Genomic DNA, 60,948 nt, shown 5'->3' with positions numbered 1-60,948 from the left:
GCTGCGTCTCCGTGCAAGGTTCCGCATCAACAACACGTCTTTTCTTCGCCCTACTGTGATCTCTAGTGGTCCATTGGGGTAGCCTTTTGTTTGGACAGTATTTGTTCATCTGTCCACTAAAGATACCGATGAAGCTGTTGCAAGAACATGAAGATGTTGATGGTCAATTGAATTAGAGACCGAGACCTTAAAGTGATTCATTCCAAATGCCTTGGCCTTGTTTTGAGGCTGTATGTGATATAGTTAATGTTCATGTTTGTGGTCGAAATGGGTCATATCATTCCTATACAAAATTGTTTATCAAACATGTATCCATTTTTTTTATTGTGACCTTACATCTGGCAGCAAAGTTTCACCATAGAAACACCAACTGTATTGTAATAGTAAGTAACTACTAAAATGTGATATCAGACAGTTTTTTAAAACACTGTAAATGTCCTCTTGTGTTCTACACTGCTTTACCATAGACAGCTGCTCCCACGCCTGGTGTGGCAGAGAATAAGAGAAGGGGTCAACAGAGACAAGCTCTGGAGTTGTGCGGAGTGTGGCTGGGTTTGGTGATCTTCTTGGAGGACGCATATTACCGTAACACAGAACAGCACAGGAGCCAGCCCCAGGACCAGAGGGGAAGGTAGCAAAAGAGACCAGCAGCACGGCGGTGGCACAGAAGGAATGACACCAGAGGGAAAAAGTCCCAGAGGGGCACCGGTAGCCCCTCCTGATGGAGGCTGGGGATGGATGGTTGTGGCCGGCTGCTTCCTAGTCACCATCTGCACCCGTGCCGTCACTAGGTGAGCCTTTGGAGCTGTGTGTGTGTGTGTGTGTGTGTGTGTGTGTGTCAGAGGGACTATAGTCCTCAAATCAAATGTTATTGGTCACATTCAGATATTTACAGATGTTATTGGTCACATACAGATATTTAGCAGATGTTATTGTGGGTGTAGTGAAATGTTTGTCTTCCTAGCTCCAACAGTGCAGTAATATCTAACAATTCACAACAATACACACAAATCTACAAGTAAAATAAGAAATATATAATATTAGGACGAGCAATGTCAGAGTGTCATTGACTACAATACAGTAGAATATAATATAAACAAATGAAAAGAGTAAAACAGTCTGCAAACATTATTAAAGTGACCAGTGATTCCACGTCTATGTACACAGGAGGGCAGCAGCCTCGAAGGTGCAGGGATGAGTAACCGGGTGGTATTTGGGGAATTGGGTGACACAAGGAGATTGAACTGAACCTTTCATAACTCCTCATTTGACATGTTTGTGACATCGTAGAGTCTCTGGATGTGTTTTGCCCTTATTGTCTCTCTGCAGAGTATTTGCAAGGTATGTGTTTTGTTCTGACAGCTGCTAGGCTCCCATGGTGAGGATTATTTTGTGTGAAGATAGCTTTGGGATATTACAACGGGCGGTTGTCGTTGTATGCAATATAAACTGAAATGAAATCAGACATCATGTTAATGTTGTGTTATCCCTTTGTCTGTTCCATGCATGTCAGGTGGCATCATGTTTCTGTATGGGCAGTGTGATCTAACTCTCTGTTTTGGGAACCAGAAAGGTTGTGATGAGCCAGCGATTGCTTTAGCCGTTTGTCAGCTCAGGTTAAAAGCTTTTAAATCAGACACCGGGACACATAGTCAACGCAGGTTTGGTACCTATTGTGTGTTCCTGTTAGGTATTGTTGAGTCCCTAGTGAGAGAAAAAATTGTTTATGCATACAAATGCCACTTTTCATGTAAGTGAAGAAGTTACAAGGACTTTATGTATGTATTTCGTGTCACACACTTTTTAAGAAATCAGACTGGCTAGTAAGATGCTCTGGTTTAAGTTTGATTCCTCTGGTACTTGGTAGGTTGGTGAATGCTGTGCTCCTTTGCATTAGACTGTTCCTCCTTCTCTAGGTAGCTTAAGAGAGAGAATTAAAATTCCACTCTCCACATGTGCTTTGGTCACATGCCATAAGCCTTCGCCGTGTAAAAAAAACCTTACATAATTTTTAAACGCTCAGCATGAACAAACTACAGTCAGCTTAGGTTATTGGTTATTGGGTACCGTGCTGCTGAATGGAAACGACTGTAACTCAAACAATTCCTCAACTCTATTCCCCAACTCTATTCCTCAACTCTATTCCTCAACTCTATTCCTCAACTCTATTTCTCAACTCTATTCCTCAACTCTATTTCTCAACTCTATTCCTCAACTCTATTCCTCAACTCTATTTCTCAACTCTATTCCTCAACTCTATTCCTCAACTCTATTTCTCAACTCTATTCCTCAACTCTATTACCCAACTCTATTCCTCAACTCTATTCCTCAACTCTATTTCTCAACTCTATTCCCCAACTCTATTCCCCAACTCTATTCCTCAACTCTATTTCTCAACTCTATTCCTCAACTCTATTTCTCAACTCTATTTCTCAACTCTATTCCCCAACTCTATTCCTCAACTCTATTCCCCAACTCTATTCCTCAACTCTATTCCCCAACTCTATTCCTCAACTCTCAATTACTCAACTATATTAATCAAATCTATTCCTCAACTCATCCCGTATTTAGTGTTTTGATTTGATCAAGTTTTTCTTTAGGGATTCATGTCAGTGCACTTAAATTCAGTCACTGGTCTTAATCTCTAAATTGTATCGACAAAGCTCATTATTGTGGCATACACTGAGGATACAAAACATTAAGAACACCTGCTATTTCTATGACAGACTGACTTGGTGAATTAAGGTGAAAGCTATGATCCCTTATTGATGTCACTTGTTAAATCCACTTCAATCAGTGTAGATGAAGGGGAGGAGACAGGTTAAATAATAATTGTTAAGCCTTGAGACAATTCAAATCAAATTGTGTTTGTCACATACACGTGTTTAGGGTGAATGGGCAAGACAAAACATCTAAGTACCTTTGAACAGGTTCTGGTAGTAGGTTCAAGGCGCACCGGTTTGTGTCAAGAACTGCAACACTGTTGGGATTTTCCCGCTCAACAGTTTCCCATGTGTATCAAGAATGGTCTACCACCCAAAGGACACCCAACCAACTTGACACAACTGTGGTGTCAACATGGGTCAACATCCCTGTGGAACGATTTTGACACCTTGTAGAGTCCACGCCCTGACAAATTGAGGCTGTTCTGAGGGCAAAAGGGTCTCAATATTAGGAAGGTGTTCCTCATGTTTTTTTACACTCAGTGTATATACTATGTCCATGTCAAATAAACCAGTCCAGTCCTATACCTTCCTAATATACCCTGAAGAACAGTTTGCCAGTGTTGAAACTCACACTGTTCTTTCTCCTTTCTATTTCTAGATGTGTGTCAATCTTCTTTGTGGAGTTCCAGATGCACTTTGGTCGGGACTACTCTGGCACGGCCTGGATCCACTCGCTAGTCGACTGCACCACCTTCCTCTTTGGTGAGAGTCAGCCATGACTAGATGATTTCCTTACCAGCAATTTGAACACCTTGAATGTCCCTTTTATTCAATGAAACTGTATTTATGTATTTATTTTCTGGGTTTGATTAATTCTCAAGCTATTTATAATTATCTCTGGGGCCTGAGGAAATTCTACCTCCGTAGATTTTGTTAGCTATAAAAGGTGCTGAAACAGATTCACAAGCATAAAATCACAGATTAAGTGTACTAGTAGTGAACTTTATACTCACAATAAATTAAAAAGCAATATATGCCCCTAATAATTCTGATTGGGAAGTAGCGCATTATGATAAGAAATTTTGTCTTCCTAATCAGGAAATGGAAAATCTTGATAAATCTGATGTGTAACACAGAAACCCGGACCCAGTTCTCCTTGCATGAACATTATGCTGTGATTAGGACTGCCCAAGGAGACCCCAAATAACTAATTTCTGAAGAAAAAAATGATAGTCTTCTTTCCGACGTAATTGACAATGTTTTATAAAATGTGTGGTTTGCATCACCGGAGTCTCTTATATGTCACATGAACATTTCAAGTGACGACACTTCGCCAAAAATTAATATAATTCTTTGAAAATGTACTCAGGCGTCTTTGGACATATTATGAGCATTTTGCGTGCATTGAATCTCAGACATGCACATTTGGACAAATACTAGACTTTGGGAGGAGCAGATTACCGTTTTTACAGGCTGGTGAAATCAGCCATTTTCATGTGTAATAACAAATATCGGCCACCAGGTAGTGCCAAAAGTGTTTATTAGGATCTCTTTCAGCCCAATTCTGATATTTTTTTCCCACTAATTAATCCTTTGACCAATTACATCAGATCTTTACACGTCAGATATTTTTCAGCTGATCTGATTGGCCAAAAAAACAATTTGTGAAATATCAGAATTGGCCTGAGTTCTTAAAAATAGTGGTTTCTTTTCATTTATTGTTCATATACAGACAATTTACCAGGTGTTTAAATACATTGTGACATAAGACATTGTGACATATATAAAACATCGTGCTTTAAGGGTGAAAAGGAAAACAAACCGATTCACAAGCACTAAACCACACTAATTCAGATTAGTAAACAGCATACAGTGTATTCGGAAAGTATTTAGACCCCTTGACTATTTCTACATTTTGTTACGTTACAGCCTTATTCTAAAATTTATGAAATAGTTTCCCCCCTCATCAATCTACACAAAATACTCCACAATGACCAAGCAAAAACTGTTTTTTTAAAAACATTTTTGCAAATGTATTAAAAATAAAAATGTAAACATCACATTTACATAAGTATTCAGACACTTTACTCAGTACTTTCTTGAAGCACTGTTGGCAGCGATTACAGCCTCAAGTCTTCTTTTGACGCTACAAGCTTGCCACACCTGCATTTGGGGAGTTTCTCCCATTCATCTCTGCAGATCCTCTCAAACTCTGTCAGGTTGGATGGGGAGCGTCACTGCACAGCTATTTTCAGGTCTCTCCAGAGATGTTTGATCAGGTTCAAGTCTGGGCTCTGGCTGGGCCACTCAAGGACATTCAGAGACTTGTCCCGAAGCCACTCCTGCATTGTCTTGGCTGTGTGCTTAGGGTCGTTGTCCTGGTGGAAGGTGAACCATTGCCCCAGTCTGAGTTCCTGAGCGCTCTGGAACAGGTTTTCATCAAGGATCTCTCTGTACTTTGCCCCGTTTATCTTTCCCTTGATCCTGACAAGTCTCCCAGTCCCAGCAGCTGAAAAACATCCCCACAGCATGATGCTGCCACCACCATGCTTCACCGTAGGGATGGTGCCAGCTTTCCTCCAGATGTGAAGCTTGGCATTAAGGCCAAAGAGTTCAATCTTGGTTTCATTAGACCAGAGAATCTTGTTTCTCATGGTCCGAGTCCTTTAGGTGCCTTTTGACAAACTCCAAGTGGGCTGTCGTGCTTTTTACTGAGGAGTGGTTTCTGTCTGGCCATTCTGCCACAAAGGCCGGATTGGTGGAATGCTGCAGAGATGGTTGTCCTTCTGGAAGGTTCTCCCTTCTCCACAGAGGAACTCTGAAGCTCTGCCAAAGTGACCATCAGGTTCTTGGTTACCTCCTTGACCAGGACCCTTCTCACCCAACTGCTCCTTTTGGCCGGGTGGCCAGCTTTAGGAAGAGTCTTCTTCCATTTTAAGAATGATGGAGGCCACTGTGTTCTTGGGGACCTTCAATGCTGCAGACATCATGTCCAATCAATTAAATGTACCACAGGTGGACTCCAATCAAGTTATAGAAACATCTCAAGGATGATCAATGGAAATAGGATGCACCTGAGCTCAATTTCGAGTCTCATAGCAAACGGCCTGAATACTTCTGTAAATGTGATATTTCGTTTTTTTAATTTGCAAAAATGTCTAAAAACCTGTTTTTGCTTCGTCATTATGGGGTATGGGATATTGTGTGTAGATTGATGAGGAAAATGCTTTGTTTAATCCATTTTAGAATAAGGCCGTAACATAACAAAATGTGGAAAAGGGGAAGGGGTTTGAATACTTTCCAAATACACTGTATAAAAAGAAAGAACATGTGCCCTTAATAAGTAAGATTAGAAGATGGAGCATTAGGATAAGAGAATTGTCTACCCAAGCCTTTGCCTTTCCTAATCATGACATGGCAATCTTGATACACCTGCTGTAACTTTGCAAAAATAAATGACATAATCTGGAACATTGACATGATGATCAGATGATTACATGAAACGATTTGACCAGCAGTCTTCACCTAATTTTAGTACCCCTAAGCTATTGTAAAAGTTGTGTGAGGGCTGTCTGGGCACATGCAGTGCAGTCTGGGCAATCCCCAGGAGTGACTTTGGAATCATGGGGATACGTGGCAGTCGGTGCTGTGATAGACACGGACACATTCAACACCGGCTTGCACTCTCTTGCTAGTAGCTATCTGATCTAGGGTGCAATCAATTGTCCAACAGTTGCAAATCTGAGTTTCTGTTGGGCAAATTCAGGTATGTTTATCCCCTTTTCATTCCATTGGTTTCCATTTAAGAAACGTTTTTCAACAGAATCAGCAGAATGAATACACCCTTGATTACACTCAAAGACAGTTCATTTTCATAGCAGCCACATAAAAACAGCATGATCACTTTGCTCGTTGTGTATATATAATTCCTTCTCCCAATTATCTATGCGCTCTCCTCTCACCTTTTCCCTTTGCCTGTGAACTTCAGTGCACAACACATCAGCTGTCAGTGACCAGGCAAAAAACCTTCCCAAGTCAAACCATATCATGACTTCTAACCGCTACACACAGCCTACATTGTCATAGTCAACATAGCTACTAGAACTAATGCGTTAGTAACTCCACTACAATTATCCTGTGTGGCTCAATTGGTAGAGCATGGTTCTTGCAACTCCAGGGTTATGGGTTTGATTCCCACAGGGGACCAGTGTGGAAAGAAAAGTATGAAAATGTCTGCCCTCACTGCTGTAAGTTGCTCTGGATAAGATTGTCTACTAAAATGTAAAAAAATCATGCATTGCAGTTTAGTAGTTACACTGGCAGGCCCTGGTGGCAATAAATGAATAAATGCTTACCTTGACTTGGAAGAGTTCCAGTGTTGGATAGACAGCTAGCTAACATAGCATCCATCTCTGTTTGAGTAAGCTAAACCAGCTAGCTAAGTGAACATTTAAAAAAATACAACGAAATATCTGTCTTTTCATTTGTTCAACTATTGTCTTTCTCTTTGAGTCAACTACTCACCACATTTTATGCACTGCAGTGCTAGCTAGCTGTAGCTTATGCTTTCAGTACTAGATTCCTTCTCTGATCCTTTGATTGGGTGGACAACATGTCAGTTCATGCTGCAAGAGCTCTGATACGTTGGAGGACGTCCTCCGGATGTTGTCATAATTACTGTGTAAGTCTCATGAGCCTCCTAGGTTTTGTATGTACTGTATGTACCCAGAGGAGGACAGAAGCTAGCGCTCTTCCGGCTGCACCATAGTGTTACCCTACAGAGTGTGGTTGAGGCTACTGTAGACCATTGCAAACCAGTGTTTTAATCAATTATTTGGTGACATGAAAATATAAAGTTATCTAAAAAGGATAACTTTTTTTTAATGTTTCACTATTTGTATATTTTTTTTAATTCACTGAGGAGGATGGTCCTCCCCTTTCTCCTTTGAGGAGCCTCCACTGATGGGGATTCCACAGCCCCTTGGAAACAGCTGTTGTTGATAAGATACAGTGGGGCAAAAAAGTATTTAGTCAGCCACCAATTGTGCAAGTTCTCCCACTTAAAAAGATTAGAGAGGCCTGTAGAATGAGAAAAAAAAATCCAGAAAATCACATTGTAGGATTTTTTTATGAATTTATTTGCAAATTATGGTGGAAAATAAGTATTTGGTCATTTTGTCTGTCATAGTTGAAGTGTACCTATGATGAAAATTACAGGCCTCTCTCATCTTTAAGTGGAAGAACTTGCACAATTGGTGGCTGACTAAATACTTTTTTGCCCCACTGTATATAGGGAAAGGTAATAATGTTTTTATTCATATTGAGACTAAAGTCTCTTTTGAAAATTAGCTGTGCACAATACAAAAATGAACACATCAATTGGCAATTATAGAAAACATAAATATACACATTAAATACACATTAAGATACAAAACACAGTCAATTAAAACAAACACATTCTTCATTATAAAAATCCTCTCTCAGCTGTATGACTTGCCCTAGGGACATCCAGTCGAAAGCTAGTTTGTTTGTTTTGCCACTTCGGTTAGTTTGAACAGGGTGGTATCCATCCGGATGCACTTTTTTAAACTGATATTCAAGGATTTACATCAAATAATTAAACCTTGCCCCGATTTATCATTAGCCTGGACTTACATAACATCTGTGCCAGAGTTTGTTAGACTTTTACAAGCAGCTGTTTAATGAGCAATTCACAGTTTCACTGTACTGGCCGTGTGTTCTTAGACTTGCATGGCTTAATCTTTGAGTCAAACATTTACTACTGACCTGCTCTGAACTTTCATGTCAATAACACACTCGATGTGTATTACAGGGGATTGAGTCTCAGCTACATCCAATCCAAGCGATAAGTCTGTCACATTTTCCTCTTGATGTGAGGATGATAACTTTGTCTATGTATTGTTTTTTTCCAGCTCCTCTTGGCAGCTTCATCGGGAACCGTCTGTCCACCCAAGCCACTGTGATCATGGGAGGCGTCCTGTCCTCTGCCGGCCTGATCCTCAGCTCCTTTGCCACCAGTCTGGAGTACCTCTACCTCACCCTGGGAGTCCTCACAGGTACGCCCCTGTCTCTCAATGTGGATGTCATCACATTGTTTTTAGGACTTTGGCACAAGAGGGAGCTGTTGCATTATGGATACTTGTGTTGACTCTAATGACAGAACGCAACTGTAGCTGTCATGACTCCATCCCCAACTCTCTCCTCGTAGGGTTGGGATTTGCCCTCAGCTACACTCCAGCGGTGGCCATGGTTGGATCCTATTTCAACGAGAGGAAAGCACTGGCCTATGGGATGGCAATGTCTGGGACTGGGATTGGGACCTTCATCCTGGCCCCTGCTGTGCATCTCCTGATTGAACATTACTCCTGGAGGGGGGCCTTGCTGATTCTGGGAGGGTTTGTGTCCAACCTGTGTGTCTGCGGGGCCCTTATGAGGCCCCTGGTGCCTAAAGGTAGAGGACAGAGGTGGCACAAGACAGCAGAGCTTGAGAATGGGTATGCCATCCCACCGGTGGATGCCAACCTAGCAGAAGGGAAGGTAATGGACACAACACTTCCAGGCTTAAAGCCGTTGGACCCCAATACAGAGGTTGTGAATGTAACAGATGTTAAGCTTGAAACTGATAAACTTGCAGAAATTAAACTCACTGAAATGAAACTAGCAGAGGCACTCCTTGCGAATGTACAACTAGCTGACTCGAGGCTGGCAGACATGACAATAGTAGAAGGCATGGTTGTGAATGTGAATAGTGCACTAACAGAGAAAATGCTTGAAGAGATCAAGCTAGCGGATCAAAATCTAGCCAACGGGAAGCTGAAGGACATTAAAATAATGGAGAACCTTGTCATCGGTAGCCAGCTCGCTGATGTTAAGCCTGTAGACACAAAGGTTGCTGATGCAAAACTAGCGGAGTTAGTAGATGCCAAGGTTCTGGCTGGCCTGGCTGCCCCTGGGCCAACTGGTCCTCTGGCAGGGCCTAAGCTGGGAGGGTGCCTCTGTCTTCAGTCAATGGAGGAGTTTAGCTTCCTGCTGATGCCTGACTTCATGCTGCTGTCCGTGTCCTTCCTGTTCCTGGCGTACGGCTGCAGTGTGCCCTTTGCCTACCTGGTGCCTTATGCCCTCAGTGTGGGCGTGGAGCACCAGCAGGCTGCCTTCCTCATGTCCATCCTGGGGGTCACCGGAATCGTAGGAAACATCACGTTCAGCTGGCTTACTGACAGGAAGTATGTCACATATACAGAATAGTTTGCACCCCCCCCCCCCCCCCCCCCACACACACACACATTTTCTATAGCATCACCCAAATAGACTGTAGCCATAGTCAAAATATTTGTCATGATGCTTTCAAAACTATGGTCTTGGGCCTGTCACACACTGCATGGCCACATTCTCTAGTGTTGTAACATACTTCCTGCTGTAACATACTGCCACCTAAGTCTGCGTTCCCCTCTTGTAGGTGTGTGAAGAAGTACCGGAAAGTGAGCTTCATGTTTGCTGTGGGTATGGAGGGTCTCTCCTGCCTCCTGATTCCTCTGCTACGTTCCTTCACCCTGCTGGTGCCTTTCTCCATGCTCTATGGCTATTTTGATGGTGCCTACTCTGCCCTCATACCAGTGGTGACGTCTGACTTGGTGGGCTCATCGTACCTATCCTCAGCCCTGGGTGTGGTCAACTTCTTACATGCCATACCCTACCTGGTTAGCCCACCAATAGGAGGTGAGGATGAGGAGAGAACAACTCAATACTAACACACATAGTGCATGTACATACACCATTTTCAAATGAAACATCTTGATTCTGAATATCATGATTCCATCGTTCTCAGTATGTTATAGTCTGGACTCTGTTGTTGGTATGAAACTTCCGGTTGAAATTCCCAGCCTAACGCTTTCTCTTGGTTTCAGGCTGGTTGGTAGACTGGACTGGTGACTATACTGCGGCATTCTTCCTCAGTGGATTCTCTCTTATCCTCAGCTCACTCTTTCTGGCTACTGTCATGCTGATCCAACGATGCTGGGGACCACAAACATTCTTCACCAGCGATGCCGATTCAACGGTCGCCTCCTTGAAGAATGGCCAACGTACAAGGCAGCACATGATGAACCAAAGCTAGCAGGGACCGTCCCTGCATGTTGAGACATTTTTGTAAGCATTTTTTATTGAGTGAGTGGATGTTACTGTAATACCAAAGTGTGTTGTTCCTTAATGGGAGCAAAACAATAATGTTCCAGGAACAACAAAATGCAGTTATTCCTGTCAACGTGAACTTGTGAAAATCCTATAACACCATCACAAATTCTGTGTTGATTACCAGTCAGGAAAAGACAGTCTATTTGTTGTTGTTTTTTTAAATAAAAGTTGATTAAGAATTGGTGGCTCTGTAGAATAACACATCACTTAGTACCAGTGTTTGTTCATTATTTTGAAGATTATGACTACATTAAACATGCAATATAACACCAAAGTTATGCAATAATAACATATACATTTGTGTATAACATTAAATAGATTTCACAAAAATTCACCGAAGAGAAGCTATTTGTACTGGGCATGTCCATGTGAAAGAACCTATGAGCACCACCACGAGAAAAGCATAGGAGCATGTCAAATGAAAGCTAAGAGTATATTTTTGAGAAAGTAAGGCATATTTACATTTTCAACCATTTTCCATCCTAAAAATCAGCAACGGCTTTGATTTCTGGTCAGATGGAAAAAGTCTTAAAAGGTCTTAGAAATACTGTGCATCAAAACACAAAATTTGAACCAATCATAGACCTCTATGTTTCACAAGTTTGGATAGCACAGCACAGTACAGTACAGAAAAGTATAGTTCAGTACCGTAGAGTACACTATAGTATACTCTAGGACACTAGAGGAGACTATAGTGTAATGTATTGAACTGTACTCTACTGTGCTGTACTGTGATGTCCAAACTTGTGAAACATAGATGTCGGTGATTGGTTCAGATTCGGTCTGGTCCAGACCAACCAAATGTTGTCTTGTTTGGGGGCGGAGCTCATTAGAATAATAGCCAGTGTGTAGAATAATACCCAAATATGCTAAATAAGGATATTGCATAATTATTCCTTTGTGTACCTATTCAGGATACATCACCATGAACAGAATGACACTCATATCCATAATTAAGCATTTCTGTGTTGTACAGATCAGGGACTCATACTGTAATTCCATTACCATAATTCCGTTACCAGATGTAAATCCACTTCACTTCAATAACCAAAATATTTTTTCCCCAAGCTCAAGGTGTCATGTCAGAGATATTTAACAGTTTTGGGGAAACTGAGGGAGATTTTTAAACTTTAAAATCAGTGGATTTTCTTTGGCATACATTCTAATTCAAAAACTCTGAGTCAAAGCGTAATTCCGTTCTGGTGGAATTGCTCTACTGTGACTGGACGCATCACTTTGTAGTGTTGTTCACAAAGTGCGTTAGAAACCCACACTGTGAAATATGGACTTGTGTTTCACATATACTAAGATGTCACTCAAGACCAAACAGAGCCAGGGATGTTCAAAAGGTGGCTTCCCCCCCCAAAAAAACAAGTGATCAATGATTCCTTCACCTGCTGCTGTGTTTGAAAATATGAGTTGAGATGTATCCATATTTTGAAAGAGAAGAATGTGTTGGTTTTTTTTGCACATTAATGCCTACAGGGACAAAAATACCATGAATGCCTACATGTCCTATGTGTTTATCTTCACCTTTTCTAATGACATATATTTATCAATTGAAAAACATGAATATGATGCCTTGTTGGGTTGCCGTCAAGCAGCACGGTCAATATTTGTACTATCGTAGAGAGTTATAATGACAGTCTTGAGTCTTCCTCTGAAAGTTCAGAACTCTTTTCTAGTTTTAAATTGTTTAAACATTTTATTTTGTTGAACGCACATCTAATAGTTCCTTTTCTGATGATGTGGTGTTGAGATAAAGCAAATTGATGTCTCATTTGTCACGTGTCCTATTTCTAATAATAACCTATAACCTATAATAATAACCTAATAAGACTATTTGGATTTTATATTTAACTAGGCAAGTCAGTTAAGAACATATTCTTATATACAATGACAGCCTACCCCAGACAACACAAGGAGCCACACTACGGGACTCCCAATCATAGCAAGATGTGATGCAGCCTGGATTCAAACCAGGGACTGTAGTGACACCTCTTGCATTGAGATACAGTTTCTTTGACCACTGCGCCACTCGGGAGCCCTGGAAAATGCGGCCATAGATGACAGAGAGACAAAATAAACTTGCTATACTATTCTGAGCATGCCATGTGTGACACCTTGCATAGATGTACTGTTTCTGCTAAATATAAAACGGTATTGTTTACTGCCCTTTCCACATTCCACATTACAAAAAGAAATATATCCATCTAGTGGTGTACATCTAACATAACAGTCTATATGTTACGTCTCTCGTCAGAATGAGGAACGGACCAAAGCGCAGCGTGGTTAGTGTTCATGATTTTTATTTAGCAAAACACTTGAACAAAATAACAACGTGAAAGACGAACAGTTCTGTAAGGCAAATAAATTATGCAGAAAACAACTACCCACAAAACACAGGTGGGGTAAAAGGCTGCCTAAGTATGATTCCCAATCAGAGACATCGACAGACAGCTAGCTGCCTCTGATTGGGAACCACACCCGGCTAAAAACAAAGAAATAGAAAACATAGAAATAAAGAAACTAGAATGGCCACCCTAGTCACACCCTGGCCTAACCAAAATAGAGAATAAAAACCTCTCTATGGCCAGGGCGTGACACTATATTAACCATTGTTGACAAATAGCAGATGATGAGTATTGATTTTTTGGGTACTTACAGGTACTTCGGTCATCAGTTGAACAGTGTTTCCTCTGACACATTGGTGCTGCTGGCTTCCGGCCTAAGCGGACAGGTATTAAGGAGCACAGTTTGGCGGGTCATGTTTCGGAGGATGCGTGACTCGACATTCACATCTCCCGAGCCCATTGGGGAGTTGCAGTGATGAGACAAGATCGTAATTGGATATGACAAAAGGGTGTTTGTCAGGTCGGTGTGAGAGTGGCTGTTTGTCAGGTCGGTGTGAGAGCGGGTGTTTGTCAGGTTTGTGTGAGCGACGGTGTTTGTCAGGTTGATATGAGAGAGGGTGTTTGTCAGGTTGGTATGAGAGAAGGTGTTTGTCAGGTTGGTATGAGAGTGGCTGTTTGTCAGGTTGGTGTGAGAGCGGGTGTTTGTCAGGTTCGTGTGAGCGACGGTGTTTGTCAGGTTGGTATGAGAGAGGGTGTTTGTCAGGTTGGTATGAGAGGGTGTTTGTCAGGTCGGTGTGAGAGAGGGTGTTTGTCAGGTCGGTGTGAGAGAGGGTGTTTGTCAGGTTAGTATGAGAGAGGGTGTTTGTCAGATCGGTGTGAGAGAGGGTGTTTGTCAGGTCGGTGTGAGAGAGGGTGTTTGTCAGGTCGGTGTGAGAGAGGGTGTTTGTCAGGTTAGTATGAGAGAGGGTGTTTGTCAGATCGGTGTGAGAGAGGGTGTTTGTCAGGTCGGTGTGAGAGCAAGTGTTTGTCAGGTTGGTATGAGAGAGGGTGTTTGTCAGGTCGGTGTGAGAGAGGGTGTTTGTCAGGTCGGTGTGAGAGCAAGTGTTTGTCAGGTTGGTATGAGAGAGGCTGTTTGTCAGGTCGGTGTGAGAGCAAGTGTTTGTCAGGTTGGTATGAGAGAGGGTGTTTGTCAGGTTGGTGTGAGAGCGGGTGTTTGTCAGGTTGGTATGAGAGAGGGTGTTTGTCAGGTTGGTGTGAGAGTGTGTGTTTGTCAGGTTGGTATGAGAGAGGGTGTTTGTCAGGTTGGTATGAGAGAGGGTGTTGTCAGGTCGGTGTGAGAGAGGGTGTTTGTCAGGTCGGTGTGAGAGAGGGTGTTTGTCAGGTTAGTATGAGAGAGGGTGTTTGTCAGGTTGGTATGAGAGAAGGTGTTTGTCAGGTTGGTGTGAGAGAGGGTGTTTGTCAGGTTGGTATGAGAGAGGGTGTTTGTCAGGTTGGTGTGAGAGCGGGTGTTTGTCAGGTTGGTGTGAGAGCGGGTGTTTGTCAGGTTGGTATGAGAGAGGGTGTTTGTTAGGTTGGTGTGAGATAGGGTGTTTGTCAGGTCGGTGTGAGAGTGGCTGTTTGTCAGGTTGGTGTGAGAGCGGGTGTTTGTCAGGTTTGTGTGAGCGACGGTGTTTGTCAGGTTGATATGAGAGAGGGTGTTTGTCAGGTTGGTATGAGAGAAGGTGTTTGTCAGGTTGGTATGAGAGTGGCTGTTTGTCAGGTTGGTGTGAGAGCGGGTGTTTGTCAGGTTCGTGTGAGCGACGGTGTTTGTCAGGTTGGTATGAGAGAGGGTGTTTGTCAGGTTGGTATGAGAGAGGGTGTTTGTCAGGTCGGTGTGAGAGAGGGTGTTTGTCAGGTCGGTGTGAGAGAGGGTGTTTGTCAGGTTAGTATGAGAGAGGGTGTTTGTCAGATCGGTGTGAGAGAGGGTGTTTGTCAGGTCGGTGTGAGAGCAAGTGTTTGTCAGGTTGGTATGAGAGAGGCTGTTTGTCAGGTCGGTGTGAGAGCAAGTGTTTGTCAGGTTGGTATGAGAGAGGGTGTTTGTCAGGTTGGTGTGAGAGCGGGTGTTTGTCAGGTTGGTATGAGAGAGGGTGTTTGTCAGGTTGGTGTGAGAGTGTGTGTTTGTCAGGTTGGTATGAGAGAGGGTGTTTGTCAGGTTGGTATGAGAGAGGGTGTTTGTCAGGTCAGTGTGAGAGAGGGTGTTTGTCAGGTCGGTGTGAGAGAGGGTGTTTGTCAGGTTGGTGTGAGAGCGGGTGTTTGTCAGGTTGGTATGAGAGAAGGTGTTTGTCAGGTTGGTGTGAGAGAGGGTGTTTGTCAGGTTGGTATGAGAGAGGGTGTTTGTCAGGTTGGTGTGAGAGCGGGTGTTTGTCAGGTTGGTATGAGAGAGGGTGTTTGTTAGGTTGGTATGAGATAGGGTGTTTGTCAGGTTGGTATGAGAGAGGGTGTTTGTCAGGTTGGTGTGAGAGCGGGTGTTTGTCAGGTTGGTATGAGAGAGGGTGTTTGTCAGGTTGGTATGAGAGTGTGTGTTTGTCAGGTTGGTATGAGAGAGGGTGTTTGTCAGGTTGGTATGAGAGAGGGTGTTTGTCAGGTTGGTGTGAGAGTGTGTGTTTGTCAGGTCGGTGTGAGAGAGGGTGTTTGTCAGGTTGGTATGAGAGAGGGTGTTTGTCAGGTTGGTGTGAGAGTGTGTGTTTGTCAGGTTGGTATGAGAGAGGGTGTTTGTCAGGTTGGTATGAGAGAGGGTGTTTGTCAGGTCGGTGTGAGAGTGGGTGTTTGTCAGGTCGGTGTGAGAGTGGGTGTTTGTCAGGTCGGTATGAGAGAGGGTGTTTGTCAGGTTGGTATGAGAGAGGGTGTTTGTCAGGTTGGTGTGAGAGTGTGTGTTTGTCAGGTTGATGCCAGGAGAACGCTACCTGCCCGAATGCATAGTGCCCACTGTAAAGTTTGGTGGATGAGGAATAATGGTCTGGGGCTGTTTTTCATGGTTCGGGCTAGGCCCCTTAGTTCCAGTGAAGGGAAATCTTAACGCTACAGTATACAATAACATTCTTGTCAATTCTGTGCTACCAACTTCGTGGCAACAGTTTGGGGAATGCCGTTTCCTGTTTCAGCATGACCCCATGCACAAAGCGAAGTCCATGCAGAAAAAGTTTGTTGAGATCGGAGTGGAAGAAATTGACTGGCCTGCACAGAGCCCTGACCTCAACCTCATCGAACACCTTTGGGATTAATTGGAACGTGGACTGTGAGCCAACGGTTCCGTATTTCACTGAAAGAATAAACGTTTTGTTTTTGAAATGATAGTTTCCGGATTTGACCATATTAATGACCTAAGGCTCGTATTTCTGTGTGTTATTATGTTGTAATTAAGTCCATGATTTGATAGGGCAGTCTGACTGAGCGATGGTAGGCACCAGCAGGCTCGTAAGCATTCATTCAAACAGCACTTTCGTGCGTTTGCCAGCAGCTGTTTATGACTTCAAGCCTATCAACTCCTGAGATTAGGCTGGTGTAACCGATGTGAAATGATAGCTAGTTAGCGGGGTGCGCGCTAATAGCGAACGTCACTCGCTCTGAGACCTGAAGTAGTTGTTCTCCTTGCTCTGCAAGGGCCGTGGCTTTTGTGGAGCGATGGGTAACGATGCTTCGAGGGTGGCTGTTGTCGATGTGTTCCTGGTTCGAGCCCAGGTAGGTGCAAGGAGATGGACGGAAGCTGTACTGTTACACTGGCAATACTAAAGTGCCTATAAGAACATCCAATAGTCAAAGGTATATGAAATACAAATGGTATAGAGAGAAATAGTCCTATAATTCATATAATAACCTCAACCTAAAACTTCTTACCCGGGAATATTGAAGACTCATGTTAAAAGGAACCACCAGCTTTCATATGTTCTCATGTTCTGAGCAAGGAACTTAAACGTTAGCTTTTTTACATGGCACATATTGCACTTTTACTTTCTTCTCCAGCAGCATACCACCCTGCTGGCGTGCTTCTGAAGCTAAGCCAGTCCCTGAATGGGAGACCAGATGCTGCTGGAAGTGGTGTTGGAGGGCCAGTAGGAGGCACTCTTTCCTCTGGTCTAAAAATAACCCAATGCCCCAGGGCAGTGTTTGGGGACACTGCCCTGTGTAGGGTGCTGTCTTTCGGATGGGATGTTAAAATGGATGTCCTGACTCTCTGAGGTCATTAAAGATCCCATGACACTTATTGTAAGAGTAGGGGTGTTAATAACCCCGGTGTCCTGGCCAAATTCCCAAATTGGCCCTCAAACCATCATGGTCACCTAATAATCCCCAGTTTACAATTGGCTGATTCATCCCCCTCCTCTCCCCTGTAACTATTTCCCAGGTTGCTGTAAATGAGAATGTGTTCTCAGTCAACTTGCCTGGTAAAATATTGGATAATAAAAAACTTTGTTTTTGCATTATTTAAACCAAATTGAACATGTTTCATTATTTATTTGAGGCTAAATTGATTTGATTGTTGTATTATATTAAGTTAAAATAAAAGTGTTCATTCAGTATTGTTGTAATTGTCATTATTACAAATAAATACATTTAAAAAAACTTGGCCGATTAATCGGTATTGGCTTTTTTTTGGTCCTCCAATAATCGGTATTGGCGTTGAAAAATCATAGTCGGTCGACCTCTAGTTCCAACATCTAGTGGAAAGCATTCCAAGAAGAGCAGAGGCTGTATTGAAGCAAAGGGGGGACCAACTCCATATTAATGCCAATGATTTTGAAATGAGATGCTCGACAAGCAGGTATCCACATACTTTTGGTCATGTAGTGTATTATTACTTAGATGTTCACATCGTACCTTTTGAAATACTCCATAAAATTGAACAGTCTGGAACAGCTGAGAAGGATAAGCTTTAACAAGAAATGAAGTTACTGTATAGAAAACAAGATGTGTTATATTCGAAAGCAGTACTTGGATTACAATTAGGGTTGCAAAGGAAGGGTATATTACTGGAAACATTACAAGTTCACTAGTAAATAACCAGAATTTTGGTAACATTCAATCTTTATTTGGAATTTTAACAGGTGACATCTAGTGGCCTTTTTGGGTACTTAATTAAGATTGTCACAGGTGTCTGTAATTATATCTGTCCATCTGTGTGGCCTTATCACATATATAATAAAAATAAGAGATAAACTATCAACTTAGTGATACCATTCTTATTTTATAATGTATGTGGGTTTCAGGATGAAATATACTTGATATATATTGTCAGACACTTTTATGTATTTTACTATGTCAATATGTCTTTGCTGTAAATGTTTTGGCGCCAAAATGGAGGAGTTGTGAAAAAAGTCAATAGTTTGAAGAGTTGCAGATTTCATTGAAAATGATCCCATTGTGTTACCTTTATTTAACTAGACAGGTCAGTTAAGAACAAATTCTTATTTTCAATGACAGCATAGGACCCGTGGGTTAACTGCCTTGTTCAGGGGCAGAACGACAGATTTTTACCTTGTCAGCTCGGGGATCCGATCTTGCAACCTTTCGGTTACTAATCCAACACTCTAACCACTAAGCTACTTGCTGCCCCATTGATTAGATGCCTTTTTTCATTAATTAGGCTATATTCCCTTGAACCATAAGGTCTATCCACTAGGAACTCATAGACAATATGGACATAGATATAACAAATGCATACTATATATGAATAAAATACAAATCAAGTATAAATGACTAAAGTTACCATAGATTGGCATAGATTACCGGTTAATTACCAACATTTCTGAAGATTCCGGTAACTTAGGTAAATTAACAGTAGCTTTGCAACCATAGTTACCTTATAAACAACAAACATAGACATACCCAGCTGGCCATTTCTAAAAGTAACTGCCCTTAAAGGCCTGCCTCTGTCAGAAAGATATGGAAACAGTCCACCAAGAATCAGGTCCTCTGTCAGAAAGATATGGAAACAGTCCACCAAGAATCAGGTCCTCTGTCAGAAAGATATGGAAACAGTCCACCAAGAATCAGGTCCTCTGTCAGAAAGATATGGAAACAGTCCACCAAGAATCAGGTCCTCTGTCAGAGTTTTGTCTTGAAAAGGTTTCCAGGAAGTGTTGTTTAAAGACATGTTCGCTATGTACTCAACACAATACAACATTATCCTCAGATTACAAGCTCTGTTCTCTATTGTAGAGATATTTGTCTACTGTACTGTACTGTACTGTACTGTACTGTACTGTACACACACACACACACATGCACACACCTATACACTTGGTGAGAAAATGTCCTTTTTTTCATATTATTTATTGAGTATCGGTATGGAATTATCATCCTATATGAATATAGCGGTAAAAGGCCAATATTGTCCAATAATATTTGTGAAACTATATATATATTGGGTGGGCTCTAAGTTTGTAGTACATCTATAGGTTGTTCAAACCACCTAAAAACAACTTATTCATAGGTGATGGTAATAATTAAAGCATGCTGTAACATCCTCTAGCTCCAAAATTCTAATAATTGTTTTTTTCTGTTTTGCGTGCTAAGGGTAACGCACTGCGTTTTGTGCCCAAGAAAAAACTGTCATGAAAATACAGTAGGTCTGTTGAGAATATAGGTGATTCTGTTGGAACTTGCAACGCCACTCCTCTGACTATTGTTGTTATGATGCCAAGAATCAAAATCACCTGTATTCAAAATATGCCATGGATTATGTCTCAAATCAAAGCACAGCCGAATACAACTGGTGTAGACTTGTGAAATGCTTGTTACGAGCCCTTCCCAACGATGCAGTTTAAAAATGATAATACAAATTAAATAGTAACACAAAAGGAAAAAAATAAAATACACAGGGAGTAGTCTACCAGTACCAGACTAATGTGGAGCTATATACAGGGAATAGTCTACCAGTACCAGACTAATGTGGAGCTATATACAGGGAATAGTCTACCAGTACCAGACTAATGTGGAGCTATATACAGGGAGTAGTCTACCAGTACCAGACTAATGTGGAGCTATATACAGGGAGTAGTCTACCAGTACCAGACTAATGTGGAGCTATATACAGGGAGTAGTCTACCAGTACCAGACTAATGTGGAGCTATATACAGGGAATAGTCTACCAGTACCAGACTAATGTGGAGCTATATACAGGGAGTACCAGCACCAGACTAATGTGGAGCTATATACAGGGGGTAGTCTACCAGTACCAGACTAATGTGGAGCTATATACAGGGAATAGTCTACCAGTACGAGACTAATGTGGAGCTATATACAGGGAATAGTCGAAAGATAAAGGATTTTATAATTCTTATTTTATTATTGGTCAAATATTTTAGGGAAACTTGGCTTCCCTTGGCTCTAATGAATACAAGCCACTGCTACACGCTACTCAACGTTGTTGTAATCCATAATTGTCTTTCAGTTCTAGTGCATACTTTTATTTTGAAATCAGTTACAGTGCCTATCGTACCTTTATTTAGAAATATGTGGTGGAACGGAAGTCGTTGCTTAGCGACAACTAAAAGCGTCTGATAATTGTGAACTTTCAGTTGCTAGCGGCTTAATTTTGTTTTGTATAATATTGTAATTAGAATAAAAAATATATAATATACATATATATATAGCTAGCTATGCCACCAAAAAGACAAGGGCCTCTTCAAACAGTGCAAAGAGAGACGGATGATATCAAAAGACAGGTGAGCCAGCTAGCGTTAGCTAGCTAACTCGAGTGCAATGCATGGTAGTTTACCTGCTTTGCTTGGTTGCAGTCATCCTAGGTTACGATCCATCATATATGTGGTACCTGTGTTTTACTTTCCATAGGTTGACAGTCTGATAAAAGATGCACGGCTGTCGGATGGGTCAGGGCGCACAGAGGCATATCAGAGGTAGCTAACGTAGCTACACCCTTCACGTATTCAAATCTGCTAAACATTAGTTATAGCTAGCTAGCTACTAACTCATGGATATCATAACTAGCTAACTTAAAACGTTGCCTTTTCTTCCAGCCGATGCATACATCTACAAAACTTAGTGGAGGAGACAACCAGGAAGCTCAAGAAGTTAACCAAGGTAACGTTATGTATATACAGTATTTATTAAGCTAGCTAGCTAGCTAGCTACACCCCCCCCCCCCCCCCTCATTCATTTTCATCGTTGTTTGGTCTTTCAAATGCTGCTCCATACTTTTGTTGTTTTAGCTAGCAACTATACTTAGCTACACATTTTTCATCTGCTCCACACTAAAGGCTGATGAGCCAGCCCCAGTGGGGAATTACGAACAGAGAAAGATGGAGGAGGAAAGCCGTCTGCGGGGGATTGAGGAGAAGCTGCTGGTCCTAGTCCAGGAGCTCTCTCCGCCTCAGAAACGTGAGGGAGGGTGAGGACCATAGCAATATTTCTTAATTAACACATTCAATACTATAGTCCTTGTGATTGTGTAACATTGTCTACATTCTGATCCATGACTTGTGATGATGGTTTCTGTCTCTCAGGCCTCATAGGTGAGTTGTAGGCCCTTTGTTCAAAACATACTTGCCTGGCTTCTGCTAGTGTATTGAGGTTGTTATCTACCGAGTAGCTACAGTGCCTTGCGAAAGTATTCGGCCCCCTTGAACTTTGCGACCTTTTGCCACATTTCAGGCTTCAAACATAAAGATAAAAAACTGTATTTTTTTGTGAAGAATCAACAAGTGGGGCACAATCATGAAGTGGAACGACATTTATTGGAAATTTCAAAAAATTTTAACAAATCAAAAACTGAAAAATTGGGCGTGCAAAATTATTCAGCCCCCTTAAGTTAATACTTTGTAGAGACACCTTTTGCTGCGATTACAGCTGTAAGTCGCTTGGGGTATGTCTATCAGTTTTGCACATCGAGAGACTGACATTTTTTCCCATTCCTCCTTGCAAAACAGCTCGAGCTCAGTGAGGTTGGATGGAGAGCATTTGAACAGCAGTTTTCAGTTCTTTCCACAGATTCTCGATTGGATTCAGGTCTGGACTTTGACTTGGCCATTCTAACACCTGGATATGTTTATTTTTGAACCATTCCATTGTAGATTTTGCTTTATGTTTTGAATCATTGTCTTGTTGGAAGACAAATCTCCGTCCCAGTCTCAGGTCTTTTGCAGACTCCATCAGGTTCTTCCAGAATGGTCCTGTATTTGGCTCCATCCATCTTCCCATCAATTTTAACCATCTTCCCTGTCCCTGCTGAAGAAAAGCAGGCCCAAACCATGATGCTGCCACCACCATGTTTGACAGTGGGTATGGTGTGTTCAGGGTGATGAGCTGTGTTGCTTTTACGCCAAACATAACGTTTTGCATTGTTGCCAAAAAGTTCCATTTTGGTTTCATCTGACCAGAGCACCTTCTTCCACATGTTTGGTGTGTCTCCCAGGTGGCTTGTGGCAAACTTTAAACAACACTTTTTATGGATATCTTTAAGAAATGGCTTTCTTCTGACCACTCTTCCATAAAGGCCAGATTTGTGCAATATATGACTGATTGTTGTCCTATGGACAGAGTCTCCCACCTCAGCTGTAGATCTCTGCAGTTCATCCAGAGTGATCATGGGCCTCTTGGCTGCATCTCTGATCAGTCTTCTCCTTGTATCAGCTGAAAGTTTAGAGGGACGGCCAGGTCTTGGTAGCTTTGCAGTGGTCTGATACTCCTTCCATTTCAATATTATCGCTTGCACAGTGCTCATTGGGATGTTTAAAGCTTGGGAAATCTTTTTGTGTCCAAATCCGGCTTTAAACTTCTTCACAACAGTATCTCGGACCTGCCTGGTGTGTTCCTTGTTCTTTATGATGCTCTCTGCGCTTTTAACGGACCTCTGAGACTATCACAGTGCAGGTGCATTTATACGGAGACTTGATTACACACAGGTGGATTGTATTTATCATCATTAGTCATTTAGGTCAACATTGGATCATTCAGAGATCCTCACTGAACTTCTGGAGAGAGTTTGCTGCACTGAAAGTAAAGGGTCTGAATAATTTTGCACGCCCAATTTTTCAGTTTTTGATTTGTTAAAAAAGTTTGAAAAATCCAATAAATGTCGTTCCACTTCATGATTGTGTCCCACTTGTTGTTGATTCTTCACAAAAAAATACAGTTTTATATCTTTATGTTTGAAGCCTGTAATGTGGCAAAAGGTCGCAAAGTTCAAGGGGGCCGAATACTTTCGCAAGGCACTGTATGTGTTCAATTAAGACAAGTTCTTGAAACTGCCAGTGTCCAAAGAGAAAGACCATCTGCCCATTTTTTCCCCAGGTCATCCCAAGCCCAGGAAGATGAAGAGGAGGAAGACAGTGAGGAAGACAGCGAAGAAGACAGTGAGGAAGAGGAGAGTGAAGATGAGAGTGTAGAAGATGAGGAAGAAGATGATGATGAGGAAGATGTAGTCACAAAGACCATGGAACAAATTCCAGATTCAGGCACTGCCACGTATATGGTCATCAGTGCCTTTAAAGGAGAGCAGGAAGGAGATCTTACCATTCAGGTCAAAATACTGCTCAGGCAAATTCACTAGCATACAAAGATCATATCCTGACTGTTTGTCATAATGTAGTTAAACAGTGGTGATATTTTTTGCTTATCTTTTCAGATGGGTGAGGTCCTGGCGATTCTCAATAAAAATGAGGATGGCTGGTGGCTTGCTCAGGACTCAAAGGGCAGTAAGGGACTAGTCCCCAAAACCTACTTGAAGGTACCATCAGTTGAACAATTCTTTGATGTTGATTGCTGTCATTCTAATTACATCAAAAACATATGGTTTTATGTATTTTGTGTTTGTATGTTTCAGAGATATTCAGACCAGGAGGAGGATGATGAGGAAGCGTCAGAGGATGAGGAGCTTGAGTCCAAAAGGAAGCAGAGGTGAGGTTCTCTTCATAACCACTAGATGGCAATGTTCACAAATGCGTCGCTCGAAGGCTATGACTCCTTGTAACAGAATTATTATGAATCTTTCTGACTGCTAGACAATCAACTCTGTTGTTGTTCTGTAATTGATAACACATACATTTACAGTGATGATGATGGTATTTTAGTGTTCCCAATGACTGTGACAGTGAATATCTTCTCACATTGACAGCTCAAACTGGGACTGTGTGAGGAGAGCCATCACTGAGGTAAGAGGAGCTAGTGGTGGACCAGTTCAACTAGATTCTAAAACATCATCTACTACTTGTGTGTGTGTATGCACATGTGCATTTGTGTGTGTCTATTCCTGTGTGAAATTCTTTTCAGATTGATGCTACTGATGTTCTGTCAGCCATGGGTGCCATCCCTGCTGGGTTCAGGTCATCCACCCTCTCTAAACTACTAGATGAGGGTAAGTCTCTGAGCTTAGATCAGCCTTGTCTCACAGAGGCATGACATTCTGCCGGGAACAGAAAGATTCACCTGATCAACAAAAAATGCATGTAGATAGTTCTCCCGAATAATATTTAATCACGTATCATCAGCTTGTGTACTGTGGGCCAGATTGGATGTCATCGATAAAGAACACCTGCGTCATCTTTTAGTACCCTGTGTTCTGCTGTACCATTATCTTCATCAAATACACACATTTACCCTAACCCTCTGTGCTACACACACACACACCGCTAATATGTCACAGCAGGCATGCATGCACACACAAAGACATAGACATTTTCTGCCATGTCGGTCACCCCAGAGGCTGTATGCTTTTCATGCTCTGCATAATTCTTCAATAGTTGGATGGTTTGTACAGTCAAACAAAGGAATAGCTAGTGGACAGGGTGACATCCAATGTTCCCTCCAAGCTGCGTGCGTCAGCGGCCGTGCACTTCCTCCAGGACTGCCGTGTAGAAGAAATGCCAGGCAGCGCAGAGACGCAAGAGATTAAACTTCACTGAGTTCACCCTATTCATTTGCACTATATAGATAGTTTTTTCTGCCCCTTTTCAATGCAACAAACCAAAACAACTTTGTAAGATTGAGTCTGATTTTGTGGTAGGCAGAGCCAGAGTGCAAAGGAGTAGAATTCTATTGGTGGTCTTTCAATCACCAGCGAGTGAATTTGCTTTTCAGATCAGAGCGCAGTGCACATTAGTTGATATTCTTTGCTAGTTAGCGAGTTATTAGCCCCGTTGGAAATAAGTATAGGTCAGCAATGGGGAGTTACGACTTCCTACAAGAGAACACAACCTGTAGGCTACATTTCAAGCTGAATTTGAAAAGCCAGTCAGGTAAAAAGCTTATGTCTTAATTAAAGGGGCAGTGTTGTATTTTGAGACAGGCTTGAATATGCAAATAAGCCAATAGGCAGAGGGGTAGCCTACATTGTCTAATTATCTGTATGGTAATAAGAATTATTTTTATTTTGTAAAGTGGTTTCTTGAATCATAAAATACAATGCAATTTACAGTCACCTATTTAGCTCATGGTGTTACAGACCAAGTAAATAATCATTAATTAATGTCAACTTTTTAAAGTCTCATGCAATGTAGGCCTGCATTGAACACCACATATAGGCTACTGTAGGCTATATCATAGAAATCAAAGCTATTTCAACGTGAAAATGTTATGGGATTTTGTCAATTTTTTGTTGGCTTTGTTGGCAGGCCTACAGTACATTATGCTCAAATATCCAAAATAGCCTATTGGCTACTGTCTAAAACCGTAAGTGTACAGCCTCAGTGTTCACTGTAAATGCACGCCGGAAGTTGCACAAAATTCTCACAACGTGGAAGTTTCCGCTCATAAGACCTATAATTTGCTTGTAATGTTTTCATAAGGGCCTGTGGCCTGTGTGTTTTACAGGGATTACCTACAGAGCAAGTCACTACATCCAGCCCGAGTTGAGCCAATCCAAACTGTCCTTCAAAGACCTCTTCCGGGACCCAGACACTGGAAAAGTAAGGATTTATACTGAGATGACATTAAAGCAGTTATGGCCAACTTGCAAAGGTCACATCACACAAATAGGTCCTCCTTTAGATGTATGTTGGGGGTGTGTCGTGGAAATTTCCTGTATTACCAAATCATGAGAGAGCAAACCACACACAAGTCAGAGTATATTATAAAGTCCCATCTTTAATTATATATGAGCTTCACCATAGCCCTGTGACTCTCAGATCAATTCAGTGTCTTTAAATGAATTCTCTGAGAGTGCTTACAAAACAGTTCTTAGTATCATTTATAGCCAAGACACACCCATCTCAACTCACATGACGAATAACCGATCTTAGGAACATTACACAAAGGAAGATTTACTTGAAAGAGGAGTATCCCACAGCATTAGCAATAAATTATCGTTCAGTTTGCCCTCTTAGGTTCTACTTCTCGTTCTTGGTACAACATACAGTAGGGCAAAAAAAGTATTTAGTCAGCCACCAATTGTGCAAGTTCTCCCACTTAAAAAGATGAGAGAGGCCTGTAATTTTCATCATAGATACACTTCAACTATGACAGACAAAATGGGGGAAAAAAATCCAGAAAATCACATTGTAGGATTTTTAATGAATTTATTTGCAAATTATGGTGGAAAATAATTATTTGGTCAATAACAAAAGTTTATCTCAATACTTTGTTATATACCCTTTGTTGGCAATGACAGAGGTCAAACGTTTTCTGTAAGTCTTCACAAGGTTTTCACACACTGTTGCTGGTATTTTGTCCCATTCCTCCATGCAGATATCCTCTAGAGCAGTGATGTTTTGGGGCTGTTGCTGGGCAACACGGACTTTCTACTCCCTCCAAAGATTTTCTATGGGGTTGAGATCTGGAGACTGGCTAGGCCACTCCAGGACCTTGAAATGCTTCTTACGAAGCCACTCCTTCATTGCCCGGGCGGTATGTTTGGGTTCATTGTCATGCTGAAAGACCAAGCCACGTTTCATCTTCAATGCCCTTGCTGATGGAAGGAGGTTTTCACTCAAAATCTCACGATACATGGCCCCATTCATTCTTTCCTTTACACGGATCAGTCGTCCTGGTCCCTTTGCAGAAAAACAGCCCCAAAGCATGATGTTTCCACCCCCATGCTTCACAGTAGGTATGGTGTTTTTTTGGATGCAACTCAGCATTCTTTGTCCTCCAAACACGACAAGTTGAGTATTTACCAAAAAGTTATATTTTGGTTTCATCTGACCATATAACATTCTCCCAATCTTCTTCTGGATCATCCAAATGCTCTCTAGCAAACTTCAGACGGGCCTGGACATGTACTGGCTTAAGCAGGGGGACACGTCTGGCACTGCAGGATTTTGAGTCCCGGCGGCGTAGTGCGTTACTGATGGTAGGCTTTGTTACTTTGGTCCCAGCTCTGCAGGTCATTCACTAGGTCCCCCCCGTGTGGTTCTGGGATTTTTGCTCACCGTTCTTGTGATCATTTTGACCCCACGGAGTGAGATCTTGCGTGGAGCCACAAATCGAGGGAGATTATCAGTGGTCTTGTATGTCTTCCATTTCCTAATAATTGCTCCCACAGTTGATTTCTTCAAACCAAGCTGCTTACCTATTGCAGATTCAGTCTTCCCAGCCTGGTGCAGGTCTACAATTTTGTTTCTGGTGTCCTTTGACAGCTCTTTGGTCTTGGCCATAGTGGAGTTTGGAGTGTGACTGTTTGAGGTTGTGGACAGGTGTCTTTCATACATGATAACAAGTTCAAACAGGTGCCATTAATACAGGTAACGAGTGGAGGACAGAGGAGCCTCTTAAAGAAGAAGTTACAGGTCTGTGAGAGCCAGAAATCTTGCCTGTTTGTAGGTGACCAAATACTTATTTTCCACCATAATTTGCAAATAAATTCATAAAAAATTCTACAATGTGATTTTCTTTTTTTTTCCTTCTCATTTTGTCTGTCATAGTTGAAGTGTACCTATGATGACAATTACAGGCCTCTCATCTTTTCAAGTGGGAGAACTTGCACAATTGGTGGCTGACTAAATACTTTTTTGCCCCACTGTAGTACCAAAACATTACCTCATCCAATGGCATATATCAATTGTCAATTCTAGATACTCCCATCAAAAATACATCCCCTCCTGGACAAGATCTAGTCAGAGGAGTGACTGACACACAGACATTGTGGAGCCAACTAACTGGTTCCCCTTTAATCACGCCATCCCTTCACATGGTTTAGGAATAGTTACAGACACATTCACAGATAAGACTAACCTGACCTCTCCCCTCTCTGGGCCCAAGTAACTTTATTATGAACATTGATAAAACATCTTGATAAAACATCTAATTTATCAATGTTACCTAAAGAATTCTGATTCTGCCACAACAGGTGTGGCAGTCATGACATTTTGTCAGCCGGTCATGGTCAAACAAATAACTGCCGGTCTCATGGTATTTGACCGTTAATTAACATAAACATGTTTAGCATCTCCTGGCTTCCACGCAGCCTACAAGCCACTGATGCAGACATTTGGAACATCTACATTTTAAAAAGTCTAATAAATCCATTTAATATAACCTACACATCACAGTAAATCCCTTATTTATTTTAGACTATTTTCTTCATAAGTTTCTTTAGACTATTTCAGAAGAACAGAATAGCGTACTCTGAGTTGTCCTTATGTTAAGCCCTAATAAGACTCATATGGCTGTGGGCTACTCTAGTTCATTTAGCAAAGAAGATTTGCTCAGAATTCCGTGGCATTATTTTATATTATTTTATAGTATGAACAATACAATTGAACAAAGCTGAATAAAATAGGATATTTTCTCCAAACGATTTCCAAGGAAGTACGCACATTCTGTGTGAAGCGGTTAACAGAGAAACAGGTCCTCCTATATGCTTAATTTAGAGTTATTTATGCGACTTTAGTTGTTCTACAAACGTTGGGATATATGTTTTTTTTATACATTCTAAGGCTGCATGATACGACTCTAATGATGATTTGAAAAAAAGCTGATTTGTGTCCTGTGCAGGCTGCACACACTTCACCAGTCTCTCATTCACAGTTTGACAAGCACTTGATAATATTCTCACCATGTCTCGAATTTCCTGGTGGCGTTCCCCTTGTGTGACTGTAATTCCCCCCCAAAAATCCATGCCTTTTGCGGCCAAAGTGCCCGTTGTGCCCTTGGGCTGAATATAATACTTATAATTTCCTTCTCCCAGCTGCCGTGCTCCGAAGCAACTCTCACTCACATGGCTGTCTCAGATATCTGTCACAGGCCGGCTCATAGCCTGTGGCAAAAATGAGGGGACATGAACAACAGGTATAGGCCAATCAAAAAGGTTCTTTATTATAAACCAAACTATTAACTTTAAACAAAGAAAAACGAATGAGGTGTGAAAGTATCATAATGTAAGGTGTATGTAAAGTGCAGGGATGTGTGAATGACTGAGTGAAAACTACAAAGGAACAAACAAAACAGGATCATACCTGGAGGAGCAGAGAGAGAGAGTGATTAGTGAAGCAGCAGTTTAAATACCCTGAGCCCAGGTGACTCCAATCACTAACGACCCTCCTCTGCCTGCAGGAGGAACCGCCCCTGCACTGCAGAGGAGGGGCCATGACATATCTCAATTCTTATTAGCCAATGCCCGTCATGTGATCGGGTCCTTCTCACAGCTAAGAAGTAGGCTGGAAGTGAAGACAGACACAATTGCGTGCGTCCTTCTTATCGAATTCCGAGGCACATATTGAAGATGTTAGAAGAACTGCACACACTTGTCTATTATTCATCAGCCAATAAGATGTGTAGGCCTAACGATCAGCAAAATCACTAGCCTATGTCAATTTACTATCCCATAGTACACAAGTTGACCTATTCTACTGGTCAACTTGTCCTTCTGTGCAATAAATAAATATTCTAACATACTGTAATGAGGTCTGTGTGTAGCTGGTGTAGAGGAGTCAGGCGCAGGACAGCAGATATGAGTAAATAAACATACTTTACTCAAAATATACAAATGCAATACAAAAAGAGAGCCCACATTAACGGACCGTACTACATACAAACAATTACTCACAAACAGAGGGTTAAATAATGAACAAGTAATTGGGGAATTGAAACCAGGTGTGTAAGACAAAGACAAAACAAATGGAAAATTAAAAGTGGATCGGCGATGGCTAGCATGCCGGTGACGTTGACCGCCGAACGGCGCCCGAACAAGGAGAGGGACCGACTTCGGAAGAAGTCGTGACGCATACAGTACCTGTCAAAAGTTTGGACACACCTACTCATTCAAGGGTTTTTCTTTATTTGACTATTTTCTACATTGTAGAATAATAGTGAAGACATCAAAACTTCATCAGTCTCTCATTCACAGTTTGACAAGCACTTTCCCGGTGGCGCTCCCCTTGTGTGGCTGTAATGCCCCTTAAAAAAATCCATATGCTGACACTTGTTGGCTGCTTTTCCTTCACTCTGCGGTCCAACTCATCCCAAACCATCTCATTTGGGTTGAGGTCAGGTGATTGTGAAGGCCAGGTCATCTGATGTAACACTCCATCACTCCCCTTCTTGCTCAAATAGCCCTTACACAGCCTGGAGGTGTTTTGGGTCATTGTACTGTTGAAAAACAAATGATAGTCTCACTGTGCTGTAGGTGTCCTGGAGGGCAGGTAGTTTGACCCCGGTGATGCGTTGTGCAGACCGTACCACCTTCTGGAGAGCCTTGTGGTTGTGGGCGGTGGAGTTGCCATACCAGGCGGTGATACAGCCCGACAGGATGCTCTCAATTGTGCATCTGTAAAAGTGTGAGGGTTTTAGGTGACAAGCCAAATGTATTCAGCCTCCTGAGGTTGAAGAGGCTTTGTTGCGCCTTCTTCACCACACTGTCTGTGTGGGTGGACCATTTCAGTTTGTCCGTGATGTGTACGCCAAGGAACTTAAAACTTTCCACCTGTTGTTCTGTCGATGTTGATAGGGGCGTGCTAGCTCTCGTGTTTCCCTGAAGTCCACAATCATTTCCTTTGCTTAATTGTTGTTGAGTGAGAGGTTGTTTTCCTAACATCACACACTGAGTGCCCTCACCTCCTCACTGTAAGCTGTCTCGTTGTTGTTGGTAATCAAGCCTACTACTGTTGTGTCGTCTGCAAACTTGATGACTGAGATGGAGACGTGCTTGGCCACGCAGTCATGGGTGAACAGGGAATACTGGAGGGGGCTGAGCACGCACCCTTGTGGGGCCCCAGTGTTGAGGTTCAGTGAAGTGGATATGTTGTTTTCTACCTTCACCACCTGGGGGCGGCCTGTCGGGAAGTCCAGGACCCAATTGCACAGCGCAGGGTTGAGACCCAGTGCCTCAAGCTTAATGATGATCTTGGAGGGTACTATGGTGTTGAATGCTGAGCTATAGTCAATGAACAGCATTCTTACATAGGTATTCCTCTTGTCCAGATGGGATAGTGTAGTGTGATGGCGATTGTATCGTCTGTAGACTTATTGTGGCGGTAAGCAAATTTAAGTGGGTCTAGGGTGACAGATAAGGTGGAGGTGATATGATACTTAACTAGCCTCTCAAAGCACTTCATGATGGCAGAAGTGAGTGCTATGGGGCGATAGTCATTTAGTTCAGTTACCTTTTCCTTCTGGGGTACAGGAACAATGATGGCCATCTTGAAGCATGTGGGGATTACAGACTGGGATAGGGAGAAATTGAATATGTCTGTAAACACACCAGCCAGCTGGTCTGCACATACTCCGAGGACATGGCTAGGGCTGGCAGCCTTGCGAGAGTGAACACGTTTAAATGTCTTATTCACGTCGGCCACAGATGAGAGCCCACAGTCCTTGGTAGCGGGCCATTTGGTGGCACTGTATTATCCACAAAGTGGGCAAAGGTGTTTAGTTTGTCTGGAAGCAAGATGTTGGTGTCTGTGACGTGGCTGGTTTTCCTTTTGTAGTACGTGATTGTCTGTAGACCCTGCCACATACGTCTTGTGTCTGAGCTGTTGAATTGCGTCTCCACTTTGTCTCTATTCTGACATTTCGCTTGTTTGATTGCCTTGCGGAGGGAATGACTACACTGTTTGTATTCTTCTTATTCCAATGGTCTAATGTCCATTGCTTGTGTTTCTTAGCCCAGGCAAGTCTCTTCTTCTTATTTGTGTCCATAGTACTGGTTTCTTTGCAGCATTTCAACCATGAAGATCTGATTCATGCTGTCTCCTGAACAGTTGAGGTTGAGATGTGTTTGTTACCTGAACCCTGTGAGGCAATTATTTGGGCTGCAATTTCTGATGCTTGTAACTCTAATGAATGTATCCCCTGGAGCAGAGGAAACTCTGGGTCTTCCTTTCCTATAGCGGTCCTCATGAGAGCCAGTTTCATCATGGCGCTTGATGGTTTTTGCGACTGCACTTGAAGAAACGTTCAAAGTTCTTGAAATGTTCTGGATTGACTGACCTTCATGTCTTAATGTAATGATGGACTGTCGTTTCTCTTTGCTTATTTGAGCTGTTCTTGCTATAATATGGACTTGGTCTTTTACCAAATAGGGCTATCTTCTGTATACCACCCCTACCTTGTTACAACACAACTGATTGTGTCAAACGCTTTAAGAAGGAAAGAAATTCCACAAATGAACTTCTAACAAGGCACACCTGTTAATTGAAATGCATTGCAGGTGACCACCTCATGAAGCTGGTTGAGAGAATACCAAGAGTGTGCAAAGCTGTCATCGAGGCAAAGGGTGGCTACTTTGAAGAATCTCAAATATAAAATATATTTTGATTTGTTTTACACTTTTTTGGTTACTACATGATTCCATACTTGTTATTTCATAGTTTTGATGTCTTCCCTTATTCTACAATGTATAAAATAGTAAAAGTAAACAAAAACCCTGGAATGAGTAGATGTCCAAACTTTTAACTGGTACTGTCAGGGGATGACGCTGGAGAGGAGAAGCGAGTACGGGGAGTCAATCATTTAATAGGGAACGAGACAGGACAGCGTCAGCACACGGGTAATACAGACAAATTACAACCAATGCAGCAGCGGGGAACAGAGCAGGGGAACTGACAAATATAGGAGAGGTAATAAATAAACATTAAACATTAACATATTTCACCTTTATTTAACCAGGTAAGCTAGTTGAGAACAAGTTCTCATTTACAACTGCGACCTGGCCAAGATGAAGCAAAGCAGTGAGACAGAAACAACAACACAGAGTTACATGCAATAAACAAGCGTACAGTCAATAACACAATAGGAAAAAAAGAACGTCTATATACAGTGTGTGCAAATTGCATGAGGAGATATGGCAATAAATAGGCCATAGTAGCGAAGTAATTACAATTTAGCAGATTAACACTGGAGTAGATGAGCAGATGATGATGAGCAGATGATGGTGTGTAAGTAGTGATACTGGTGTGCAAAAGAGCAGCAAAGTAAATAAAAACAATATGGGGATGAGGTAGGTAGATTGGGTGGGCTATTTACAGATGGACTATGTACAGCTGCAGCGATCGGTTAGCTGCTCAGGTAGCTGATGTTTAAAGTTAGTGAGGGAAATGTAAGTCTCCAGCTTCAGCAATTTTTGCAATTCGTTCCAGTCACTGGCAGCAGAGAACTGGAAGGAAAGGCGGCCAAAGGAGGTGTTGGCTTTGGGGATGACCAGTAAGATATACCTGCTGGAGCGTGTGCTACGGGTGGGTGTTGTTATCGTGACCAGTGAGCTGAGATAAGGAGGAGCTTTACCTAGCATAGACTTGTAGATGACCTGGAGCCAAGCGGGTCTGGCGACGAATATGTAGCGAGGACTAGCCGACTAGAGCATACAGGTCGCAGTGGTGGGTGGTATAAGGCGCTTTGGTAACAAAACGGATGGCACTGTGATAGACTGCATCCAATTTGTTGAGTAGAGTATTGGAAGCTATTTTGTAGATGACATCGCCGAAGTCAAGGATCGGTAGGATAGTCAGTTTTACTAGGGTAAGTTTGGCAGCGTGAGTGAAGGAGGCTTTGTTGTGAAATAGAAAGCCAATTCTAGATTTGATTTTGGATTGGAGATGTCTGATAGTCTGGAAGGAGAGTTTAGATTCTAGCCAGACACCTAGGTATTTGTAGTTGTCCACGTATTCTAGTTCGGAACCGTCCAGAGTAGTGATGCTAGTCGGGCGGGCGGGTGCGGGCAGCAAACGGTTGAAAAGCATGCATTTGGTTTTGCTAGCGTTTAAGAGCAGTTGGAGGCCACGGAAGGAGTGTTGTATGGCATTGAAGCTATTTTGGAGGTTAGTTAACACAGTGTCCAAAGAAGGGCCAAATGTATACAGAATGGTGTCGTCTGCATAGAGGTGGATTAGGGAATCACCCGCAGCAAGAGCGACATCGCTGAAATATACAGAGAAAACAGTCGGCCCGAGAATTGATCCCTGTGGCACCCCCATAGAGACTGTCAGATGTCCGGACAACAGGCCCTCCTGATGAGTGAGTCCAGGTGAGTCAATATCGCTGAAGCGCGTGACAAGGGATGGCAGGTGTGCGTAATAGATGATGGCAGGAGTGCATTATGCAGGGGAGCCTGGCGCCCTCGTGCGCCAGGAGGGAAGAGTGGGAGCAGGCGTAACAGGTACTGTACTATGAGACAGTTGTGGGATGTGATAGATCCCAAATTAATACAACCACTCACATCAATTTTAGAAGCAATGAGGCTGATGCAACAGATCAGAACATTGAGGTTAAAATGTTGATGAACTATTAGGCAATTTCTTCACATAAGCACAGCAATGCCCACACGGCATTCGGCTATAAGCACAGGTTTTCCAAAATTCAGTCAATTAGCAGGAAAACACTAATATCAAAAGTGCTCGTAACTTGAACCAAACTTGAAACGCGTTGCCTATATATGTCAGTTAGGCTCTACACTGGTTGTGAAGCGGATTGTCCTTAATTTTAAGAAGTTATTTGGCCACTTTAGTTGTGATACAAACCTTATCAAACCAAATCAAAATCCCTGTGGAATGTCCATGCTCCTCTCTTTGTTTAGCCAGATGTCAGATTCACATCCCGTCCATCTTCATCCTGGGCCTGACCCTGCTCTGTGATCCTGGGCAATTTCCTCTTATCTGATTAGGTCAACTTTTCATACATTTGCATACACACAGTTTCATGGCCTAAACTCCATTAATACTCACAGTAATCATTCACTCAACAGGATACAAACTAACTACAGTTTAACTTGAAACATGTTACATTTTAATAGAATCCATCACTGCTAACGACCATCAGCAGCATCAGAGCTTGGAGAAGCCTAGGTACGCAACTAAACGGTCACATGGAATTTGACTGCGATCATGATGCGTGACCGCCGGTGTGGCGGTAATGTGGTCACTGTAACAGCCCTCATGTCAGTTATTGTGTGTGTGTTGGTGACAATTGTTAGTAGTGTGTGCTGTTTCGTTTGACTCAACCATTGTGAGTCAAGGCTTTATCTTCATTAGGATGGTGTAGGCATGACTATTGTGCATGTATTAGAAGTAAGAAGGAACCCTCTCGTCCCCATAGGTTCGTCAGAGGACAGCGAGGACGTCCCTCACTCTGACTCTGTGGAGCTGCAAGAGTATCCCCACCCCAGGGGTCGGAGTTCAAGTCCTCAGTCGGCACATCCGCCTCTGTGCTTTCGACGGTACTCAGGTGGGATACCTCTACCCTGTCGTGCTCACCCATGATGCCTTTTTGACTGGATTGTGTCTTTCTACACTCTTCTCTTGCCCAACATTTGTTCCTTTCAACATATCTAGCTCTTTTTAAATAATGTCAGTGAGGCTGTTGTGAATGTTGTGAGTGAGGGTCAATAATGTAATTGTTGACCGTCTACTCTTTTTAGGTTCTTAGTAACATCCACACCATCCGAGCCACTTGCAATGCAAACAACGTCAAGACCTGGTCCTTTTCTCCCCGGGTACTACATCATTTAGACATCACTGAACACTCAAGCTATTGAAATGGAGCAGAGCGTACCATGCTGTATAGTCTGAATGTATTTCTGTAAAGCTAAAAGTTTAGTTTAAATGCTTGTTTGGTTTGGTTTCGCAGATGACTGGGAATCTACCCAGCCTTTTGGACGGGGACTGTTTTCTGAGGTGCAACTCGGACGCTCCTGAGCTGGGAATATTATTTGAACTTGGAGTCACATACATCCGAAATGTAAGCGTTTCTTATACCATTCCTGAGAAAGACTACTCAAGTCTACATTGTCTCTCAATACACTAGCCATGTCTGTAGACTAACCCCTCTAGCCGTGCCCTAGGGGGTAGCTGTTATTTCTCCAACGGTGTACTTCAAATTATTCTTATTTGCATTTATTTATATTGAGCTCTTGCTCTCCAGTCTACAGGTGAGAGAGGAGACCTGAGCTGTGGCTGGGCCTTCCTGAAGCTCTTTGACACCAACGGAGCACCTGTCCCACACAGGTACTGTACTGCTCCTTTGCTGGCCCAGCGCCACAAAGACTCATAGCTCGATGTCGCCATCAACACAGATGCCCTAAGAGATATCAAAATCTGATTTCATTGATCAGGTTACATACTGTAATGTACATGAGGGTGTCGTAGAACACGACGCTCATCTAGTCAGATTGGTGTTGCCCCTGTTTCACCTGTTCTGATGATCAGATACAGAGGAGAACCAGACTGCTTTTCCCACAGTAGTACATACAGTACAGTATGTGTTGCAGTAGCTGTTTGTCACTGATGAGGAATTCTCTCGGGCCGATGTCGTTCCGTCTCATTTCTCCCTAACCGACCTGTTCTGAAGCCAAAAATGACTCGCAGCCCAGTGTCGTCATCAACACATACAGTATGTCAGAAGAGATTTCATAATCTGGGAGTGAATCTCATGCCTGTGTCTGTCTGTCTGTAGGACCTATGAATTGCTTGTGCATGGAGGCACACCGTATGAAAAGGACGTAGAGGTAGATCCATCTTTAACAAGAGGAGGTATGAGCGTGCAAAAAGTACAAGTTAATTACATGTTAATAAGTACATTTCTATTGAATTGAAAGAGGTCATTATTACTAATGTTATGTTGAGAATTGGAGTTTCTGAGGTTCTCATCGTCCCTGGGATCTCTTTCTGGCCCCAGTCACAGGAACAGGCATGTTCCAGCAGATGATGTTGTCCAGGAAACTCCCTAAACTCTTCCTCAAACTGAAATCGCCAAACGTTCGTACAAGGTCACAGCTGAGGTGAGTGTGGATTTTGGAATCGAAGCTACAGCACCTCTTGTCACATAGTAGTTTTGATGTTCCTGTAGCAGGCTAACTCCTCTCCCTGCTTTGTCAGTGCTCTTCCAGACACTCTAGTGGGCAGTCTCTCCAGTATACACCTGCTGGTTCTGCACAGACAACTACTGGCAGATATTCTGCTTATGGACAGGGCTACCATGCAGAATGCAGGTAACACATGCACGCACACACACTCCCACACACTCCCACATACCCATGGATAGGGATAATGGGTGGACTGTATATGATATGTTGGATACAGCATCACCACCATTGATCAGGTCAAATACTTAGTGTACATGATTGAGTCTTCCACGTAGAACAGAGTCCGGTTTCCCAATAGCGATCGAGCTTAGGCTTACGAGTGTTTTTAACGATGTGTCGTTCCTATAATGGCCGAAGATGTCACATATTTTCCAAAACAGCACGCAGAGAGAATGTTGGAGCACGTGTTGATACCGATAGGATCGAAAGAAAGGCAGCGCTACTCTCAGATCAGCTTTCTCCATTCATACTGATGATGGATCAGCACCTAGAGATCAGCTCTTCATCTGACTATGTGTTCTCTCATAGCCCGAGAGCATCTGGTTGTTGTGGTGTTGGCACATGGCTACTCATTTCTCCTAATTGGAGATTTTTGTCTCCTCCCTCACTCACCTGTCCTCATTTGAATTCCATGCTGTCACTGTCACTCGTCCACTCAAGCTTAACATTGTCATCTATCAGGTGCTCTTCAAGAGTTCCTCAATGAGCTTTACACCTTGATGAACTAATTTCCTGACAATGGTTCACCGCTCTTTGTGCTTGGCGACTTCAACCTCCTGACGTCTGCCTTCATTTAATTTCTTTCCAACTTTCTTTCCCCTCCTTGCCTCTTTTGACCTCATCCTTTCCCAATCCCCTCCAACTCACAAGGCAGGCAACACACTTGACCTCGTCTTTACTAGAGGCTGCACACCTACTAATCTCACTGCAACCCCCCTCCAGGTCTCTGATCACTACTTTGTTTCCTTTTCTGTCTCCCTCTCCTCCAACCCTAGCCACTCAGCCCCTACCCAGATGGTCATGTGCCGTCGCAATCTTCTCTCTCTCTCTCCCACTACTCACTCCTCTTCTATCCTATAATCTCTCCCTTCTGTTAAATCCTTCTGTCTCCTGGTTCTGCCTCTTCAACCCTAGTCTCATCCTATGACTCGCACTGTCCCCTTTCCTCCCGGCCGGTTCGGTCCTGCCCACTCATACCTCTCCATCAGGGTTGACAACTCCACGGTGTCCCCTCCCAGAGTGCAAAGAACCTTGTCGTTTTCTGCAAACATCAAAGCAGTGACTCGTTCATGCTCTACATCAAACCCCTCCAACTTATCCTGAACACCACAGCACGCCTGGTGTTCAACCTTCCCAATTTCTCCCATGTCACCCCGCTCCTCTGCACACTCCACTGGCTTCAAGTCAAGGCTCACATCCAATACAAGACCATGGTACTTGCCTACAGAGCCCCTCCCTACCTTCAGGTTATGATCAAACCCTGCACCCCAACCCGAGCACTCCGTTCGGGCACCTCTGGCCTCTTGGCCTTCCTACTCCTACGGGAGGGAAGCTTCCGCTTAGGCCCATTTTTTTCTGTCCTGGCACCCCAATAGTGGAACCAGCTTCGGCCCAGTACATCGCTCCCTGCCGTCAAGTGAGGGAGCGAGAGAGAGCTAGCTATATTTCACGGTATATATTTTTTTCACTTACTTAGCTAGCATCGAATGCTGCAAGCTAGTTTGGCCTACCCAAACACCCGGCTCAAACAGAGAGGGATGCTATATTAGATAGCAGGCTATCCAACACTGGAACTCTTCCAAGTAAGGTAAGATTTTGTTTAATTAATTTATTGCCACCGGGACCCACCGGTATAACTGCTAAAGTGCTTGCTGCTGACTGTACAATACTGCAGTGGTTCCCAACCTTTTTGGTTATTGTACCATCAACAGAATTTTGCTCTGCCCGGAGTACTCCTGAAGTACCCCCTCATGTGCATTTTTCCAGTAAGCCTATGATCTCATGCGTCTTCTCAAAACGTTTCTTAAACGGAAGCGAACAAAACGGGGATAAACATACCTGAATTTGTCCAATATAAACTCTCGTTTGTAACTGTTGGACTAATGTGCACCTACTTTGTAAACTTTCATTCATTAGCTACCAAGTTCAATGAACTTTCATTCATTGGCAACCTCATGATGGGTGCAGGGAAAATGTAAGTATCATGTAGTAGCCTAAATCTATTCTATCGATGTTACATTGAGCTGGGTGAATGGATTATGAATGACAGTCATCCAATATGCCATGTTCATAATTATAAAAAAAAATTAAAAAAATCATAACAATGTGGAATAAGTCAAGGGGTCTGAATGCTTTCCGAATACACTGAATTCCCTCAATTACCTCAACTACCTCGTACCCCTGCACATTGACTCTGTACCGGTACTCCTTGAATATAGCCTTATTGTTTTTATTGTGTTACTGTGTTTTTTTTATTCAGCAAATATTTGTCTTACTTTTTAACTCTGCATTGTTGCCAAATAGAACCGGTGTAAAGTCTACATCTGTTCTATTCGGCGCATGAGTCTGTGGGTAATTCTCTAAGAGCTTTCCACACCTGGATTGTACAATATTTGGCAATTATTATAAAAATATTTTTAAGCTCTGTCATGTTAATTGTTGATCCTTGCTAGACAGCCATTTTCAAGTCTTGCCATAGATTTTCAAGTCAAAACTAACTAGGTCACTCAGGAACATTCAATATGGTATTGGTAAGCAACTCCAGTGTATATTTGGCCTTGTGTTTTAGGTTATTGTCCTGCTGAAAGGTGAATTTGTCTCCAAGTGTCTGTTGGAAATCAGAATGAATCAGGTTTTCTGTTCAGATTTTGGCTGTGCTTATAGCTTTATTCTGTTTCTTTTTATAAAAAACTCCCTAGTTCCTGCCGATGACAAGAATGCCCATAACATAATACAGCCAACTCCATTGTAGTGGTCTCAGTGACGTGTTGGATTTGCACCAAGCATAAAGCTTTGTATTCCGGACAAAAATGTACATTCTTTGCCACATTGTTTTTGCAGTATTACATATTTTCGAGTATTTTAATTCTGTACAGGCTTCCTTCTTTTCACTCTGTCATTTAGGTTAGTTTTGTGGAGTAACTACAATGTTGATCCATCCTCAGTTTTGTCATATCACAACCATTCAACTCTTTTATAATCACCATGGGCCTCATGGTGAAATCCCTAAGCAATTTCCTTTCTCTCCGGCAACTGAGTTAGGAAAGACGCCTGTATCTTTGTAGCGACTGGGTGTATTGATACATCATCCAAAGGCCTTATTGATAACTTCACCATGCTCGAAGGGATTTTCACTGTCTGCTTTTTAAAATTTTACATCTACCAATTGGTGCCCTTCTTTTCAAGGCATTGAAAAACACCCTATTCTTTGTGGTTTAATCTGTGCTTGAAATTCACTACTTGATTGAGGGACGTTACAGATCATTTTATGTATAGGGTAAAGAGTAGTTCTTAATTCTATTTGCTACCATGCAACTTATTTTGCGATTTCTTAAGCACATTTTTACTCCTGAACTAATTTAGGCTACTTTCTGTAGGCACTGTAGCCTATGTATCTTTTTATGCAAGTCATCTCTATTGGTTTTCATTTGAAGATGCTTCAAGCTAGATATTTATCCTTCAATTGTTTGTAGCAATTGTAAAGGTCACAGACAGACAGACAGTCTCTCACTGTTGCCGCCTGTTGTAGACCACCCTCAGCTCCCAGCTGTGTCCTGGACACCATATGTGAATTGATTGCACCCCATCTATCTTCAGAGTTCGTTCTGTTAGGTGACTTAAACTGGAATATGCTTAACACCCCGGCAGTCCTACAATCTAAGCTAAATGCCTTCAAATCTCACACAAATTATTAAGGAACCCACCAGGTACAACCCTAAATCCGTAAACATGGGCACCCTCATAGATATTATCCTGACTAACTTGCCCTCCAAATACACCTCTGCTGTTTTCAATCAGGATCTCAGCGACCTCATCACTGTCAAACGCTCCCTAAAACACTTCTGCGAGCAGGCCTTTCTAATCGACCTGGCCCGGGTATCCTGGAAGGATATTGACCTCATCCCATCAGTCGAGGATGCCTGGTCGTTCTTTAAAAGTAATTTCCTCACCATATTAAATAAGCATGCCCCTTTCAAAAAATGTTGAACTAAGAACAGATATAGCCCTTGGTTCACACCAGACCTGACTGCCCTCAACCAGCACAAAAACATCCTGTGGCAGACTGCAATAGCATCGAATAGTCCCCGCGATATGCAACTTTTCAAGGAAGTCAGGAACCAAAACACGCAGTTAGTCAGGAAAGCAAAGGCCAGCTTTTTCAAACAGAAATGTGCATCCTGTATCTCTAACTCCAAAAAGTTTTGGGACACTGTAAAGTCCATGGAGAATAAGAGCTCTGTCACAGTACTGACTTTTGCCCGTCGCCTGCAGCAAAAGCCTCTATCCCGTCCTCTGGCTAGACAGAGTACTTTAGGATTTTAGTCACTTCGGTGTAACAAGGCCCTAGCCGTGCGGCCCTACCAACCCCTCTTATTTATTCGTAATGGCCCTTCGTGTGAGTTGGGTTTGTTCCTTCGTTCACGTTGTCACTCCTTATATTCCTTCTAACTACTCAAATGTATACTAAGATCTCCTTTAACCACCTGTCCTTTTGATTTATTTATATATCAATACCTAATAATCTCTTATTGATTATTATGCTCGTCAGCTAGTAGTCACTTGGAAACTAGTATTGTTATATGTGGGATGTAACTTCTAATCCCTGATATACTTTTTATTGTCCACACAATCAAGTATTCTTTAGTGCTATAGCCTTAACCTATAACCAGTTTCACTTTCTGTTCAGTGAGAGTGTCAAAGGCGTTTGCTCTTCAGGTCGTTAAACTGGCCTAGTTGTCAAAGTTTCTAGCTTTTATTAAATCACTCTGTTTTTTGTCTTATACACGTTATCACATTTCAATGGTCATACAGTTTTCCTTAATACAACAATAGTGCTCAATCAATCCTTAATACACTTTATACCAATGCCAGCTAATTATTGCAAATATTAAATGCATTAACACTTCTAACAATATTGACTAAATAGCGAAAATAGTTAAATTACCTTAAATGCTCAGTTCCTTGGTCCTTCCCGAAACTGGTCTTTATAAGAGTAGTAATATTTTGGCAGCCTCCGCTGTTTATAATACTATTATTTCTTATTTAGACCGAATTTCCTATGGTTACACTTTTTACTGTCTACTGTTTAGATATTGATTTCCTTTTTTCGACCCTTGGCTACTACGAGGCTTACTTATTTCTGGGCTTTTTCAATCGTGTCAAACTGCTATTGTCTCTGGTACCCAAAAGATGGAACTTGTTGATCTCAAGAGTTCTATACACCTCGCTCAGTTGAGGGGTAAAGTTCTCTCCTGCTCAACGTCGTTGGCTTCTTGTGTGAGTTTCCAGAGTACCATACAATTATTAAGATATAAAGGTCAATAGTTTGCTCGTGCCTTAATGTCGAAGTAGTCAATACAAACAGAGTATAGTATAAAGTAATTTACCTTGCCTGATGATTCTCTATGGTATCCAAATCATATATGTTGAGGATCATGCCTAGGCACTAATCTCTCCTCCTTTTATACCTCTTTTAGACACTCAGTTTGGGGGATGATGTTCGGAAGTGCAACTCACTTTGCCCGTGAGTGCAACCGATTTTGCCCGTGAGTGCAACCAATTTTGCCTGGGAGTGCACCTGACTTCCTGTAAGTGCACAGTACTGTCTTTTATCGATGGCGGTTACGATATCGTTTAGTACCTTGAGTGTTGCTGAGGTGTTGCTGGCTGCCTCGCCTGGTTCACCAACTACTTCTCAGACAGAGTTCAGTGTGTCAAATCAGAGGGCCTGTTGTCCGGACCTCTGACAGTCTCTATGGGGGTGCCACAGGGATCAATTCTCCGGCTGACTGTTTTCTCTGTATATATCAGCGATGTCGCTCTTGCTGATTCCCCGATCCACCTCTATGCAGACGACACTATTCTGTATACATCTGGACACTGTGTTAACACACCTCCAAACAAGCTTCAATGCCATACAACACTCCTTCCATGGCCTCCAACTGCTCTTAAACGCTATTAAAACTAAATGCATGCTTTTCAACCGTTCTCTGCCCGCACCCGCCCGCCCGACTACCATCACTACTCTGGACGGTTCCGACTTAGAATATGTGGACAACTACAAATACCTAGGTTGTCTGGCTAGACTGTAAACTCTCCTTCCAGGCTCACATTAAGCATCTCCAATCCAAAATTAAATCTAGAATCGGCTTCCTATTTCACAACAAAGCCTCCTTTACTCACGCCGCCAAACATACTCTCGTAAAACTGACTATCCTACCGATCCTCAACTTCGGCAATGTCATCTACTCTACAAAATAGCCTCCAACACTCTACTCTGCATATTGGATGCAGTCTATCACAGTGCCATCCGTTTTGTCACCAAAGCCCCATACACCACCCACCACTGCGACTTGTATGCTCTCGTCGGCTAGTCCTCGTTACATATTTGTCGCCAGACCCACTGGCTCCAGGCCAAGTCTTTGCTAGGTAAAGGTCCGCCTTATCTCAGCTCACTGGTCACTATAACAACACCCACCCGTAGCAAGCGCTCCAGCAGGTATATTTCACTGGTCATCCCCAAAGCCAACACCTACTTTGGACGCCTTTCCTTCCAGTTCTCTGCTGCCGATGACTGGAACGAATTGCAAAAATCGCTGAAGCTCGAGACTTATATTTCCCTCACTAACTTTAAACATTAGCTATCTGAGCAGCTAACCGATCGCTGCAGCTGTACATAGCCCATCCAATCTACCTACCTCATCCCCATATTGTTTTTATTTACTTTTCTGCTCATTTGCACACCAGTATTTCTACTTGCGCATCATCATCTGCACATCTATCACTCCAGTGTTAATTTTCTAAATTGTAATTACTTCACTATTTATTTAAATAGGTTAGGCCTATTTATTGCCATACCTCCTCATGCCATTTGCACACACTGTATATAGACTTAATTTTTTTCTATTGTGTTATTGACTGTACACTTGTTTATCCCATGTGTAACTCTGTGTTGTTGTTTGTTTCACACTGCTTTGCTTTATCTTGGCCAGGTCGCAGGTGTAAATGAGAACTTGTTCTCAACCAGCCTACATGGTTAAATAAAGGTGAAATAAAACATTTAAAAATAAACATCTTGATTCTACGTTGCGTACAAAACATTAAGAACTCTTTCCATGACAGACTGACCAGGTGAATCCAGGTGAAAGATAAGATCCCTTATTGATGTCACCTGTTAAACACACTATTTTATTTAACCTTTATTTAACTAGGCAAGTCAGTTAAGAACAAATTCTTATCTACACTGACGACCAAATCCGGACGACGCTGGGCCAATTGTGCATTGACTAGAATACAGTACATACATATGAATAGAGTAAAACAGTATGCAAACATTATTAAAGTGACCAGTGATTCCACGTCTATGTACACAGGAGGGCAGCAGCCTCGAAGGTGCAGGGATGAGTAACCGGGTGGTAGCCGGCTAGTGACAGTGACTAGGTTCAAGGAAGGGTACTGGGTGGAGCCAATCAGTGTAGATGAATGGGAGGAGACTGGTTAAAGAAGGATTTCTAAGCCTTGAGACAATTGAGACATGGATTGTGTATGTGTGTAATTCAGAGGGTGAATGGGCAAGACAAAAGATTGATGTGCCTTTGAACGGGGTATGGTAGGCGCCAGGCGAACCGGTTTGAGTGTGTCAAGAACAGTAACGCGGCTGGGTTTTCACATTCAACAGTTTCCTGTGTGTTTCAAGAATGGTCACCTCCCAAAGGGTATCCACCTAACTTGACACAACTGTGGGAAGCATTGAAGTCAACATAGGCCAGCATCCCATTGAATGATTTCGACACCTTGTAGAGTACATGCCCGAAGACTTGAGGCTGTTCTGTGGGCTAAAGGGGGTGCAACTCAATATTAGGAAAGTGTTCCTAATGTTTTATACAAATTACATTTGAATGAACCTTTATTTAACTAGGCAAGTCAGTTAAGAACAAATTCTTACTTACAATGACGGCCTACTCCGGCAAAACCCTCCCCTAACCCGGAGGATGCTGGGCCAATTGTGCGCTACCCTATGGGGGACTCCCGATCAAGGCCGGTTGTGATACAGTCCGGGATCAAACCAGGGTCTGTAGTGACGCCTCTAGCACTGCGATGTCGTGCCTTAGACTTCTGCGCCACTTAAGAGCAGTGTATATAGTGACACTTAGCTGTTCTGCGAGTGGTCTGATGCAGTTGGTAAATGACAAGCGTTTTCAAGTTCAACTTTAGTAACGAAGGTTTTGGGAAACAGATCAGAGATTTAACAATGCTCCTATGAAGGTTCTAACAATGAATTTAGCCTTAAGATGCTTTTGGGGAACCGGGCCCAGGAAGGTAATCTTGTCAGATTGGTGTTGCCCCTGTTTCACCTGTGCTGATGATCAGATACAGAGAAGACCAGACTGCTTTTCCTACGGTAGTACAGTATGTGTTGCAGTAGCTGTTTGTCACTAATGAGGAATTATGTCGGGCCGATGTCACTCCCCAACAGATCTGATCTGTAGTCCTCTGCTGGCCACCTTCCCAGAGATCATGGACCAATCGGACCTGCTGGATGCCCTGAGGGTAAATTCCGTTGCCGGATCGAGGCTAGCTCATCTCCCCACCCCCTGATAACCCAATGCAATTCAGACCCTATTTTCAGGAATCAGTGGGCTCTTTTACAGACTTATTGGCTAGCTACAGTGTATTTACTATAATGTTGCATCATCCCCCTGACTGAATTGTTTTTCTGTTCAGAAGTCTTGGTTGGAGGCTGAGAGCAATATGAAGAGATCTGAAAAGGTAAGCAAATCCTTAGAGCAGAACTTTCTGAACATTCAGACACAGATGAAGCCTAATCCTGGACAGAAGTATTTTTGATTGAGATTCTCCATTTTAAAGTGCTTTTTAGTGTGCACGAAACCCTTATGTATTTTTCTGGTGGTTGAGGAATTGTGAAGCTATTTTTTGTGGCACTGCTGAACTGGCTTGTTCTGTGGGTGTGTGTTTTGTGTGATGGTGGATTTACGTGTGTGTGTGTGGGTTTTTCAGAGGGACCTACCTCTGCTGATGAGGAAGTTTGTGAGGGTATACATGGACAACATCTATCCTCTCCTCTACTCGGCTGACTTGCCCCCTCCTCGCTGGGCTGATGAGATGGTGGAGAACCAGCGGGCACGAGTCATCTTCAACAGTTCCCTAGAACCATTCCACACACACACCCCGGACAGCCCCCCTCGCCACCAAGCCTTTGACATCTCACAGCTCACCTATGACCTCCTCTGCATGGCCCAATAGCAACTGCATAAATCTGTCTGTTTCCAGAGTTATTTATTCAAAATTATAAACTGGGTGGTTCGAGCCCTGAATGCTGATTGGCTGACAGCAGTGGTATATCAGAGAGGTTACCATGGGTATGACAGAACTGTTGGTAACCAGTTTATAATAGCAATAAGGCACCTCAGGGGGTTGTGGTGTATGGCCAATATACCACGGCTAAGGGCTTTATACAGGCTCTCCACGTTGCTCCTTGCTTAAGAACATCATTTTGGCCATATACCACATCCCCTCTGGCATTATTGCTTAGTTATGTCACTAGTTAGTTTTGTATTTTTCTATATTTATAATAAACTATAATAGATGACATTGGTCGTCATCCTTTATTTTTTACTCAGATGTTTAAAATACAGTCCCAGAAAGTGCCAGGTGTTACGGTTTTCTTCCGGTGAAAGAGAGGAGGACCAAAATGCAGCGTGGTTATTCATAAACATCTTCAATGAAAGATGAAAATACGAACAATCTACAAAACAATAAACGTGAAAACCCGAAACAGCCCTATCTGGTGCAACAAACACAGAGACAGGAACAATCATCCACAAAACCCAACATCAAACAGGCTACCTAAATATGGTTCCCAATCAGAGACAATGACTAACACTAACACATGCCTCTGATTGAGAACCATATCAGGCCAAACACAGAAACAGACAAACTAGACACACAACATAGAATGCCCACTCAGATCACACCCTGACCAAACAAAACATAGAAACATACAAAGCAAACTATGGTCAGGCTGTGACACCAGGGCTTTGTGTAGAGTGCATTATTGCAAACATCCACTAATAAGTAATGTTGTTTACACACACACACCACACCTTAACTCTTATGAAACTATAATGTACTGTATGGACCTTTGTGTCAGAGCCTGGTAATAGAAGTGATATGAGATTATGCACGACATGCTGTGCATATCACTCACATTGATATGGTTAGGCAAATAGTTGGCTCCAAGAAAAGTTAAAACATTTCCCATTGTGCAGTTGCTCTGGAATGTGTGGTGATACCTGATGCAAGACATTTCACATAAGGCATTATGAACAGTTTTTTTTATGTGTGGGTGTGATTATAAGGTGTGGATTTTTTTCTTTCCTTGGGAAATTTAGGCCCACAGTCTAACCCTTTGCCTTGCCTAGCTGAGTAAGAGGTAATTACGACAACAACAAGTGAGATGCAAACCTCTCCCTCTTAGTCACAATGGTGTACAAAACTAAAGGAAAAACATTGCCTTTCTCCCCAATGTCCTCTTGGATGTAGGACATGTGAAAGTAACTTGCAAAACAGGTGAAGGACGTACACGGCGCCTTCTGAAAGTATTCAGACCGCTTGACTTTTTCCACGTTTTGTTACGTTACAGCCTTATTCTAAAATTGATGAAATTGTTTTTGTCCCTCAATCTACACACAATACCCCATAATGACAAAGAAAAATAGGTTTATTGAAAAAAATGAAATATCACATTTACATAAGTATTCAGATCCTTTACTCAGTACTTTGTTGAAGCACCTTTGGCAGTGATTACAGCCTCAAGTCTTCTTGTGTTAGACGCTACAAGCTTAGCACACCTGTATTTGGGGAGTTTCTCCCATTCTTTGCAGCTCCTCTCAAGCTCTGTCAGGTTGGATGGGGAGCGTCGCTGCACAGCTATTTTCACATCTCTCCAGAGATGTTAGATCGGGTTCATGCCTGGGCTTTGGCTGGGCCACTCCAGGACAGAGACTTGTCCCGAAGCCACTCATGCGTTGTCTTGGCTGTCTGCTTAGGATTGTCCTGTTGGAAGATGAACCTTCACCCCAGTCGGAGGTCCTGAGTGCTCTGGAGCAGGTTTTCTCTGTACATTGTTCCATTCATCTCTCCCTCAATCTTGACTTGTCTCCCATCCCCTGCCGCTGAAAAGCATCTCCACAGCATGATGCTGCCACCACCATGCTTCACAGTAGGGATGCTGCCATGTTTACTCCAGACGTGACTCTTAGCATTCAGGCCAAAGAGTTCAATCTTGGTTTCATCAGACCAGAGAATCTTGTTTCTCATGGTCTGAGAGTTTTTAGGTGCCTTTTGGCAAACTCCAAGTGGGCAATCGTGCCTTTTACTGAGAAGGGGCTTCCGTCTGGCCAACTCTACCATAAAGGCCTATTTGGTGGAGTGCTGCAGAGATGTTTGTCCTTCTGGAAGGTTCTCCCATCTCCACAGAGGAACTCTAGAGCTCTGTCACAGTGACCATCGGGTTCTTCGTCACTTCCCTGACCAAAGCGTTTCTCCCCCGATTGCTGAGTTTGGCCGGGCGGCCAGCTCTAGGAAGAGTCTTGGTGGTTCCAAACAATTTCCATTTAAGAATGATGAAGGCCACTGTGTTCTTGTTGACCTTCAATGCTGCAGAAATGTTTTGGTACCCTTCCCCAGATCTGTTCCTCGGCACAATCCTGTCTCGGAGCTTTACGCACAATTCGAATTAATAAGGCAGATCAGCGTTTTGTTTTGAACAGACTTCTCCCCATCTGAGCTACTGTTGTATCACTATGTTTTGATCATGACAGTTTACACTCCAGGGTTACTCCAAGCAGTTTAGTCACCTTAACTTGCTCAATTTCCACATTATAAGATTTAGTTGAGGTTTAGTGAATGATTTATTCCAAATACAATGCTTTTAGTTTTTGAAACATTTAGGACCACCTTATTCCTTGCCATCCATTCTGAAACTAACTGCAGCTCTTTGTTATGTGTTGCAGGCATTTCAGTCGCTATAGTTTGCTATAAAGGATCCCAGTTGCCATTATGTTGACCACTCTCAACTTTTCATTAGAGATACTGAACTGTTGAAAGTCAAAATGCTATTGCAAAAGATTAAATATTATTAAAGGTTAAGATTAAGCATAACTCTGACTGGTGTGTGATTTGCTCTCTCATCATTTTGTAATTAAGGAAATTTCCACAACACATGTTATTAGTAAAGATTGAAAAAAATTAGGGGCCTAGACAGCTGCCCTGGGGACATTAAATCAGGCTTCCATTAAGAACACCCACAATATAGCAGGGGGTGTAAAGCCATAACACCGTTTTTTCCAGCAGCAGTCTATGAATGATAATGTCAAAAGCCGCACTGGTCTAACAACACAGCCCCCCACAATCTTTTGAATCTAATTTTCTCTCAGCCAATCATTTGTATATTTATTTAACTAGGCAAGTCAGATAAGAACAAATTCTTATTTACAATGACAGTCTAGGAACAGTGGGTTAACTGCCTTGTTCACGGGCAGAATGACAGATTTTTATCTTGTCAGCTCGGGGATTCAATCTAGGAACCTTTCGGTTACTGGCCCAACGCCCTAACCACTAGGTTACCCATGTAAGTGCTGTGCTTGTAGAATGTCCTTCTCTATAAGCGTGCTGAAAGTCTGTTGTGAATTGGTTCACTGTAAAATAGCACTGAATATGGTCAAACACAAGGGTTTAATAAGGGTTGGTTAGTCTGATTGGTCGGCTATTTGAGCCAGTAAAAGGGGGTTTTACTATTCTTAGGTAGTGGAATGACTTTTGCTTCCCTCCAGGCCTGAGGGAACACACTTTCTAGTAGGCTTAAATTGAAGATATGGCAAATAGGAGTGGCAATATAATCTGATATTATCCTCAAATTTTCCATTCAAGTTGTCAGACTCCGGTGGTTTGTCATTGTTAATAGACCATTTTTCACCTCTTCCACACACACTTTATGGAACTCAAAATGACAATGCTTGTCTTTCATAATTTGCTCAGATATACTTGGATGTGTAGTGTCAGCGTTTGTTGCTGGCATGTCATGCCTAAGTTTGCTAATCGTAAAAAAAAACATTAAACTAGTTGGCAAAATCAGTGGGTTTTGTGACGAATGAGCCATCTGAGTCAATGAATGATGGAGCTGAGTTTGCCTTTTTGCCCAAAATTCCATTTAAGGTTCTCCAAAGCTTTTTACTATAATTCTTTATATCATTTACCTTTGTTTCATAGTATAGTTTCTTATTTTTATTCCGTTTAGTCACATGATTTTTCAATTTGCAGTACGTTTGCTAATCGGTTGTGCTGCCAGACTTATTTACCATACCGTTTGCCTCATTCCTCTCACCATACATTCAATAAAATAATAAAAAATAGGTTGACTGATAACCTGAACCAGGTTGCAGGCGCTGGTTACAGTTTGACGTTTTTTCTTGAGTGGGAAGCTTGATGAAAGCCAGTCAATATTGTACATGTACCTCTCTGTTGATATCACATACAGTACCAGTCAAAAGTTTGGACACACCTACTCCTTCAAGGGTTTTTCTTTATTTTTACTATTTCCTACATTGTAGAATAATAGTGAAGACATCAAAACTATGAAATAACTCATATGGAATCATGTAGTAACCTTAAAAGTTCAGAAGTAGCCACCCTTTGCCTCGATGACAGCTTTGCACACTCTTGGCATTCTCTCAACCAGCTTCATGAGGAAGTGGCCTGGAATGCATTTCAATTAACAGGTGTGCCTTGTTAAAAGTTCATTTGTGGAATTTCTTTCCTTAATGCGTTTGAGCCAATCAGTTGTGTTGTGACAAGGTAGGGGTGTTATACAAAAGATCGCCCTATTTGGTAAAAGACCAAGTCCATATTATGGCAAGAACAGCTCAAGTAGGCAAAGAGAAATGACAGGTCAGTCAGTCCAGAACATTTCAAGAACTTTGAACGTTTCTTCAAGTGCATTCGCAGAAACCATCATGCGCTATGAAGAAACTGGCTTTCATGATGACCGCCACAGGAAAGGTAGACCCAGAGTTACCTCTGCTGCAGAGAGTTACCAGCCTCAGAAATTGCAGCCCAAATAAATGTTTCACATGGTTCAAGTAACAGACACATCTCAACATCAACTGTTCAGAGGAGACTATGAATCAAGCCTTCATGGTCGAATAGATGAAAATAAATCCCTGCTAAAGGACACCAATAAGAAGAAGAGACTTGCTTGGGCCAAGAAACATGAGCAATGGACATTAGACTGGTGGAAATCTGTCCTTTGGACTGATGAGTCCAAATGTGAGATTTTTGGTTCCAACCGCCGTGTCTTTGTGAGTTGCAGAGTAGGTTGAAAAGATTATCTCTGCATGTGTTGTTCCTACCGTGAAGCATGGAGGAGGAGGTGTGATGGTGTGGGGTAGCTTTGTAGGTGACACTGTCAGTGATTTTTTTTAAATTCAAGGCACACTTTAACATCATGGCAACCACAGCATTCTGCAGCGATACGCCATCCCATCTGGTTTGCACTTAGTGGGACTATCATTTGTTTTTCAAAAGGAAAATGACCCAACACCTCCAGGCTATGTAAGGGCTATTTGACCAATAAGGAGAGTGATGGAGTGCCTCATCAGATGACCTGGGCTACACAATCACTCAACCTCAACGCAATTGAGATGGTTTGGGATGAGTTAGACCGCAGAGTGAAGGAAAGCAGCCAACAAATGCTCAGAATATGGGAACTCCTTCAAGACTGTTGGAAAAGCATTCCAGGTAAAGCTGGTTGAGAGAATGCCAAGAGTGTGCAAAGCTGTCATCAAGGCAAAGGGTAGCTACTTTGAAGAATCTGAAATATAAAAAATATTTTGATTTAACACTTTTTTGGTTGCTACATGATTCCATATATGTTATTTCATAGTTTTGATGCCTTCACTATTATTTTACAATGTATAGAATGGTACTGACTGTTAGCACTTGGTGGTATATAGCAGCTTCCCACAATAATGGGTTTAAGGTGAGGCAGATGATCCTCTCAAAGCTTTACAGGAATGTGGTTCTTAATATAGACCGCAACACCACCCCCATTTCTGTCTTTTCTGTAAATGGTATGACCATGTATTACTACCACTGTGTCAAAGGTATTATCTAAGTGAGTTTCAGAGGTAGTCAGAACATGAATGTCATCTGTTACTAGCAAGTTATTTACTTCATGAACCTTGTTTCTTAGGCTACATATGTTAACGTGGGCTATTTTTGCACTTTCCTGGGATACTTAATTGTTTTCATTGCTTTACTGGGAAGCTTAGCAGAAGTAGTCATGCTCATGCTATTTGTGTTAGTGCAGGGTGAGCTTCACATAGTGGACTTCCTGCTAGGGCACACTGCCTCAGTGCTAACAGTAGAACTGGTTCATAGGCACATGATTACTGCATAGAGTTGCTGTGGGATCAGCAGAGGCTTTCAGGGCAGTTAGAGGGACATACATTAAATTACATTGTGTCTTTCAACGCCCCTGGGATGTAATGTACATTTGCTGAAGCATTATGACAACTCAGCAACACAATGGTAGGGGTTAACTGAGCTGGGCTTGGGTCATTGGTAAGTAATTGTCTCAATGCAGCCTTATAATGCTGTGAAAGGATCCAGGAACCCAAATGATCTGGGTGGATCCCATCCTCCTTATAATACAAGCTTTGTTTCCAGAAGGTATCAAAATTGTCAATAAATGTTATACCCACAGAGCTGCAGTAGTCTCGTAGCCAGTTATGGAGGGATAAAAGTCTGACATGTTCAATGCCACGATTTAGGGAGGGGAGTGGGCCAGATATTGTAGGGGGTTTATTGGTGTCAAGCAGAGAACCAATCAGTTCTTTTAAATCCCTCTTTAGCTGTTCTGAGCTGCCCTTCCTAATGAACTATGATAGACTACATTTTCTGGTGCTGGTTTAAAATGTTTGGGAGCAGCTTATTGATGTCCTGTACTCATGCTCCTGTATAGCACCATGTTTAATTGTGCAATACATTTTATAGATAAAACAATAAGTAGCATATTCCCACTGGGCACAGATGTCAATTCGACGTCTATTCCAAATTGGTTCAATGTAAATTAATTGAAATGACGTGGAAACAACCTTGATTCAACCAGTGTGTGCCCAGTGGGTTGTTCTTATGTGTGCATTGTATTCTCCTCTGACAATAGAGCTCGTCAGCTTGTAGTCTTAAAAAATGGAAATGAGTTACCTCTGGTTCATTCAGGCATTCATATGTGGAAAATGAATGGGGAAAGAATAGGGTTTTGGAATAAACACAGAAAATAAGGTCAGAGGTTAATGCAGGCTTAGGAGATCTTATATGTTTTGTTCTAGGAGATAATATCAGTCAGTTAACATGAACTTTATGAATTATGAAGCCTTTACTGTACAGGTATGTACGTTGTGTTTTTTAAATGACATAAATGCTTAAAGATTCACAAGTGACATTAGCTGAAGAACAAAACATATAACATCTTCTAAGCCTCTGTTTACTAGCTAACGCTAGTCGGCTGTACCTGCGCCAAAACTCCTGTATTTTTCATCCAATATCTTGTTCTCTATTAGCTCTCAAAAACTGTAGGCGGCATTCTGTCTTCTCCCTACAGTTTTCAGCCATTAGCTTTGCCCACGACTACCTCATGTGAACTACAATCACTGCGCTGTGGTTTAACCTTTAGAAACTTCAAAGATCATTGCTTGCAATAAAGCTTTCGAAAAATATGGCCCTTATCTTTCATCAGCAAGAAAGAATCCTTCAAATAAAAAAGACACACTTATTGTAGCAGTTACAGATCCATACAGCTATGGAGCCTCCATCTGACAAAACTACAATGTAGCAGTTACAGATCCATACAGCTATGGAGCCTCCATCTGACAAAACTACAATTTAGCAGTTACAGATCCATACAGCTATGGAGCCTCCATCTGACAAAACTACAATGTAGCAGTTACAGATCCATACAGCTATGGAGCCTCCATCTGACAAAACTACAATGTAGCAGTTACAGATCCATACAGCTATGGAGCCTCCATCTGACAAAACTACAATTTAGCAGTTACAGATCCATACAGCTATGGAGCCTCCATCTGACAAAACTACAATGTAGCAGTTATAGATCCATACAGCTATGGAGCCTCCATCTGACAAAACTACAATGTAGCAGTTACAGATCCATACAGCTATGGAGCCTCCATCTGACAAAACTACAATGTAGCAGTTACAGATCCATACAGCTATGGAGCCTCCATCTGACAAAACTACACTGTAGCAGTTACAGATCCATACAGCTATGGAGCCTCCATCTGACAAAACTACACTGTAGCAGTTACAGATCCATACAGCTATGGAGCCTCCATCTGACAAAACTACACTGTAGCAGTTACAGATCCATACAGCTATGGAGCCTCCATCTGACAAAACTACAATTTAGCAGTTACAGATCCATACAGCTATGGAGCCTCCATCTGACAAAACTACAATTTAGCAGTTACAGATCCATACATCTATGGAGCCTCCATCTGACAAAACTACAATGTAGCAGTTACAGATCCATACAGCTATGGAGCCTCCATCTGACAAAACTACAATTTAGCAGTTACAGATCCATACATCTATGGAGCCTCCATCTGACAAAACTACACTGTAGCAGTTACAGATCCATTGTCACGTTCGTCGTATGAATCGGACCAAGGTGCAGCATGGTATGCGTACATTCTTTAATATTATAAGAATAAACACTGAACAAACTAACCAAAATAACAAAATGACACGTGAAGCTATACAAATTAGTGCTGACAGGCAACTACACATAGACAAGAACCCACAAACACCAAAGGGAAATGGCTACCTAAATATGATCCCCAATCAGAGACAACGATAAACAGCTGCCTCTGATTGGGAACCATGTCAGGCCACCATAAACATACAAATCACCTAGACCTACAAAACCCTAGACAATACAAAACCCCTAGACAATACAAAACCCCTTACGTTACGATTACAGACAGGTGTTCAGAGCATGCCAGACAGCTAACCTGCACAGTTATGGCCGTGTAACAAACCATGTAACACGGAGTTATGGCTGTGTAACAAACTGTGTAACATGGAGTTATGGCTGTGTAACAAACTGTGTAACATGGAGTTATGGCTGTGTAACAAACTGTGTAACATGGAGTTATGGCTGTGTAACAGTTATGGCCGTGTAACAAACCATGTAACATGGAGTTATGGCCGTGTAACAAACTGTGTAACATGGAGTTATGGCTGTGTAACAAACTGTGTAACATGGAGTTATGGCTGTGTAACAGTTATGGCCGTGTAACAAACCATGTAACATGGAGTTATGGCCGTGTAACAAACTGTGTAACATGGAGTTATGGCTGTGTAACAAACCATGTAACATGGAGTTATGGTCGTGTAACAAACTGTTTAACATGGAGTTATGGCCGTGTCACAAACTGTGTGACATGGAGTTATGGCTGTGTAACAGTTATGGCCGTGTAACAGTTATGGCCGTGTAACAAACCATGTAACATGGAGTTATGGCCGTGTAACAAACTGTGTAACATGGAGTTATGGCTGTGTAACAAACCATGTAACATGGAGTTATGGCTGTGTAACAAACTGTGTAACATGGAGTTATGGCTGTGTAACAAACTGTGTAACATGGAATTATGGCTGTGTAACAAACCATGTAACATGGTGTTATGGCCGTGTAACAAACTGTGTAACATGGAGTTATGGCTGTGTAACAAATCGTGTAACATGGCGTTATGGCCGTGTAACAAACTGTGTAACATGGAGTTATGGCCGTGTAACAAACTGTGTAACATGGAGTTATGGCTGTGTAACAAACTGTGTAATATGGAGTTATGGCCGTGTAACAAACTGTGTAACATGGAGTTATGGCCGTGTAACAAACTGTGTAACATGGAGTTATGGCCGTGTAACTCTTATGGCCGTGTAACAAACCGTGTAACATGGAGTTATGGCAGTGTAACAAACCGTGTAACATGGAGTTATGGCCGTGTAACAAACCATGTAACATGGAGTTATGGCCGTGTAACAAACCGTGTAACATGGAGTTATGGCTGTGTAACAAACCGTGTAACATGGAGTTATGGCCATGTGGGAACTCTAACCCTATAAAAGTGTGTATCAATTTAACTTCTTTGGGACTGGGGGGCAGTATTGAGTAGCTTGGATGAATAAGGTTCCCAGAGTAAACTGCCTGCTACTCAGGCCCAGTTTCCCAGTTGCACATGTATGCATTTTGTTAGTAGATTTGGATAGAAAACACTCAGTTTCTAAAACTGTTTGAATGAAAAAATCCAACCAGGAAGTGGGAAATCTGAGGTTTGTAGTTTTTCAACTCATTCCCTATCGAAAACACAGTGTCTATGGGGTCATATTGCACTTCCTTAGACTTCCACTAGATGTCAACAGTCTTTAGAACCTTGTTTGATGCTTCTACTGTGAAGTGGGGGCTCATAAGGGCTGTTTGAGCCAGGTGTCTGGCACCTGGCTCATTCAGGCGCGTTCACTTGAGAGTTAGCTTGCGTTCCATTGCATTTCTGCAGACAAAGGAATTCTCCGGTTGGAACATTAGGATGTTTTTATCATAAATCTTTAACCTGTTATGGATGATGTGAATTTTCGCAGCTTTTTGTTAAAAATCGCGCAACATTTCAAAGTCCTGCTACTCATGCCAGGAATATAGTATATGCATATGATAAGTATGTGTGGATAGAAAACACTCTGAAGTTTCTAAAACTGGTTAAATCGGGTCTGTGGCTATAACAGAACGTGTTTAGGAGTAAAAATCCCTGGTAAAACTGTTTACCAAAAACAAAACAAAAATATTCGTCCGCCATTCAATGTGTTGTTAAAGGCGACGTAAAAATAAATGAGGATCCCCTGTAAACGCCTACAGCTTCCACACGATGTTGCCATGGCTGTCATTTTCACATGAATTTATCCTTGGTTACAACACGAATAGACCCCTCCTTTTTTGAGGCGCACCACAGTATGTTGTGAAACTGAAAAAATGGACGATGATTTCCAGACTTGCTGCTATCGAATACAGATCGCCCCGTGATCAATTTGATACATCATTAACGTTTATTAATACCTAAAGTTGCTTTAGAAAAGTCGTTTGAAGTGATTTGTAAAAGTTTATAGGCGACTTTTGTCATTTTAAAAAGTGACGTTGCGTCTTGTAAATGGACTTTTCTCAGCATCAGACTGGTCTTCAGCAAATGACATTTTGGGTATACAATGATGGATTTAATCGGGAAAAAGACCCAATTGTGATGTTTATGGGACATATAGCAGTGCCAACAAAGAAGCTCGTCCAAGGTAATGAATGTTTTATATTTTATTTCTGCGTTTTGGGTAGCGCCGGCTACCGCAAAATCTGTTGTTTACGTGTCGTGCTGGTATTTTGGGGGGTGCATGCTATCAGATAATAGCTTCTCATGCTTTCGCCGAAAAGCATTTTACAAATCTGACTTGGTGGCTAGATTCACAACGAGTGTAGCTTTAATTCAGTACCTTGCATGTGTATTTTTATGAAAGTTTGAGTTTTATCGAGTACTTTACTCAAGTACTATAGGTGGCGCTCTGAAATTTCCGCTGAGCTATCCCTGTGCAGGGACCACCTCCAAGATTGATTCTATACTTCGTTTGACTTGTTTCTACGAACTGTAATATAACTTTTCATCTGAACTTTCGCATGGACTTGCCTGCGCGTCGTGATTTTGGATTGTGTACTAAATGCGCAAACAAAAAGGACCTATTTGGACATAAATGAGGAACTTTATCGAACAAATCAAACATTTATTGCGGAACTGGGATTCCTGGGAGTGCATTCTGATGAAGATCATCACAGGTAAGTGAATATTTATAATATTTATTTTTGACTTCTGCACAACGTGGCGGATATCTGTTTGGCTGTTTTGTTGTCTGAGCGCTGTACTCGGATTATTGCATGGTGTACTTTTTCGGTAAAGCTTTTTTGAAATCTGACACAGCGGTTGAATTAAGGAGAAGTTTATCTAAAGTTCCATGTATAACACTTTTATTTTCATCAACATTTATGATGAGTATTTCTTTAAATTGATGTGGCTCTCTGCAAAATCACCGGATGTTTTGGAACTACTGAACATAACGCGCCAATGTAAAATCTGATTTTTTGATATAAATATGAACTTTATCAAACAAAACATACATGTATTGTGTAACATGAAGTCTTATGAGTGTCATCTGATGAAGATCATCAAAGGTTAGTGATCTCTATTTCTGCTTTTTGTGACTCCTCTCTTTGGCTGGAAAAATGGCTGTGTTTTTCTGTGACTAGGTGCTTACCTAACATAATCGTTTGGTGTGCTTTCGCCGTAAAGCCTTTTTGAAATCGGACACTGTGGCTGGATTAACAAGAAGTTTATCTTTAAAATGGTGTAAAATACTTGTATGCTTGAGGAATTTTAATTATGAGATTTCTGTTGTTTTGAATTTGGCGCCCTGCACTTTCACTGGTTGTTATTGAGGTGGGACACTACCGTCCCAAATATCCCAGAGAGGTTTTATCCTATTGTTTTTTTTATTTATTATTTCTCGCTGATATGAAAGATATTGTCCTTATGCTCCTAAAACCGTACCACAAGCGACGCGTGTTAATGTTCAGATTGAGCGTTGCAGCTCTTAACAAAACTTCACTGTTCAGAAGATGCCTTAGTCCAATGGCTCTTATGTGTAATGTAATGGAACTGAGAGTCAGGATCAAGGGCAGTTCTCCATCTTCTTTTTAAATAGTGAGCCAACACATTTTCAGCACTTTTATTTTCATGACTGATTAAGACTTATTTTCTCATGTTCTATTTTGTGCCTCTGTGAGCAGTGTGTTTGGAACATCAAAATTATATAAAATGGCATTATGGAATTGTAATACATATATAATTGTGAGAATCGCAGTACACATCGTATCGGCACCTAAGTTTCGTGATAGTATTGTATTGTGAGGTCCTTGGTAATTCCCAGCCCTAATAGGCAATATGTAACTTTATTTAGTGCTACCTGCTATTGTGGGTTTAAAATTCATTGGTATTCACGTGTTTGTTTTTGAGGTAGAATTACTCAAATCAAATCAAATCAAATTTTATTTGTCACATACACATGGTTAGCAGATGTTAATGCGAGTGTAGCGAAATGCTTGTGCTTCTAGTTCCGACAATGCAGTAATAACCAACAAGTAATCTAACTAACAATTCCTCTAACAAAAAATTCTGTCATGTTATTGATGTCAAATTGCAGACCTTATTTGCACCTACTCTATTCCATGAGCAAATGGGTGTGTCTGGGTCTTAAGCCAACATACACAGATTTTACAGCGAATGCAGTCTCCGCGAACGCAGGAATTGCAATCACACTTTAGCAATGAATTTCCGCAATATGGAATGAATCGAGACCCTAAGTTATTTTTGCATCTCGTTGCTTTCACCTATTTACAAGCTGAATGGAAATAGCAGACTGAAAGAAAAAAATAAGAAGCATCCATCCAAGTTAATCACTTGTTCAATCTGTTTCTCTGCCTGGGAGACCGGTGGAATGTCTTATCAGTGAGAATCCCTCGTCCCAGTTCAAAGGCTGTGGTACTCCAGTGGGTTTATGGGAAAGCTCTTTGATGTCTAGTCCTCCTCCCCACCCAGTCTTTAGATCTGTATGACTTAGGTCTGTATGACAAAGGCCTTTAAACATGCTTGGATGAACATTGCTCTAGGTATAGGCTCAAAGGTTTGTACTGGGCGTTCACAGAGAAGACATGTTGTCCTGCCGCCATAACAAAGGCCTCGCTGAGCAGGGTTCAGGGAGTAGCTTACTCTCTGCTCAAACACACCAGAGGAGTGATCTCTGGGCCAAGAACAGGCCCTCTCTTTTGTGTAAGGAAAAGATGGTAAACACAACAAGAAAACATACTCAAATAGATAGCATGAAGGGGACTGCTCGTGGGCCATTTGTTTGGGGAGAAAGACAAACTGTCACAGCAGAGTCATGGTAAGGGAAAAATAAATAAATATGTGATGGATAGAGAGAGAGAAAGACATACTGTAAATAGATAGATAGATAGATAGATAGATAGATAGGTAGGTAGGTGTGTGTATATATATATATATATATATATATATATATATATATATATATATAT

At 42.0% G+C, this 60,948-nt stretch overlaps 2 protein-coding genes across 2 annotated transcripts; both read left to right on the top strand.

Annotated features, from left to right (window-relative positions):
- The first annotated feature begins 564 nt into the window (after positions 1-564).
- On the top strand, positions 565-10,952 carry LOC110530390 (monocarboxylate transporter 12-B). Its single transcript, XM_021613408.3, is given in 7 exon segments — positions 565-791; positions 3,325-3,428; positions 8,600-8,743; positions 8,896-9,910; positions 10,144-10,403; positions 10,592-10,759; positions 10,762-10,952. Coding segments are annotated over 7 exon segments (1,872 nt in total). The 5' UTR covers positions 565-672; the 3' UTR covers positions 10,824-10,952.
- Positions 10,953-20,720: 9,768 nt separating this feature from the next.
- On the top strand, positions 20,721-47,282 carry nphp1 (nephronophthisis 1). The gene is made up of 20 exons (XM_021613378.3): positions 20,721-20,934; positions 21,062-21,126; positions 21,247-21,310; positions 21,487-21,617; positions 23,519-23,747; positions 23,853-23,954; positions 24,051-24,124; positions 24,342-24,378; positions 24,497-24,581; positions 26,036-26,130; positions 35,687-35,815; positions 36,009-36,083; positions 36,218-36,328; positions 36,512-36,594; positions 37,043-37,119; positions 37,265-37,367; positions 37,465-37,577; positions 46,147-46,220; positions 46,395-46,439; positions 46,689-47,282. Exons 1-20 carry the CDS (start codon positions 20,869-20,871, stop codon positions 46,932-46,934), a joined length of 2,004 nt encoding a protein of 667 aa, XP_021469053.3. The 5' UTR covers positions 20,721-20,868; the 3' UTR covers positions 46,935-47,282.
- The last annotated feature ends 13,666 nt before the right edge of the window (positions 47,283-60,948 follow it).

The sequence above is a fragment of the Oncorhynchus mykiss genome, chromosome 1 (assembly GCF_057628025.1).
Source record: "Oncorhynchus mykiss isolate SJ-2025 chromosome 1, ASM5762802v1, whole genome shotgun sequence".
Lineage (NCBI taxonomy): Eukaryota > Metazoa > Chordata > Actinopteri > Salmoniformes > Salmonidae > Oncorhynchus > Oncorhynchus mykiss.
The sequence above is the reverse complement of the archived record's forward strand: the minus strand, read 5'-3'. Positions and strand labels throughout refer to the sequence as shown.

Excerpts from the sequence above, each read along its gene's own strand:
- nphp1 (XM_021613378.3), top strand. The coding sequence starts at position 20,869 with ATGCCACCAAAAAGACAAGGGCCTCTTCAAACAGTGCAAAGAGAGACG. Across the intron at positions 24,582-26,035 it reads CTCTAAACTACTAGATGAGG|GGATTACCTACAGAGCAAGT; the intron begins GTAAGTCTCTGA and ends TGTGTTTTACAG. Across the intron at positions 46,440-46,688 it reads ATATGAAGAGATCTGAAAAG|AGGGACCTACCTCTGCTGAT; the intron begins GTAAGCAAATCC and ends TGGGTTTTTCAG.